The 71820-nt window shown below is 41.4% G+C and overlaps 2 protein-coding genes and 1 long non-coding RNA gene across 4 annotated transcripts in view; 1 reads left to right on the top strand and 2 right to left on the bottom strand.

The window, feature by feature from the left end:
- GHRHR (growth hormone releasing hormone receptor) overlaps positions 1-17545 on the bottom strand; it is a 19741-nt gene extending 2196 nt beyond the window's left edge. For both annotated transcript variants that reach the window (XM_042044244.1, XM_042044243.1), the window contains exons 1-12: positions 17404-17545; positions 13676-13781; positions 13004-13111; positions 11713-11813; positions 9042-9139; positions 7501-7633; positions 6461-6614; positions 5188-5248; positions 5013-5082; positions 3388-3479; positions 2768-2897; positions 688-729 (exon numbers count right to left, since the gene is read on the bottom strand). In XM_042044244.1, the coding sequence (XP_041900178.1) occupies positions 688-729; positions 2768-2897; positions 3388-3479; positions 5013-5082; positions 5188-5248; positions 6461-6614; positions 7501-7633; positions 9042-9139; positions 11713-11813; positions 13004-13111; positions 13676-13781; positions 17404-17460 (1152 nt within the window). In that variant the 5' untranslated portion in view covers positions 17461-17545. The remainder of the gene's footprint in view (positions 1-687; positions 730-2767; positions 2898-3387; positions 3480-5012; positions 5083-5187; positions 5249-6460; positions 6615-7500; positions 7634-9041; positions 9140-11712; positions 11814-13003; positions 13112-13675; positions 13782-17403) is intronic.
- Positions 17546-43556: 26011 nt separating this feature from the next.
- On the bottom strand, positions 43557-61926 carry AQP1 (aquaporin 1 (Colton blood group)). The gene is made up of 4 exons (XM_042043461.1): positions 61349-61926; positions 47127-47291; positions 46923-47003; positions 43557-45444 (listed from the first exon to the last, which is right to left on the bottom strand). The coding sequence occupies exons 1-4, from the start codon at positions 61736-61738 to the stop codon at positions 45265-45267; spliced, it is 816 nt and encodes a 271-aa protein (XP_041899395.1). The 5' UTR covers positions 61739-61926; the 3' UTR covers positions 43557-45264.
- Positions 61927-62059: 133 nt separating this feature from the next.
- Positions 62060-69243, top strand: LOC121671548. Its single transcript, XR_006018538.1, has 2 exons — positions 62060-62208; positions 65254-69243. It is a non-coding gene; the product is annotated as an uncharacterized LOC121671548 (long non-coding RNA).
- The last annotated feature ends 2577 nt before the right edge of the window (positions 69244-71820 follow it).

Genomic DNA, 71820 nt, shown 5'->3' with positions numbered 1-71820 from the left:
AATCTCAGCTACTCTGGAGTCAGAAAAGAAGGGATAATTCTGGGGTTTCAACGTATTCTAAAATACGGAGGATAAACTTTCATGTTTTCTGTACAATTCATTTAAGATACATTCCTATCACTATATCTAGACTGTGTAAATGGCCCTGGACACTAAGCTAAAAGGACAGAGTCCTCTCCCATCAACAGTAAAATTCTGAATTAAATATTCTAAACAGAAAAAGAGATTTATCAACATGAAGAAATACTGGGATACTTCATGAGACTATTAAAAATGCTAAAAAATAATATTTCACTGTTGGGCAAAGCTCATACATTTAAATTCTTTCCAATTTAAACATAGACCTTTGGTAAATGGAGATCTCCCTGTATCACTGAAGCAAGTTTTATTTTCAGATCTGGAATTAGCAGGGGTTTTCCAAGCCCTGCTATAGGACAAAAATGTGCAGGAAGGATAGAAAATATTTGATGGAGCAGCAAAGTAGTAAAAGTTCATTTCTCCACTAGATGGCTTCATTCCCATGAAGATAATTGAAATGAAATTCCTCAACATTGCTACCCATGTTAACAGTCATAAGAAAATGAAAGATTTGATCAGTTTGTATGAAAATGATGGTTAACTATATATTTGCCACGGAAAGCAGTTTTTTAGAAGATATATCTGATGTATATGATGGTGTTTCCTTACCTCTTGGTTCAGGAAACAGTAGAGAACTGCCACAATAAACCCCTGGAAAAGACCAGAAGAAAAATTTTGAGGGTTAAGACAGCTTGAAAAAGCCACTTGCATTATCTGACTTCATGGTGGTTCTGTGAAGTAATGAGTATCACTATAGGTGGGAGAATTTCTAGAAATTGGAAGATAATTTGTGGACCTCCAATAAAGCTGAACAGCCAGATAATCACCTTGGTAGTTGTTGGAACCCTGAGTTCTGAGAATTTCAGCCTTTCAGTGCTGACAGACAGTGATCCTCAGAAGCACACTGCATTTGACCTGAAGCCTTGGGAAAGGTTTCCCAAACTGTGTGATAACACTGAGGTTGTTGCTGTGTAATTAAAAGTTATATCACTGGGTAGAATATGTAGAGATGTAGAAAAATTAGGTTTATGGGATATATGTAACAGTATGGAGGATTTGGGGTGTGGATTTGTTCTTCTTCTTTTCTCCTTCTTCTTCACAAATCTGGGTGTTCTGGTATTGGGTCAAAAAACCCGCAGTGCGGATCATGAATAGTTAGCTATTGGATTATAAGTAAAAACAAATTAGTTGGCATTCCATAATTGGGTAATCTGGACCTTAAAAGACCTTGTCAGTTAGAACTCGGGGCCATTTTCACCTTGTTAACTTAGGGGCACTATATTATAGATAAGATATAATAAACATTTAAGTCCAAAGATAAACTCCCGGTCTCCTGCATTTTAATTCGAACTCTGAGTAAAAGAACTCACGAAACAGAGCCAAAGAAGAAAAGAAACTATAAACGAGAAAATTAATAGGTAGTGGCATTCCATCAAAATCAGTAACACTATATGAATTCACAAATGTAACTGATGATTATGAAAGTGTGGTCCGTTCTCCAGCACAACACACTGAGAGCTGATTCTTTATGCACTCTAAAGAATGTAAAACAGAGACTTCATGGATGGAGCTCACACAGCTTTCCAGTCAAATCCTGTGTCTTTGTGGAGTATCAGATGAGACCGAATTCTGGCCTATTGAATGTGTTTGTTAAGACTGTGAACTGAGATAAACCCAGGACAATCCTAGGAGGTCAAAGGACCTACATGACTAGATCCTGCTCAACACCTCAACCTTTTATTCTATTAATTTATTCACTGAACTGTTCATTAACTCAGTGAAGGTCCCCTCTCTGTGCAGAGGGTCGGGATTAATGGGCAGGGTTTGTTGGGCAGGATTGACACAATGGATTCAATCCTCAAGAGGAATAAACCAGCACAACTCATGGATTGTTGGTGATGCTCCCTGACAAGCGATCCCATGCAGCCATCCAGGGAAAGATCTGCTCCCTGGGGAGGTTTGGTGGTATTCCCATGGCTGCTTCTTGTGGACCGAGGTGAAGCACCAGGAAAGGGAGGGAAGCAAAGGGAAATTGGGTCCTGCCCAGCTCATAACTCCAGGAGCAAAACCACCTGGAGGGACATCAGAGCAGGAGTTCTTCTTGTTGGCATCAAGCTCCTCAAGCTGTCCATGCCCTGTGTACCAATGCAGAAAGGTGGGGGCATCAACCCAATGTTTGCAGGAGGGAAAGGGATGTGGAATTCCTTGGGACAGCAGCCTGTGTGGGGCTGGTACACGTACAAAACACTGTTGATGTTTTATTGTCAATTTATCCTTTGACAAAGAATTAGGAAGGGGGCAGGACCTACAACTTCAATTGCCTCTGGATGATTTAAATCAGCCCAAGTCAGCTTGATCTTGTTAGTGAAGTCAGGGAAGGCAGGTGGATAAGTACTGGTAGCAAAGATTTTCCACACTTGACTTTGGCCCACCATCCAAGTTACACACTTATCTGAGATCTTGGCCTTGTGTTCACAAAATCTGCAAAAATCTTTAGTCCAGCCTGCATCCAGGTAGGATTTGTCACCTCTTCAGATATTTTAACTCAGCAAAGAACAAGGAACTTTGTGAACAAACACTGGTTTCAGGATCCAAGGATCGTTTGTGTGCAATACTTCTTGTCATGAGGACACAAGGCTAAAACAGAAAAACTACTAAGAAGGAACTGAAGGATCTGTGGCAATTTTACCTGAAAAGATCCAATGCAGAGCTCTAAGTAAAGCCGAACCCCCAGGCTGGTATATTCTGGGAGGAAGTTGAAGACGATGTAATGGGTTCCAAATAATGGAATTAGAAGCAGAGTGGACCTTGAGAGACGTCTAGAACAGGACATGAGAAGAAGAAACTTAAGGTTATTTCAAGTCTAATGCACTCAGTGTGCCACAGTAGTGAACACAAGTTAAAAAGAAGTCAATCTATATAAAAATATATATAAAATAGAAATAAATATGCAGGCTTCCTTTACAGTTCTCATACAGAGAAAGGCAGCTGTAGAAGGTAATTTTTCCTGTCCTAAATAAGAGATCTAATTCAGATTCAATTAATGGTTTTCTTGTCTCTTGATTTTAATTGGAAGGCAGACAGCTGAGCTGATCTGGATGCATCCCATTGGCCAATATTAGGTGAATTGAGTCTCACCCTTTGACTAATTGCCTTTGGAATGGGATAAGGTTGGGAATCTCTAAAATTTAATACCAATTAAACTGAGCCCATCTGTGACACTCAGAAAGTGCTTCTCTGTTTAGAAAAGATTACATAATATTTTATTATCAAAATAATTGATTTTAAAAAAATTATTCCATACACTACCTGTACTGAGAAGAGTTATTGAAGTTGATTTGTCTAGGGTCTAGTTTTTTCAGCAAAATTCTGATGATGTTGATGAATAGGACAAAATTGACCTGTTCACAGTATTTGAGAAGTGGGAGAGAGGAAAAAGAAAAGGTTAATTTCTGATGTAAAACTTTGCAGTGAAAATCTGGTTGTGTTTTTTTTTTTATTTCAGTTATAGTGTAATTTGTGCAGTTTCAATGTAAGGTCATTAATGCTATTCCTGTTGGCAGCATTCAAGTATTTAAATAAGTTGCATTCCTGCTTGAAGAAGTGGCTGAAGATGAAAACTTGAGAATTTCACTTTGTTCAGCAAAATATTTTCATCAATAGCTTGTGGGACTCTCTTTTACCTTTTGTAGCTCATATCAGTCGGATTCTCCTTAGAGATTAATATTGTATTAAATTCTGACTGATCTGCTGATCTCTCTAGACATTATTAGTGGAATTTATCTGCCTAAATACCTCTACAATGAGGTATTTCTGTCAGAGCTGATCACCCTGTTCTGCCTTTGCAGTCAGTGGAGAACCAGCCAGGACGGTCAATAGACCCTCAGGTGGGGTTGGGGATGGATCACCTCATCCCAAGGTAGACATTTATTTTAAATCAGATGAATCACTTGCCAAAAGTGCCCATTTCCCTTTGTTGGCTCTGAAGGAGCCTCTGAGGAGCATTAGCTCAGCTCCAAAGTAGTTAAGGTCAATCCCAACTTGGAAATCCAATCTTCTACAATTGCAATTTGGCACAGCTTTATCCGGAGTCTGTGAGGCTGCTCAGTTTTCCACAATCAGAGGGATTCTTCCTGTGAATTTTTTTGTGTCTGTACACACCAGCTCTTCCTTAGGTGAGCCTGAACATTTAATTTTGCCTAAGAATGTCCTCATTTTACCAAAAAGTCCAACATCATTCTATCCATTAGTGATGCTCTGTGTACATGCCAGCAGAAGAAATAACAGAGATAGAAGGAAATGAAATATTTTATTGAAACACAGCAAGCTCTGACCAGAATTCAGCCTGAGATTCTTCACTCATGCTGTTTGTGTGTATCTTTAAGATCCCTTCCAACCCAAAGCATTCTGTGATTCCATATCCCTCACCTGCATGCATCTGTCCTCCAGTTAAATTAAGGTTTTAATAGCTGGCCTTAAGGTCATCCATTAACTCACTTTCTCAAACACTGCTTGGGTTTAATGACTTGTGGGAGTAATCAACGATGATAATCATTTAAAGCCCATCAGTTTATTCAATAAATGCCAGACTCAAGAGCTGTTATCACTGTTATCAGCTCTGAACAGAAACCTATTGCCCTTGGAAGTTTTGTATCAAAAATGTATGGCTTATTCTGAGCTTATGCTAAAATTTTGTTTTCAAATATTTTAAGGAGGGTTTAGTCCACTCACTTGCTATTTATTTCACCTAAACTGACAATTCTGTGAAAGTTTCAATGTTTGAAAGACAAACTTTTCAGTTTGCATTGGACACAGGCAGTCAACAGTAGAAATTCAGCATTCCTCTTCCTACAACTCAGCAAATGGCAACCCAACTTTAACTCAAAAGTCTTTTTTTTCTTCTAATTAGTATTAGCAAACTCAGAAGTACCTACCCCCACAGAAATTATAATTGGTCCTTTGATTAGCCACCAGTAGGGAGAGCCTTGATTAATATCCCAGCATCTGTGGACATGACAGTAAGATTAGAAAAAGGCATGTATGTAATGACTGCAATCAACTAAAAGTATTACCCAAGAATATAGAACAATGTAGAAAACTATGACTTACGCTGTGTCTTCAAAGTAGAATTTTGCTAATATCCAAATAAGGGTGAAAAGTGTTGGAAAACCTGTCAGACATTTAAACAAAAGATAGAATTAATCCAAGCCTTGTCCACTGAAACTCTGCTGCAATGACACAGATCACTCATTTTTGAGAGCTGGAATTATCCTTTGGGGTCAGTTCCTATAACAGGAATTGTTTTACATTCAGTCTCTAAAACACCAAAAGTGATTCAGTTTGCCAAGGTGTCAGGTCTACCTTAACCTTGGGTGACAACAGGCATGGATTTCCCTCCCTCAACCAACCAGAAAATTCCTCTAAGTGCATTCACCTGCCACAGAGGAGTTCTCTGCTTTTTCCTTTACACAGCAACACTCTGTGGGCACCCACTTGGTTGCAGATTTCTAAGTCTGAACAATTCCATTTATTCCAGACAAGAACAAAATCAGGAGGAAGATGCTGCTGTTCCACTGCCTGTCCTGTTATTTAGTGGACAAAGCTTCTTTATTCATACAATAAAAAAGATGGGCTGTAGAAATACTAGGACTACAAAAACCCCTGCTTAGGAAAAAAAAATTCCTTTTCCCAGACTGTGTAACTAAACAGGAGCAAGGCAGATTGTGCTCTGGTGTTTGTGATAACTCCTTAGAGGAAGCTGTGTTTTCAGTGGGGTGAAGAAGGTTAAGACGGGATCTCTCCCTGTGCATTCTTAAATGTGCATCATTTTCCACCCCTTTCAGAGGGGCTTTATTGCCATGAAAAACTTGATTGCTTTCAGTTAGTATGCACATAAAATAAAATGGAAGCAATTCCCAGGTTAGGTACTTCAGTTAGATCAGCTGGGTTCCACACGTAGTGTTTTCAATGGGAATGGATCATGGAATCGTAGAATCATGGAACCATAGACTCATGGAATCATGGAATCATAGAGTCATAGAGTCATACAATGGCCTGGGTTGGAAGGCACCTTAAAGATCACCTGGTTCCAACCCATAGGGACACCTTCCACTGTCCCAAGTTGCTCAGATCCCCATCCAACCTGGCCTTGAACACTTCCAGGGATGGGAAGTCCACAGCCTCCCTGGGCAACCTCACCACCCCCACAGTAAGGAATTTCTTCCATGTCCCATCACTCCATGCCTTGGGAAAAGTCCCTCTCCAGCTATCTTGAATCCCTAGAAGTAGCTCTGTGGTGTCTGTGAAGCCTTATCTTCTCCAGGCTGAACAGCCTTGTTTAACATCTTGCCTTTTACTAATGTCCTGTGAAATCCGTACCTACCCCAGCCAAAGAGAACCAGCCACCAAAAATATCTTCTTCCATGAGAAAGGGATGAGAGCAGCAGGCAGTTTAGGTAAAGAGCCTCCACCAGCAGCCACATGAAATTGGTCATCATGAAATAGTGGCAGAAAACCACAGAGATCTTGCATTCAGTCTAGAGAACAGGAAAGTTGTAGTTTAGGGATCGCCTGGGGATACATCTGATTTGGCCATGGAGTAGACATCTGTAATTGTAGCTGAGTTCTACCAAGAGCAAGATCTCACTATTAACTGATCTTTAAACTGAGAGCTTCAAATGTAAAATGGATTTCTGAATAACAAAGCTTTAATCATCATAACACTTTGGAACCTCCACTGCCTTTTGCTTTTTATTTTGTATTAGAAATGTACCTTGGGCTCCCAAGCGTGTGTGATTTCTCTCACAAATGCACTGCCTTGAGTGTACCTTCAGTGCCAATTGCTCCTTGGGCAAAGGTTCAAGGAGCCATTTTTGTCCTTATGCTCAGCTCTAGAATTGTGTGTGGCTGTGAGAAATGCAGAAGAACCACCCCCTAAACCTCTGTTTGAAAATCATTGCCACGCTGCCAAGATCTGGGGCTGGATGAAAGTTAAGTTGATTGCCTGGTACCTTGAGTGCTTTGTGGTTTACAGACCAGAGCTTCCAGCCAGAACATGGAATCCAACATTTCCAGAAGAATAAGCTTTAAAAGTTGTTCTTTGATGTACTCAAAGATCTTCAGTTTTAGGCTTCAGGTTATAGAAACATAACAGTGTAATGATACTACTTTGTTGCTATGTGAAAATCTAAATTTCATTTAGAGTACTGCAACATCACAAATTGATGTTTTAAGAATATAGGAGGGCATAAAGTACACATTCATGGAAGTAAAATATACTGAATAAAAGAATTATATAATTTTCATTGCCAGGTTAGAAGGACAAAAAGCAATGAGTAGTAAAAAAGAGGCATGAATAGTGAAACCATCTATAAATGGCACATAAAAACATCAACCACAATATCCTGCTTTTCATGTGCTTACTGTAGAGAAGCTGCAATGATCAATGCCTTCCTCCTGGAAAAGGACAGCATCCTTAATGAAAATGGCAATAGCCTTTAAGATAAATGTAAAAAAGAGCTGCACATGGATATAATTCCTGGGACAGCGAAGCCTCCTGGAAGAAAAGAAGAGAAGTCCCTCTGAGGTAATTAACTGAACTGTGCTGGCAGTAATTAAAATAAGCAATAAGCCCTTGTTTCATCTCAGGTACTTCCAGACACACTTAGGAAGAACACTTTGATTCACTGAGCTCTTTCAGAGAGAGACAGAAAACTTCCTCACGTGAAGCCATTCAGCCACAATCTACATCTTAATCTCTCTCCTTGTTATCCACAATTTTAGGGGTTTTTCCTTACTTTGCCAAAGTTACTTTGATGAATTAAGTGAAAGCACAAAAGAGCTTTAAAACAATTTGGCACATCTACTTTAAATTCAATTTACACATCTACCTTAAATTCCCCGTTAACTAAGATTAAATTTCGACTGCTATTAAATACAGATTTTTGAGGGCATTATAGAGCTTCAACTTCATTTTCACTTAAAGTTCCACTAAAAGCTGGATTCCATCCAGACCCAGTAATCTGAGGGTCACCTAATCTGAAAGTTTACCTAGAGTGTGCAGAATTTTATTGCTGACCTCAAATGCCAACCCCATTGTTAACTATGACTTTTTCCTCCCTATTGCTACTTGTCCTTATGTCCATTGTTTCTTTCTTTCCCCTCATTTGGGCTGGTTTGTTTTCCTGAGGTCAGAGTGGATGTCAATAAACATATCTGGTGGCTTCCAGACATGAACTAGGAACCAGCAGAGGTCAAGAAACTTTCCCTAGAGAACCCTGATTCTCACAGCATAATAATAAAGGAAACGTCTGCTTTTTTTTTTTTTTTTTCTCTCAGAAATACCAGAAATAAACAAAGATTAATAAAATAAATCCCACAAGGCATGGCAGCAAACATTAAATCTACGTTAAATGGTAAAATACTTTAAATACTCTAGATTGGACCTGAAAATACCTAATTGATGGATAACTCAGTAAGAGAGAATTCTAACTAAATGTGACCACATTCTGAGACTAACTTTAAAACGTGTCTTTAGTGGTAAATTTTTCAATAGTCATCTATGCAATGTCATAGGAACATTGATTCAGAATCAAGTCCTTTGTGTATATTTTTATTAACAAATTCTCTGAAGCCATAACAGGCAGGCCCATGCACTTTATGAAAAAAATCTTAATTCCAGCCTAAAGCAATTAAATTTTTCCATTGGTTCTTCAGGATCAAAGTGAGTTGCTGAGTTTTGTCAACTGACAGCCATGATTCATTTCCCAGATCTGAATCCTTTTATTCCTGACTCTCTCTGATCACCTGTAATTTCCAGCTTCAGTTTCATATCATTAAACCAACATGGCTGGAATTTTTTATTGTTATTCACCTGAATTTCTATTTGTATTATTTTGTTATGTCTAATGCTGTCTTCTGCAGTCTGAGAAATTAAAAGAATTGAGATTAGAGGACACCTTTACCTGAATGCAATAAGAACTGTCACAGCAATGATGAGGGAGGTGATGGACACGCTGTATCCCACGGTGTAGATGATCTTTATAGTAGAAAAGTAGGATTGCTATAAAAGAAGAGAATGATTTGTCACACAAGTTGCTGTTAAATGATAGCTTTTTTACTGATTCTGTCAGTTTTGCTTTGTTTGATTCTTCCATTCTGTTGACATCCCTGACTGCCTTTTTTTCCCCTCTTCAAATCCCACAGTAAAATTCACCTTAAATCCTCATTACGTTTCTTTCGTGAAGTTCCATTCCACAGTTGTGTGGATACAGCCCAATCTGGTGCTGAAACACGTACTGATCAGGGTGGCTGGAAGCTCATTCATTAAAGCATAAAAACCAACACCAGTCCTTCATAAAGGCATTGTTAAAAATCTTATGCAATTTTTATAAATGCTGTATGTTCTACCACGTTTTCTCCCCAGCAGTAGCAGGACAATTCTGCTGGCAGCATGATGAACACAGAATTCTGTCAGCCTTTCTCTATTTTTCTCCACTTTCTTTACTTCCAATTTTGCTGTCTATTCTTCCTTTCATTTTTATTGTGTTGAGTTGTGTTGTTTTTTTTCTGGGGTTGTTTTTTCCTCTGTTTCTCTGGCTGTCAAACTCAACTGTTGCTCAGTTGGAATGTCAGTCAAAATCCATTTCTATTTAAGTGGCTCCTCTGTCAGACACAATCCCTGAGTGAGGATAAGTTGACTTCAACTCTCACAGATGAAAGTAGAAAACAGAATGAATAAGCTCCAGGCTGCAAATCGAATTCCAGTCTTACATGGTCTGTCTCTTGGGTCCTGTTTCAATGTTTTTACAACCCAAAATCCACACAGCTGTGCAGTGCATTCCTGCAGTTCACTTGGGGAAGGGGAGATGCTCGCTTTTAGCCTTAAGCAGAACTTTAGGCATTATAAGACTGACACTGAGAAGAGTTTATTTAATTTATCTAGGTGCTTAAAAATTAGCTGCCGAAATATGAGTCTGCAGTAGAACAAGAAGAACCTGGCCACAGGACTGATTGGCTTAATTGTTAGTACAATCCTGTTTCTTCTCATTCTTTTTCTTTTATAGTTAATGAAGGAAAACATTCTCAGAAGACAATTCAAGTCTTTGGAAAATGAGACCTTACTGGTTTCTGGGACCAACAAAAAGGATCACTACACCTGCCTTAGCAAGAGCAGGTTATGGAATCATAAATCCCTGACTGGTTGGGGTTGGAAGAAACCTTAAATATCATCTATTTCCCACCCCTGGATTTGTAGAGTGAATCCTTTGGTGCTGAGCACCCTGCATCCATGTGTCCAGATTCCTGACTATCCATAGCCTAATTCCATGGGCCGAACTTTCTTTTCTGGTCAGAGCACAGTAAGTGCACCTTGAATTTGCCTTCCAGTTTAGATTTATCCCTAAGAAGCCAGATGATCCTTTCTGAGAGCATCTCTCAGTGTGAATGCAGTAAGTGGAGATAGCCAAGAGATATCCCTGGAAAGCTCCCACCTGACCAAAGCACTAATACAGATCCATGGTGCAGTGATTAGCTCCAACATTCACGGTATTTTTTTGAGATCATTGAAGTTAAATGGGGTGGAAACCAGGCACAATGGGGTTTTTCGTGTAGTGGATGAACTGTGAGCTGTATATGATTACCCAAATCCCTGACTGTGCACAATTCCAGCCAGCGCTCACAGAAGTACCTCAGAGCTCCAAAGCTTGCCAGGAAGCCTGGATGCACCACTCCATGAGAAACATCAAAGCTGGGCTAGGCTGACCATAGCTGGCAACAAACCAGACGTGTAAAACATGGAAAATAATCAACTCTTTAAGTGGCTTACCCTACAACTGAGGAGTTTCCTCTAGGTAAAATAATAGAATCATCACAGAATGTGTTGGAAGTGACCTTAAAGAACATCCAGGCCCACCCCCTGCCATGGGCAGGGACACCTTCCACTATCCCAGGTTGCTCCAAGACCCATCCAGCCCCCTCCAACTTCCTGGCATGGGGCAGGCACAGCTTCTCTGGGAAACCCATGCAATATATCCCCATGGTGATATGAACCATGTTCTTACCCTTATTAATTAGTGATCAAGCACTATATTGTCCCTGTGCATGTAACCTCGAGATATCACCAACACTGAAAATCTGGCTGAAGAAATACGTCAAAGTCTAATCTGCATTACAGAGATTACAAAGATTTTTGGGACTTTTTTTTCATTCTTGAATTAGATACTTCCTGCAGGATGAGACAGCCAAGACCCCTCTTGTCCTCAGATATTGCTGAATTCGGAACAGAGGTCTGATAACAGCACATTTGCTCTACTGATGCTGTGAGAGTACAAATTCATCTTGCTGACTGATATTACTGGAATGTCTTAATACACATTTTATGAACATTTTGTGATACATGTCTGTCTGTTATACCCATGTATTTGTAGTTGGCTTTACTATTGTTACACCTGAATAATAAAACATTCTTAGTTATTTTCCAAAATAGGTGGCCAGAGTAAAAAAATGAGTTATATTCCATACTTAGAAAGAAATTTCAGTGTCTTCTGAGTTTCCCTCTGCAGTGACCCTCAGGAATAGAAAGGAATCCTATGACATCAGTACACCACTCACATATATTTATGTAATTAAACTTACTTCTTCAAGAGGAATTTCATCTTCTACAGGACAGGCCACATGGTAGGGAGGGAATGGGTCAGACCAGCCTTTTTTTGTGCAGTTTCTTTTTACCATCCCAGCTGAAACAGAAGTATTTCATTTTCTCAATGAAGAACCAGATAATATGGAAAATAAAAACCAGGAGAAGACCTCTGGCTGGTACAAGGTTGTACCAGGAGGAGAGGATCATTAGAATCTCCAAGAGTTGGTAGCACAATTTTTCTATGTACATTCAGGTCATCAGATATAAAACTTTGTATTTTATTTATAGACAAGCAAGGGGAAGAAGGAGACAGGGCTGGAGATTGGAAGGACTAGGGAAAGAATTTTATCAAGCACATTGGAGAAGATTGGGAAGCACTGCTCCATAAATTTCTGCTCTGCACAACACTCTCATTCTTCTCCTCACTTCTCACTCTCGCTCTTCACAACGCTTCTCATTCCCACCTCCCCTGGGGCTTACTCTTCCCTAGCAGATCAGAAGTTGGGATAAGCAGCCCCTTCCATGAGGATAGCACACTTCCAAAACAAAGATTTATGAGTCAGATGAAGGATAATTCTGAGAATCCCAGGGCAGGAAATGAATGTGCACAGATGAAAGGGATTTTCCTTATCCCTCGTTTATAACTAGCATGTGTTGGGCGAGGCAGAGGCTGGGCTTTGCAGTTTCTTTTTCTTGTGGAACTGCCAAATCCAGGTCTTTCCTGGAAGGTGGTTTGCTCCTTGTGGGCTCACAGTTTGTTCCTGGCCGTGCTCACCGAGAGAGGAAGCAGGCACAAAGGCATTAGTTTGCAGTTTTGCAACACATGGGCTGCTCCAAGGCCTGAATTCTGCTTTGTATCTCCAACCTTGGTCTTAAAGAGCAATCACGTTGTTCATTCCTCTGCCTTTCATTTCATCCCACACGAATCACTGCATAAATCTCAAGAAACCCCAACCTTAAGTTCTGACCTAGACAGCCTCCAGATGAGCTTTGTAGGAAAGTCACGCAACAAACTGATCCCAAAGCACATGGAAACCAAAGGAATCGCTCCATTTATTTCAGTATTTTTTTGATCCAGGGCCTCATCAGAGACTATGGAAATCAAATCCAGTTACGAATAATCCTCAAAATATGAGAAGAACTGCGAAAGCCCCTCAGATCCTACTAAAATTCTTGCAGTGCTTTGATCCATCTCATGGGAACATGAAAGGTTCTGTCTTCACCCTCCCTTTTTAGAAATGCTCTGGCCAGAAATGCAACAGGAGTACAACCATGGTAGGACATCACCTGGCTCCTTCATGAAGTGAAAGAGGATGTTTGGACACGGTAAGGCAAGAATCTCTCCAGCATCTGCCTCTGGCCAGCACAGCAATTTGTCCCAAGTTCTCTTGCAACCTCAGACAGAGAGCAAAATATATTTTTAAGCATGGTTATATTTGAGCAAAATGAAACCCCAAACCTTTTTAAACTTTGCCACTCCACCACTTCCATATCTTATAAAAATAGTTTAGCCACAGTTTTTATTCTATTATGAGAAATAAACACCCCCAGAGTGCTTTAGTTAGACCCCTGTGTTAGACTGAGGTGAGTTTTCAGAAATGATGCAGTAAATGAAGAGTGATGCTGGAAGAAAGATCAGATCACTGTAATTGTTCAGCAGGTACCCTATTTTTAAATATCAACACACCCTCCCAAACAAGCAAGCATGATGCCAAGGAATTGGACAAGGACACAAGGATTGACTCTGATAAATTGACTGTCCATATTTGAATGTGAAAGACAATGGAAAAAAGAAAAGAATTGGAAGGAATGGGAGTAGATGCAAGAAGAGCGGACGAGACAACAGCATGTGGGACCATAAATAAAACCCTCCTGTGCTTTGCAGCCTGGCTGTGTCCTCACTCTGGTAGTGGGTCCCTTCCCTCTCCCTCTCTTCATCCCTCACACATGGATGGATACCTGGTGACGTTGAATTTCCACGCTCTTGCGGGGCCTCCAGACACTCAGCCTCCTTTTTCTTCAGCTCTACCATCAGATCACATTCTGGGTGGACATTTCCAGCAACCTACAGGGAGAAGAGTTTTGGGGAATAGGTAAGAAGGGGTTGGGTGGGATCTCATCTTAAGTCCAGACTTACTTTTGCAGCTAACAGGGCTGGTTTAAGGACAGAAAACTGTGCTTAGGGTTTCCATCCAAAGGCTGCCACTGTCTCTACACGAGCTGGTAGTTACAGCTCTGTACTGGAAGGTTTATAAATTCCTCTGGCTACATTCAAAATAAAAGATCTCTTTGCTAGGGCCTGAGTTTGAGTGCAGGACCCATTTACACCCAACTTTAGCTAGACCCTGTTAAACCTGGGCCCAGAAAAACACACTGCACTTGATCAGGCTCCTTTTCTCAACAGTGAAGGGCTCAGCACTGCAGGAAATGCTGCAGAACCTATGCACAAACAAGTCCCTGCCAACCTCCAAAGAAACATCATCTTGAAATCACAAAAAATTATTGCAAAACTGTCTCCTGAAAGAGCTCTTCACTCCAAAAGGAGTGAATCTGTTCTCTCCCTTCTACCATCTGCCTTTCTTTACACAGGGTGGGAGGCAAAACTCCTTTCTTTGGAAAAAACACTCTGCACCAAAGCATTTGTTGGTTTGGTATGATGGTGTAAAGAAAAAAAGTGACACCCAGGGTTTTAACAGCAGGAAATATTCAGTCGTTTGGTCCTTATTTAGACTTACACAGACACCACAAGAGGATCTGAAGGCATCCAGAGAACTTTGGGCAGCAAAGGACAAAGTCTGCACAGGCTGTTACAGCCACACTGCTGAGGATGCACCCACTGGGCAGGAGTGCACAGGACTATTTCACACAAAGAAAACAAAATGTGCCTTGTCCTGCCATACACACTGTCCCCAGTCCCAGAAGATCAGTTGTCATCAGAGACACTCTGACTCTGAGCTCTACGTCCTGGCCGCTGGTGCTGGTGTGCTCTGCATGTGTGATTATAGACATAAAAACACGGAGACAAAACAGAAACTAAACCCAGGATGAGACTTGCATGGTGAACAGGTGGCTGGCATATGGCTCAGCTTTCTTCCACCCAGAGAAGATTAATATTCAGGGAGTTTGGAAAATAACTCCCTGGCTTTCAGTTCATTCAGAGGGCAGATTGTATCCATCCCAATAAGCTGGTGCTTCCCCTTCATGTTAATGTCCACGACTCATGTTGGCCTGCAGAGAATTTGAAATGCATATTGACCAAAAAATCTGAGGCTCTCAGGCTGCTGAAGAGGGGTGGATTAATTACACAGCATTTGTTTTTCTGAGGTTTGGTCCCTGGTGGTTAAAAATGTCGTATCTCCACATGGATGCCCCGCAAGATCATCTGCTCCCCATTTACTGCACTTTTAGGAGGATGTGGTTTTCCTGCGAAATTTGCAGACAGCAGTGCCATGGATCAGTTTAAGGCAGCAGTGAAAAGCAGGGCTCCTTCACGAGGCTGACTGAAGTTTGGTGTGCGTGAGAGCAGGGTAACAGTGGATGGATGGAGCAGAACACAGACATTGCCCTGCCCGAAGAGGTGGAGATCTGATGTGTGGGATGTCCCAGGGTTGTCATCCAGATCAGTAAAATCAGCAGGTCTAGGGAGCCCCTCAATTCCTCTTCACTAAGAAATGCAATGTCAGGCGGAATTACAGAAAACTGACATCTGTCTTGAAAATCTTTGCTGTCTTGATGCTTCTTTTCATGCCAACATATATTCTTTCCCCCTTGTAGTCACCCCGGACAATAAATGCAGGAAACCTCCCTAACCATGGAGTATGACAGCTATTGAAAGAAGTAGCTTTATTAGTCAGTAGAAAAAACAGTCAAATCATTTACTGAAAATCTCTTTTACAACATTCTCTTGGTTCAGTGAACCATGCCTGGAAAAACCTCAGAAGGAGGAAATGCACCCATTTGCACTGTTCTAAATTATTTCTCCTGGCAAAAAGCATTGCTAGATTTTGCCTGTCAAAACTCTCTTTGCTCTCTGAAATGTTCATGGCAAGGGCAAAGCTTGTTTGGCTCATCCACCAGTCCAGGAAAGCTTTTTTTTCCCTCTTGTTAAGTCTCCAGACTTGTGAGAACACTTTACCACGTGCATCTCAAATAAAAAGATGAGGCTGATCAAGACCTGGTATGTAAATTGTTACCTCTTCCTTCAAGAAGAACTGACCTTAGGAGATGGTGTCACAGTTTATGTGCAAGTCAGAACTAATCACTCACTGCTTGAGCAGACACCGAGTGCCAGATCTGATATGACAGAAACTCAGGTAAAATAAACTAAAAAGATTTATTCCACTCCCATGCTGTGTTTTAGGTATATTTATGCCCCTAAAGCATTTAACTACTTCCAGCAGACCCTCAGTTTAAGGAGATGAGAGTCAGTCTCTTAAGCAATCCAAACCTCTCCAGAAGCTGAGTTCAGCTCTTCCAGGGGAAACATATGATCAAATTACACCAACAACAAAAACAGAGGGCTGGTTTTCCACCATTTTATACTCAAGTAAGGGTTGTTCACCTATCCTCTAATATGCAACACATGTTAGGAAATTTTTATTATACACTAACACATAAACTGGGTTTTGATCAATCCATAATCATATAATAAGCAACCCAACTTTGCAGAAGAAAATTCTGCTTCTCTTGGGTAAATGAGACAGGTTCTTACAGAGACCTTCAGTCATATTTTAACCATTAGCACTCAATCTTGATATTCAACTTAGGACCAACCACATATATCTACTCCTACTACAGGGAAGTGGGTTTGTCACACAGGTGATACAAAGGAATGTGTTGTTTCACATGAGAAAAAAATCTGTTCAGTCATTTCACAGTGGTTTATTTTTCTCAGTCCACAAAAAACCAAGCTGCTGTGCCACCCCTCCTGAAATGTTCCTTCAGAGAAGAGATTTCCAGGAAAGAAGAAAAGATAAAGGATATAGAGGAGGCATCACAAAGGGAAGATGCTGAAAATGTGATTATTCTCAAAAGCAAAGATAATATCCTTCCCCCAGTTTGAACAAGCTTTTCCTGATATCAGTGTGATCCTGGATCTTGGTTTGGCAATCTCTGTCCAAAGTGAAATATAACCAAGACCTCTGGACTTTTTAATGGCTTTGGATCTTTCTAAATCTGGCCTAAGCATCCCTGCTGGTCCCACTCCTCTGTTACCTGCAACATCTCAGCTGTTCACACACCAAATGACATGAATGCTACCACCAAGGCAGATGAAATTGTAGCAAAAAAACCTGCATAACCTGAAATTAAAGAAAACTCTATCAAAACTCAGCTGCTCTGGGGTAACAGTCCTCCTCCAGTTTCTTCTTCTTTTCACTGTCTTTTAAAGCCCACACAAAATAAGGGTTTCTGCCAATTATGTGTTTCTCTTTACTGAGTGTGTCATAGGAAAGCAGAGAAATAAACTGATATAAAGATCCTACAATGTGGGTCCCTTCTGCTGCTTTTCACACTTTTCATTGCATCTTGCCTTGTTTAACTGGAATCCAAAGCAAATAGAGAGAAAAGAGACTCACAAAAAAAATTAAAAAAATAAATCTGTATCTGACCATCTGCTCCCACAAGGAAATGAACAATTATTGAAACACAATGAAGTAAAAGCTTTTTTTTTCCATGCAATTACTTACAAGCACTGCCAGACTCAGGGTGTGCAAAGCACAGTGGTATAAAGAACAAGAGTTCATGTTCCAAAGCAAAAGCCAGACTTCACTTCTTCAGCCTCTCTTAGCATCTTTCTCCTGCTTTTTGACTTCTCTGTCTCCTCTCAGGTGCTGATTTGAAGCATTTATATTTTTGCAGAGAAGTGACGTAACAGGGATGTGAAGTGGGAGATAAATATTAACAATTCTCTACGCTGTGTTTAAGCTTTCCAACTTTTTGACTTTGCTCAAAGACTGGACTGGATGAATTGAGTGACTGATGCCAAGATTATGGGAATTCTCTACCCTCCTGGCAAGACTCATTTCTTTCTTTTAATATAAAATGGTTTTAGGAGGGAAGGACAGCTCTAAATGTTGCTAGTCCCATAGTAAATCAACATGATTGGCATAAGAGAAACCCTTTCCTAACAGTTATTGTCAATTTTTCCTAATGAAACATTTTTCTTAGTGTGGCTCCAGTGTATCTGCATGTTTTTCTGGAGTGTGATGACCACAGTGCTACACTTTAAAATGCAAAACCAAAGCCTACTAACAGGCATGTGAACACAAATTTTGCTGTGTGCATGACTGGCCTTTGATTTGAAGGCAAAATTCACACCGGATCCTTCCCAGTTTGCTTCAGATTTCTGAAGGTTCAGTGTCTAAATGTCAATGAGTCAACCCCTTTAGTCAAAGTATAGAAATACTGTACTCAGCTCATTCATCTCATACTGAGCTTCAAGGCAGGCCAGGTGAATACCACTGCAGAAATACCTATTCTCACTCAGCGTTAAAGGAAAATGTATTTCACTTGCTATCAATTTGTACCATCTTGATGGACTTCGAATTCCCCATCGACATTAGACAAATGTTAACATTGCAAGACCAGAGACACAAGACATGAAATTCCTTTCAAATATTGTTCTCTGCTCTTCTATTCTCATATCATGCCATTCCTTAAAATCAGTTCTTAACCCCAATTCTCAACTTCCCACAATGGTCCATGCTACAACTCTGCTTTCATCTCTGGCACTGCTTTGTCCCTCAAACCTGCTCATCTTTCTTCAATTATTTCAAATGTCTTCTGACTGCTTATCTACACAGATTGTGGGAATGCTGAGAGCCTGCAAAGAAGCCTCCCACCTCCCAGAGTCACCACAGCTACGAGGAACTGAAATTGCATCTACAGTTGGGAATGTCTGTGGGGATGAAGCCTCCAGGACTTGGTTGTAGCTTGGGTCTGGGAGGGAACTGGTCATATCCAATGCAAGAAAGTGTCATTGGAGAGCTGAAGTTGGCAAGTTTTCCTTGCAGTGTGTGCTTAAGGGTTTATTTCCTTTTCCCCTAAAGCCTTATACTTTGCCTTAATTATGCAAGCTTTCAAAGGCTTGTCTAAAACAAAATTGGAGCTGTGTTCCTGTCACTTTTAATCAGCTCATTGCAGAGGATGAAGCTCTAGACTGGTAAACGAACACTTGTAAATGTATTTATCATGGGCAAATCTCATACTTTTTCCTAAACTCATTTCAGAAGCTACAGAATCTCAAGAACTGCAAGATTTCCCTGCAGAGGTGTGACATGGAAAAATTTCACCCCGTACTGTTAAATCTACTTTTTCAGTCCGTAAAGTTATGAAAAAAAGCTGGTAAGAGAAATTAAACCTACAAAGTTTTAATTCACCATCACACATACCTTCAAAATAATGTTTGGTGACAGGATTCAGTTCTTACCTGCGTTTTCTTGATTACCTTGTTGTCCCATTTGAGGAGAGTGTAAATACTCAGGTTGTGCTGAATTTAAAGTGCTTTCAGTAGTGAAACTACAACAGGGAGTTTTAGCTGTCTTATAAACATTTAATATTTTTATTACCCTTGAAAATTTTATAAAACCATCGTGACCAGTGCTGTCATCACAAGCTTGTGCTTCAGATACATTCAGATACAATCAGATAAATTCAGATACATTCTCTCTCCCCTCCCTCCCAAAGAGATTGCATATTTAAGAAAAAATTTTGGCTGAGCATCTGTCAGGTTTTTTTATCAGTGCTTAAAGGTTAATAACCTTTAGGCTGTCCCACAAATTGTCTACTGATCATGCACCCCACAGCCATTCCCACTGGTGTTTGACAAAGGATCATAAACAGATCCCGTTCCAGAGGAGCAACATCTCCCATTCCACAGAGATGAACTTTTTTGGTCCATGTATTAGAAAAATAACCTGCCTCTGAGTAAGCTTCTGGTGTCCACATTAGAATTTTCCATTTCAGCCACCACATCTGAACCTTCCATGTGTTTATTCAGTGCTGTTGAAGTCATGCCTATACAAACCTCAGAAGGCACTGCCTGCCACTTTTCATCCTACCAGGGAACACAAAGCCCAGTGTAAGATATCTCAAAAGGTTTTCATTTTTCAGGCAGACTGAATATTGGTATGAAGGGGTCTTATGCTGAAATCCACCACTCTGGGAGTCTAGGAACTCTGATCACCATGGATCATTTTGGAAAACCTGGCTTTTCTGTATTTTCAGCCTTATTCTGCCACTCTCCAGAGCAGACATTCCATTAAAATGAGTTCCTTCCTACTGTCGCTGTTGTGTGCAAATTTCCAGCTGTTTGTGGTTAAGGAGAAGGACACATCTAAAAGAAAATAATGGGCTTATGGGTCCTTTTTTTTATTATTATTGCATTAAAATTACTTTTTTTTTTTTTACATTTAAACAAAAAAGTTTCCACAATAACCAACAGGACTTTGAGCTGCTTAGTTTCACCATAAAAGCACATCTGAAGGACCAGTTTTCCACAGGCACAAACTTCTCACTTCCTACCAGTCCTTGAATACCACCACCTCTGCAAGCCTGCTCCCACACTCCTCCTGAGCAGAGGCAGGCACGTAGTAGATCAGTAAGTACTACATCTTCTCTCCGCTCATCACCTCCACCATCAACACACTCCCTGTTCCAGCAGCTCCTCTGCCAAGTTTTCTAGTGGTGGCAGTTTGCCTTCAGGATGGCAGAGCTGCAGAGGAGACACTGGATATGCAGTAAAAGGAGCTGCTTTTCCTGCCATGAGCTTTCCAAAGGTGAAAACCTGACATTTTCACAGCTCTCTCAAGGATTCTCTTGCAGCTTTTTGAGGAATGGTTTTAGCTTGTGTTAAAAGTTTGTGTAGTTTATGAGACACCGGCTGATTTCACAACAACTTGTTGCTTCCTCCCAGCCCTGCCACCCTTGTTTCTTCACTCTTCTCCTTACACATGGAGCAGCATCCCAAAATTTATAGAAACCCCTTGAGTTTTTTCTGCCACTTTTTCTCCCTCTACAAGACCCCTCCATTGTCATAGACTCACAGAAAGGTTTGGCTTGGAAGGGACCTTAGAGATCACCAGGTTGCTGCAAGCCCCATCTAAGGCGGACTTCAATACTTCCAGGAATGGGTTTTCCAGAATTTCTCTGGGGAAGCTCTTGTACTTACAAAGGTATTTACACATAGATTAATCCACAGTTGAAATGTTCAAGGCCAGGCTGAACAGGGCTTGGAGCAAGCTGGGATAGTGGAAGGTGTCGCTGTCCATGGCAGGGGGTGGAAATGGATGGTCTTTTAGGTTCCTTTCAATCTAAACCAGTCCATGATTCATTATTTTAGTTGTATTATGATGATGGAAAGATGGAGGAAACCTTAATACTCTAAATTATTATTTCACAATTTAACTAAAAAAGGCATTAACAACTTATTTCATTGACATATAAACCCCATGGATCTTCCAAAGCTAAAAGCAAACAATTTGAGTTAAATAGTTATAGCTTCTGAGATGACATTGCTGCAGCTTCATATTTCCCAAGGAACATGCCCCAAAAAAGGTATTAGAATTCAACATTGAGAAAAAAAGCTACAGGTGGCGTTTTTCTTGAAGTCATTAATTCAACTAGCAGAGTCCAAAGTGAGAATGGAGCCAGGAATGCTTCTGTGGGCTACCAAGGTCACCGCCATGGGCACAGACTGCTGTGGTGAAATTTGTAACACTGGGGGCAAATCTACAGAGAAATAAAATGAAATGTCAGTCTCCACCATTGTCTTACAGAGCCTCTTATTGCCATGACAGCTCTTTAATACTATTGAAATTTAGAGGGAAGGTGTGGGAGGGGAGGGGAGGAGGAAGGCTGGACCTAAGTCATTTAACCACAGCTCCAAGAATAGGCAGTTTTGTTGTGCAGACGTGACAGATGAATGTTTCATTTCTGAGGAAAAAAGGAAATGTTTGAAACTTTACACAACCCAGAGCTTAAAGAAGTTTTATAAATGAGGACTTGAATTACCATTTTTAAGTTTAAAAATATGCATAGTGGTAATCAAACAGTCAAATTAATTCTTCATTTCAGTGTAAGAGTTGATCGTTTTACTCATATCATGTATGAAATGAGCTAATGGATTTCAACTGAAGCTGTCCAAACAGTGCAAAACGTAGAGCATTAATTCTTTATCAAGTGAAATTAAATCTCTTTAAGCACTTGTACATTGGGGGTTTGTACCAGTGTGCTTGACTGATTTTATTTCCACTGGGATAATTTTCCACTTTGGCAGCAAGGCTATAGCACAGCCACTTGACCACACAGCACTCTAGCAATTCTTCCCCCTACCATTTCAACTTCTTTTGGGCTGCTTTCTCCCTGCCACAGCTATTTGTGGGCATTGCTGGGAACTGGAGCAGGGAGCTGATCCAGACTAGAAATAAACCTTTATTTTCCCCAGTAGAACCAGTTCCCCAGGGCACCTTGTAAGTGCAGGCATTGGAAGAGAGAAGGCAGCCCCTGGTAGGGGAGAGGGGCCAGTCTTAGGAGAGGGCAGGTGCCCATCAGGTGATGTTTCCAGACACACAACTTTGGCATTTGAGTTCTTCATTTAACACTTCTCTTAAGGGGGTAAAGAAAAAACCAGAAGTTTTTGGATGCAGAAATATTGGAAGATGATTACTGTGTGGTCCAAAATCTTTCTCTCTCTGTTCTCTTTTAATTAGTTGCTCATTAGGACCTTGCAAGTTCTAAAAATGGTCCTTAAATTCATAAATCATCATTATCTGCTAGTCATCCTCAACCAGTGCTTTACATCAGAGAAAGAAAGTAATTCACTTTCTACATTAATAATTTCAGGATAAACTATGACAGAAACAGCTGCAAAAATCAACAGGCCTCCAAAAAAGCACCCAATGGTTGAGGTGGCTACACAAGGTGACTAAATGATGTCAGTGCTGTCTCAATACCAGAGAAAGGACGGGCAAAATTATTGGGTGTATAAATGAGGGAATTAATTATTTCCTGCATAAAGCAATACTTATGATGGTAAGCTGTTGGAGTGCTAGGTTTAGCTTAGCAAGATGCAGCTTTCTCTGAGAGCTCAGCGGAGTTGCTCAGAGCAGTGCAGCCATTTCACCCTCCCGTAGGCCATTTCAGACGGCTCCGCGGTTTTACTCTGGCAGCCAGCAGTGCCACAACACAGTGACAGAGAAGGAGGCGAGAAGGGTCTCCCCATGAGGGTTTCAGAGGACCTTTAATGGTTACATCTTGTCCTGGTGACCCCCAGAGGCAGAGAGACCTCCTTATCTGGGAACAGGGAGGTTTTGTCAGGGGCTCAGGGGCGGTACATGGGCAGAGTTGGGGTACAGGAACCAATAGGGAGAGCCCGAGGGAGTGGCCAGGACTAGGGGCAGGGGAAAGTGGGGGGGAACCATGTGGGATAAGAAAAGCAATGGGCAAACAGTTCACCACAGTAAGTGCTCAAACTACCAGAGCAACTTGACCAGTCTAAGACGACGTCTATTTAGGAAGTGGTTTTCAAGAAAGCTTTGGATCTACTGGAAATAATCCAGAGGCAAGCAGAGAGTTTGAGGAGATGCCAGGAAAATGCAGAGTAAGGGGAAAGGTTGTAAGGAAAGCGATGGTTTTGCCAAAAGAGATGAAGGAGCTACATCACAGAACCACAAGGTCATGGAATGCTTTGGATTGGAAGGGACATTAAAGATCATCTAGTTCCAACCCCCTGCAGTGGCAGGGACACCTTCCACTACACCACAGTGTCATGACACCTCTTGTATTATAAAAGACTTTTGGAAAGGAAACAGGAATAATTTTGCTGTGTCAGATCGGGCAAAAAAGACACTGGCTAAAGGCGCAAGAGGAAAGTTGTGGATCAGATGTCTGGAAAAATCTTTGTGTCAGTAAAAATTGTTAAAACCTTTAATAAATTAAGAGAAGAAAGTGTAGAATCTCCGTCACTGGATGGGTATTTAAAAATATCAGACAAACACCATAGGAGTGATGACTGAGACTGCCTTGGGGCTGGAGAGTGGCTTGGTTGATGTATTGAAGTCTCTTCGAGTCATGTTCCTGTATTTTGTTGGATTTCCATCAGTCACAGAGGATCTGTCCTTGAAGTGCACCTGCCAACAGAATTGTCTTCAGGTGTGGGCAAAGCAAGTAGCCTTTGAAACAAAGGAGAATTTGAGAGGAGAAAAGAGTTTATAAAAGTGTCGTATTTTCTCTTCCATCCAGGAATTCATTTCCTAGTCAAACTGGCAAGAAAAACAGGTCTAATTCTTCCACTATATTTTTTTAAGAAGTTCAGAAACTAATCAAAGAGAAGACAATTTTTCTGCCCATTTTTCTTCTAGAAAACAGATTGAAACTGTCACTACCTCTCATGTCTCGGAGATTAACTTCAGGATGAGCTCCACTGTGCAAATGTTCCAAACCTTGTAAAATCACAAAACATTTTTACTGAAGGAATGAGTAGGAATAAGATATAAAAGAGATATTATTTTTCTAAATTAATGGAACCATTCCTGGCAAAAAAAGGTATTTGTCAGTGGAAACAGGGATTTGCCATGCTTTCGGTGAGGAGCAAACCCATGTGTGCTTGATACACCATACAGAAAATCACATTTAGCACTAGAATATTAATAATAAACTAAAGAGACCCACTGAAGCAGTGATTAGGTGCCTTTATCTTTACATTGAATAGGGTAGGAACGAGGGGTTTTTTCCGAACTGTTCTCTAATAAACTGCTTCTATCCTGACCAGGGACTAAGCAAAATTCACTCATGAAGAAACATTTGTATTTAATTAAGCAGGTGGATAGCAATTTCATTGCTTAAATTATAACCCTGTTCTTCTGCAAAATTACATTTATTTCTTTCGAGCCATTGCACTGCCAAATTTTACTTTGGGAAGGGCACTGATTGTTCTTTTAATAATATTGTTGGCCAAAGGTTAAGATAATCAGTAAATCCCTGAACATCACAATCATGGGAGAGGTTGAGAAAAAATGGACTGATGACAGACACCACTGAGACATTTTTTTGGTATTTTTTTCCACCTGACTAAAGGCAAAACTTGACTACTATGCGTTCAAAAATGGAATTGATTAACCGTGGATGCTGGAGAAGTCAGGACTCTGTGGTTCTGCTTCACTCTCTGTGCTGCCCATTAACAAATCCAATTCTTTTTAATGCAAGAACACAGAGTGCTGCTCTCTCATGACCTGAGGTGAGCAGCAGTGTGATAGGACCTATAAGGGATGGGATGAATATCTTTCTTTTGGCAGCGACTTTTTTTTACCTTCCTAATGGAAAATTGCCTCCTGGTCCTTGTGGACTTCAATGTGCATCCAGACATCTGGAACAGGATTCAATTACCTGAACATTTGTGGCTGTTGATACCTGAACTGTTCTGGTTCATCCTGCTTTGCTTCCAGATGGTCAGGAATAGCTCAGGTGTTCCCTGAATCCATCAACATGGGTGTCTTCAATAACCTGGCATTTCTCAAATGTCCACAGGGACATGTTAGGACAAGGACATTAAGTGCCTAGGTCATAAACTTCTCACTCAGCATACATATGTTTAGATGCTGAAAATAAGGTGTCCAGATTTCAGTCTGGATCTTGTCCCTGACTCTCCTGGGTCTGGCTGAGGTGGAATTAATTTTCCACAGAGCAGCTGAGCTGTGTGTTGGTGGCTAGAAAGGTGTTAGGGACACGAGTATTTTGGCCACTGCTGAGCATCAACATGTTGGAGTGAGTCCAGAGGAGGCACCAGGATGATCAGAGGGATGGAGCAGCTCTGCTGGGAGGAAAGGCTGTGAGAACTGGGATTGTTCAGCCTGGAAAAGAGAAGCTTCAGGGTGACCTAACTGTGGCCTTGCAGTACCTGCAGGGAGCCTACAGGAAAGATGGAGAGAGCTTATGTACAAAATCATGAAGTGACAGGACAAGGGGGAATGGCTTCAAACCGATAGAGGAAAGGTTTAGATTGGATTTTAGGAAGAAAATCTTCCCTGTGAGGGTGGTGAGTGACTAGAAAATGTTGTCCAGGAGTGCTGTGGCTACCCCATCCCTGGAAGTGTCGAAGGCCAGGCTGGACAGGGTTTTGAGCAACCTGGGATAGTGGAAGGTGTCCCTGCCCATGGCAGGGGGTTTGGAATTAGATGAACTTTAAGCTCTCTTTAACCCAAACCATTCTGTGATTCTGTGATTTTCTCCAACATTTCTCTCTCACCACTAGGCTGGGTTTGGGCAAGATCTTGGGAAAGGACACAGTCAGGACAACTGATTCAAACCTTACTTACAGGATATTCTGGGATGGAAAGGACCCACAAGAATCATCAAGTCCAACTTTGAAAATAATGGCCAATATGGGGATTGAATCCACAACCTTGGTGTTACTAGCACCTGAGCAGAGGGATGTTCCACACCATCACATGTGCTCAGCAATAAAAGTTAAGAGAAGGGGCTGGGAGGGGCATTTGTTATCACAGAGTTTGTCTTCCAGAGCAGCCACTGAGCACACTGCAGCCCTGCTTCCCAGGAAGTGGCTGAACAGCCCCTTCTGACATGGAGTAGAGAATAAATCTTTTTGTTTTCCTTTGCTTCTGCATGAGGCCTTTGCTTTCATGAGCAGACTTTATCTTGACCCGTAAGATTTATCCATTTTATTTCCTTCCCTTTCCTATCCTGCTGAGGAGGGAAGTGATAGGGTGGCTTGGTGGGAACCTCACATCCAGACAGGGTTGACCCATCACATTAATTTAAGAGTTCTTGTGACATGCTGCTTCTAGAAAAACTGGACCGAAGAAGGGTCAAAATTTGGGTGAGGTAAGTGACCAACCTCTTGCTCAGAGATCTTAATTTCTATAGACTCAGTAATTATCAGACACGTTCACACAACACCCATCAGAATGGGAGCTCAGACTGGAAGGAAGACAAGTCCGATAATGTGATCGTGGCATTAATTACGAGTGGCACGAGATGAGTTAAGTCAGCTCTTCACTCTTGGTGGCCTGTGGGCCACAGATAAACCCATGCCTGTGGTTATTCTGCAGATGGTTTCACACTGTCACATTCTGGGCCAAAAAGTAAGGGTTCTGCTTGCACTGGTTACAGTAGTGATGAGGAAAGTAAGAAACATATTATTATTTTGATTGCACAGTAGTAGCTGTGTAATTACACAACGTGTTGATTCAGGAATGACTAAGGAGAAAAGAGAACCCTAATTAACTCCTCTACCTTGCAACACAGACCCTTATTTGAGGAAATGACATAATAACGTGGAAGTGCTCTCTCCTTACAAACTTAAGGGCCATAGAAATAGTTCTCAGCTTAGACAAATTGTTCACCTTAGGAAAAAACTGCAATAAAAGCTTCTGAAGGGAAACAGCAAGAATTATGTACAAATGAAAGTATAAATGAGTGTTTACATAGTTAAACCCTGATTATTCTGATACATTTTCAAGTTTGGGGGAAGAATAAATTCTGACTCTTTTCCAATAAGCCACCAGATTCAATGTCTTTTCATGCACGGGTTTGAACTGCCCTTCTAGAAAGATCAGGCAATATTTTAATTTTGAAGACTGCAACTTGTACTTGTGAACAAAAGCACCTGCACTGAGATAGGCAGATGCTGAAGCAGCTGTAATTTCATGAGAAGTTTGAACAGGGAGAGATGGAAGTGATGAGGACTCTTACTCCACATGGAAAGGGGAAGACCTCAGTTCCTAGAGATGCTTCCAGAGATAGTCTTAGAGATGAAGATGAGGAGGACCCTTTGCTCCCAGGGAAGGAGGAGGGCCTCTGTTCTTAGAGATGAAATGCTCCCAGAGATGGGTGAAGAGAACTTTTATTTCTGAATGGCTCAACCTTAAAATTGTACCCCAGTAATTCAAGAGTGGACCCTCAAAGCAGTTGTGGGAAAAGCTGCAAGTCGGGGAAGGGACTCACATGATGCGAGCAGAGAACCAACCCGGGCGGCTGGCTCGTTGTGATAATGTTTTCATAGCATGGACAACAGAGACTCCTCTTCCTAAATGGACTGAACAAGGTTATTATGGAAATGGTAAACAGATTGAACATCTCAAGGGTTGTCTTTTTACATTGTCAGTGGGAGAAGGGAGAAAGGTGGGGCGAGGAGAAGTGTTCTGAACGTGTGGTATGATTTTATTTTTCCTTTTTCCTTATTTTAGGTCTATTAATAAACTTCTTTATATTCTTTCAAGTTTGGTGCTTGCTTTGCTTTTCTCCTAATTCTTATCTCACAGAAGGTAAACAGTAATGAGTGTTTTGGACCAAACCACTACAATTTCAAATCCTGGAACCATCTTCAGGGCTTAGTAGAAAGAAAAAAGATGAGATTAACCCAATAAGCCAAGCTTCAGTTTTAGCCTTTCCAGCCTCTTCAAAGAGATCAGGATATCCATGATTGCTATATTTTAGCTGACCCATGAGTAGCTCCATAATTTATCAGGAGTTTACAAAGACTCAAGGTCTTTCTCTATGAGAAATTCTGGGTTTTTTTCCACAAATTCTCTATTGTCCCAGTCTTAAGCACTATCTTTAAAAATCAGAATTGATCACTCTCTTTTTGCTTACTCCCCAAACTTCTGGTACCCTCCACAAGTTTGTATCTTCCTGAACGAAAGCCATGTGTAAGGGTAAAAACCATCAAAGCTTGCAGCAGAGAAGAAAGGAAGAGACAGCTTTCAAATTTTAATATAATTTAATGATTCTATGATAAACAGAGAAGGGGCAGCTCACCATGAGTTTTTTTTCCACTGCCATTTAGACTAAGGCATATCTGCACCTCCTCTCCTTACAATCGGGTATCAGCTTATTCACCTTCCTGCAATGCAAACAGATTTTGGTGGTTTACTGAAAGAACCACGAGATACATTCCCCACCTATCCCATTATATTTGCCATATTTTGATGATTTCCTGTGATGGATAAATAGGAGGAAAAGCAAAGCAAAATGTAGCAGTTGTTTTATTACACAATCCTTCATAGACATAGGGTATAGCAAAAGGGGGGAAGAAAAACAAAACCTGAAAATAACATGAAAAAAACAGGTTTTAATTGGATTATCCATAATTATGAATAAGTATGAATAGTTATGCAAGACTCTCTCTAGCTCCAATAACAGCAACAACTACGTATTTTAACCTTAATCTAACACTACAAAGGAGATTTAATTCTGCAACAGATGGCTGTTCAACTACAAAGATCTTCACTGACAGTGATTCACATCCTCCCCTTGGCAACCAAATCCACTGCCTGGTTTTCCTTGTAGTTATGAAGATTCTTTTTGTAGTTGTGATGTTTTCCCTAATATTTGATCTAATTCCTCCCTGCTGTCTTGTAAACCCATTTCTCCCACCCATGATGATGAGAAGGAATAACTGATGCTTGTCTCTTATGTAACATCTATTTTAGCCATCCTCAGTTAATCACGAATCTTCCTTGCCCTCTGGAATCACACTCCCAGTTCTTTAAGGTTTCTTCTGGATCTTACTCAGCTTCTCCATTCTTGCAGCTTTGTCTGAGCTCACTCTGGTCCCTCTGCTTTATTTAATAGCAGAGTTGCAGTGTTTATAAGTATATTGTGACAAGAAAAAAGAAAATATAACAAAATTTTAAAGATTCTTTTGAATACTTCTTCATGTAAAAGCTAATGCTGTGCCAAAGGCTTTGCTTCCAACCTTAATGTGACCAAAAGGACCACGACAATTCTGGCAAAGACTGGCTAAAGAGAGTAAGAAATAACTTGGAGGATTTTCCACCTATTCTGCATCTTCCCAGTCCCTCCTGCTCACAGAATTGGACAGTTTTCACAGAACTATGGGATTTCCACATCAATGGGTTGTCTGAAGGGTTTGACGTTTTCATTGTAAAGAAAATGGCTCTACCCTTATTTTCTCCCAGCTGATCACAAGCCTGCAGGAAGTTAAACTGCAGGGAGCATCTCAGGTTTTGTGGTTTTCTGAGCTTTGTTCCTCATAAAGACAAAAGGAGAGGGTTGAGAATGACTGGGCCATCACACTGGAAATGGACAGTGTGACCCACTGACTTCTGAAACAGCAAAAGTCATCAAGCTTCCCGTTTGTTCTCTGCTCAGAACAGGGGAAGTGTAGTAATTTCCCACTCTCATTCCCCTCTTGCTGTGTCAGGACAGCCACATACTATCAAATCACCATTTCCATGCCTGGGTGGGGAGAGGCTTGTTACAGGAAGAAATCAACTGCAAACAAAGCCGAGTTGTAAACTTATCCAAGAAGCCTTGTCAGAAGCAGGAAAGCATTTATAAATCTGCTTCACTTCTGGGAAGTTGGTGGTATGGGATGGAGGGAGGGCAGAACCTGTGCAACAGCAGTTCTCCTCTGGCATGCTCCTGGAGGATGAGCAAGTAGGCTCAAAAACTTCCTCATTTTTCATATGACAGGTAGCAATGAGGTGTAGTGATCAGTGTGAACGTGCATTCCTTGTGTAAGAGCAATACAAATGAGCAGTGAAATGTATTGTTTTGCCTTGATGAGTGCAAAGAAACACCCCTTTTCCCCCTTCCCCCATGAACAGTAAGAAAAAAGCAGCGATCTGCCTCCCAAACTGATTCACCATTTCAGCCAATGCCCCTGTTCGGAGCTCACTTCCCAGGAAGTTCCAAGCAGTGAAATCATTCCTGACACCTTGGCCCTGCCCAAGAACTACGTGGGATTTTCACACCAAAGTGACTCCACAATGTGAAGTTTGGATGAGGATAAGAGCAAAGTGTCGGGAACAGCTTGATTTGTGTGACACAGGACACAAGAATGTCCCAGCTGGAATTTCTGTCTCCAGAACTGCAGCCTTGATGTTGACAGCAGGCATCTCACCACGGTTGTTAGATCACTGCTTGCCTCTGATCACACCCATCAATGTGGGGTTCCTGAAACTCTGAATATCAGCCCAGAAAGAAGTGGTGTCCTGTGGATAAAACCCAGAATATATATTTTTATCAAGATTTAACTCCAGTTGACAAATAAATACAACACAGCCCTTCTATCTCTTTCCTTCCTCCAATGGATTGGAGAAGACAATCAAGAAAGAAAAGAATGTAGAACTCATGGTTTAAGATAAGAACATTTCAATAATTAAGTAAAAGATAATATTAATGATAATGATAATTATTATAAAAAGGAGAGGGAGGGAGAGAGGGCCATAAAACCCAAAAAGACAAGTGATGCACAATGCAGTTGCTCACCACCCAGTGACTGATGCCAAACCCATCCCCTGGCTGTGATTAGCCCCACCTTCCCCCAGTTTATACACTGGGCATGGTTTCCCATGTTATGGAACATCCCTTTGGCCAGTTCAGGTCAGTGTCCTGGCCATGCTTCCCTCCAGCTTCTCATGTAGCTTCTCACTAGCAGAGCATGAGGCACTGAAAAGTCCTTGATTTAGGGTGAGCACAGCTTAGCAACAACCAAAACATCAGTGTGGTGTCAACATTGTCCTCCTGCTAAATCCAAAACACAGCACTGAACCAGCCACTAAAAAGAAAATTAGCTCTGTTGGAGCCAAACCCAGGAGATTTTTGAAAACCTTTTAGATGAAGAATTTGTTTTTGATTTTGGTGTTGTGTTGTTTCTCCCCTTTCGGTACACATATAATCACTTTTATTTAGGTCATGAGGGATGACTTTTGATTATTTTTTTTTTAAGGAAATATTTTATTTTCCCTGAGTGTTACTATTGTGTGCATTGTCCATACTCCTATATAAACCTTTTTCCAAAAATTTTGTGACTAATTTTGGTTGGGGTTTTTTGTTTTCAGGTCAGTTTTCTTCTTGCTATAGAATAAACAGCTTTTTCCTTTTCCTTTTTTTTAGATTTTTCTTGTCTCTTCTAGAACCTCATTTGACCAGAAAGACCCAGCTATGAGTGTGAGGTAACTCACATCTCTGTGAGCATCTCATTCACACTGACAGAGCATGTACAGGCCATCCGTCACCACTGGTTGGGTGACGATTTTGCAGCCCTGGAAGTTTCACAGGAACTGTGTCTGATTGTGAGTAAGTCCCTTACTACTGGGTCTATCTTCTGTGAGTTTGAAAAGGTCAGCAGTTCATTCCACTTGACCCGGACAAAAAGGCAGGCTTGTGGCTAAAGATGAGAGTTTGAGCAATAATTCTGCAGAGGGTGAAGAGGAACAGTTATGAAGGAAGAGAGGGAGCTGTTTATAAAACAATTTTATTTGTAAACCATCAGTGACATCAGAGAAGTATCAGCAAACAAAGTGCACAAGTGAGTTGAAAACTGTATTAAAAAATAACAAAACTCCATCCAGTAGCACCTTCATCTCCCCTGAAGCAATTGTAAAATTAGGAAAGGGAAAGAGTGATTAAAAAATCTTCAAAAGGCTCCAAGAAGGCAGAAGTACCAGATCACAGTGTTATCAGAGACAGTCAGGCTCTAAATAGTGAAAATATAGTGTTTATTGGTGTTTATTTATTTTCTATCCTTCCAGCTTGGACAAGAAAATTGGAATAACTCATCTCAAAGCAAGATTTTCTTGTTTCTTCTTTTTTCTTCCTTAATAGCTCTCTAGAGAAGAGCTGGTACAATATTCAGAGAGTACCATGTTGTGGTGCTTTATTTATAGTCACTACAAGGAACATATTTTGAGTAATGAAAAAGTAAAGGACATCTGAATTAAAAAAAAATAATAATTCTGCACAATGTGGAGAAGAAAGAAAAAATACCAATTCTAGTGGGACACCAGAGTATACTTTTAACTATTCACACATTTTATTGTTTGATGTAGATCTTTATTTTTTGATGTAGATCTTGCTAAGGCCTTGCCCTCCCTTTTTAAAATATTAAAAAAACCCCACCCTTAACACTACAGTGCAGCAAGGACCAGATTTAAACCCTCAAACCCAAACAAATAGTTATTAAGCTAGAAATATTTGCTATAGCTTCATCCTGTGTAATTATGTCCATTAAAAAAATGGCAATAAATATATGAAAACTGTAACTCAGAGTATTTGCAAGTCTTAAGTAATTAAAGTTCACAGGAACTTTGTCTGGTACTAAAATGTCACTTTTGCAGTTTTAATATTAAAATACTGAGACAGAGCTTGCTGCTAGTGATAGAGTTGATGCAAAAATACAATTAATTTTCACACACAACCCCTGTTTCAGAACAGAAGTTCTGTCCCAGTCAGAGGTAGGAAAACAGAGGCAACAACATCGCAGGCATTCAGAAATGTGAGTGAATTAGACCAGAAGTACCCAGAAAATAATGTTGAGATCTGAGTTCCTAATTCAGTCCAATATCTTCAAAAATCTCACCTAAGAGGAAGAAAAGGACTATTTGTGTGTTTGTCATCTACGTCATTTTAGGTGCAGGTTACCTGAATACTCTGAAGTCCTGCAAACATCCTGGGAGTTTTTGGGGGGTTGTTACCAGCTTTTACTTGGACATTGCTTCTCTTTTCTTCAGGATAACAAATATTGCCTAATATGATTTGTCTGAGACATGAATGGAATTGGTGGCTGGACCAGGAGCAAAGTCCTTCCTCCACTCTCATTTTCTAGACATTAGCTCATGTTCTTTGAAAGCTGCATGCTGCAACTTCACTGCTATCACAGTCTGCACTCAGCTTCAATTTGGGATGACTTGGCTTCTGCTGTGCTTAACTTGACCTCTTATCACAACCCAAGGAGGAGCTCTCGTTGTGTGTTTTCCCAGAACACAACAATATTGGCCCAGCCCCAAGCTGGCACTCTGCACCCTAGGCCCTGGCTAGGAAATGAGATCTGTAAATACACCCCCACACAAACACTCCTGTGTGCACACTCACACCCGTGTTCTGCTTCAGGCTCTGAGATGTGACAGTGACAGAGACACTGGAAAATCTCCAGAAGAGCTGCAAATTTATTTGAGATGTAAAAAAATCCCACCTTGATCCAGTGGGAAACATCAGTTCCCACTCTTGGTGGTTGTGAGGTCATTGAAGCCTTTCAGAAACCAGTGTTTGGTGAGTCCATATGGAAGAGTTGCTCCAAATTTTTAAATAAAGTTTAAGAAATCACTATTTTTCCTTTAACTGGACAGCATCCCTGGTGGTACCCCTTCCTTTCCCAGCTCCTTTCATTGCTGGCTATATTTATTAAAGGCAGACACCCAAGTCTTTGTGAGTAGGGATGGAGAAAACACACTGGGCATCCCACCCATCTGAACCTCCTGGCAAGACACTTGGGTCTCACTGTCTCCTTATTCTGCTGGTTTGAAGGATCTATTTTTCTTTTTCTTTAAAGAGCAGAGTCCTTCAGACTGGTCAGTAACAAGCCCTGTCTCTGGATGCCAAGGGGACAACACAGAGCCACTTTGTGAAGAAGAGAGAGTGGTCTAACTAAGAAGTGCACTTGGACGGTGCTGAAAGACATCTGTCAAGCTGTCAAAGGGTCCCTGCATCTCATTGGAGCCAGCCTTGGGAGAGAGAGCAGGGAAACCTCCATCCCCAAACTGTCTCTGTCACACTGGGAGGTTAAGAATTGGCCTTTGTCCTCGGTAAGAGCCAGGCAGGGGACAGGCAGCTCCTGGGAGAAACCTCTCTGTGTGCAATGTACTTGGGCCAAAATCGTGGCGATTTCCCTTGGCAAGCTGCACTGATCTTATCCCCTCCCAGTATCTTCAGGCTGTGTTTTGATTGTCTTCAAAGGGCATTTCTCTTGCTAAATCATGGTGTGTTCTGTTCATCCCTCTTTCCCAGTCAGTGAAAAGGATGCTGTGCAAGAAGCACCCAAAGGAACTCAATGTATTAACTCCCGGTGGCACAGGAGGGCTCTGATATGGCTGAGAACCCTGAAGACAATGTGCTTTCCACTACAGCAGGCCTTGGCTTGGCAAAGCTTTTTCATCAAGTGACTTATCTGCGTGGGCAGCAACACTTCCCTCTCCCACCTCAGCCATTGTCAACCTTCCAGTCACAACTGTAACCCAGTCTAGCAGCCGTCATTTATTTTGGCCCCCCCTCAGACTGTTTTAAGCTGTCTGACAAAGCCTTGAAATGACTTAATCCATGGAGAAAATGCTTAAAGATTACATTTGCTGGAGTAAATGCTGGGTTTAGATTTCCTGTCTCTCCCTTGCATCAGGGGAGGAGGTGTGTTCCTTGGTGACATAATGCCAGCAAACACAGGCTGGATAATATACCCACCGTAGGATTTGTGCCTTTCTGCTGCTCTGATTGCACTGATACCTCTCTGCAAAAGGCTCAGAGGCCTCAAGTCCTGCCCTGACACATCAGGGATGTGGTTTCTTTGTTCAACACAAATGTTCTTCCGAACTCCATCACCGAAGGATGACACATGTCCTTCACCACTGCAATGTCACTGAATGTTTCCTCCTCACTGGAAGAGATGTGAGCTTTGCCTTCAGGTATTTAAGCCTGTGGTATGTCCCTATTTGTTTATCAGCCTAATTTTTATTGTCATTTCAATTTCTAACAATGTGGCTGGGTAAAGGCAAGAAATCAAGCAGGACATCCAGATATTTTCAGCCAGCTGTGAGACAGTAACTTCTGCAGCATTTTATGGAAATTCTCTAGACACAAATTAAGAAGGAAAGCTGGGTCTGTAAAATGCTTTAGAGCATCTTTTTCAAACCTGATATATTTAAGAAAAGTGTCTATATTCTGTGGGAAAAAATATAAAGGATTTCAAGACAAAGAGCATAATAGAAACAAAAGAAAGGGTCCATCATTCACAGTCCAAGTCAAAGTTGCTCAACTGGGAATGCTACTAGATATTTTAGCAGGGAAAATGAAAGAAGAAACTCCTAATTTTACCTACGCCAAAACATGGATGTCCTGGGTACATACATGGATGTGCCAGAAGCCCTGTGAGAAGGTGGGAGCAGAGCAGCCTAGTGCTGTTTGCCTGGGGTGCTGATGGGTGAAGGACATCAGCTTTGAAAGTCAACGAGGGAAGATGCTCCAGAAATGAGAGAACAAATTCCTACTAAAGCAGTGACAAAGGTGTGAAATGCATCATCGTCATCATCATCATCATCATCATCATCACGGACAGGTGCTAAGCAAAGAAAGGTACCAAGACCAGAGAGTTTGTGGATGTCTCATCCCTGAAACTGTTCAAGGCCAGGTAGAATTGGTGGCTGAGCGACCTGGTCTAACAAAATACGTCCTGGCCCGTGGCACGAGGTTGGAATGAGATGATCTTTAAGTTCCTTTTCAACCCAAACCAGTCTATGATTCTAAAATTGGGGCTGGCCCAATGACATATTCCAGTGTGAAGCAGAGGAGAAATCACGTCAGGTTAAAAGTTAAGGAAGAATATCTGAGATAAAAGATGATGGAAATATTATGAGGTGTGGAAGAAAGGGAGAGATGCAAAAACAATGCAGCATTTTGATGTTCTCTGTAGTGCAGCCAGCCCAGTCCCATCTCCAGTCTGCTTGGCTGAAGGAACAAAGCAGGGCAACCTTCCTGAAAGAGTCTGAAAAGAATCAGAGAACAGCTCCTGCTGTGGCTCATTTTTCAGTCTCCAGTTCTCCAGTTCAAACACAACAGGGGCTGTTTGTTCCCACAGTGCAGCCCTGACCTTAAAATCGTTCACGAGCTTTTGCAAACTGCAGCCCAGCTGGTTGCAGGGCTCCAGCCATTTGCTTCTATTTTTAAATCTCCAGGTTGCAGACGGTTTTCTTTAGTTACCACTCCTCTGGGATTGCCTTAAACAGAAGTGCACGGAGCAGCAAGGCCCCTGTTAGCATCCCAGGGATCCTGAGGGATTGAAGTGCAGCAGGAAAGGCAGCAGGGCTGATCTTGTACAAATGAGGGCATTTAAGGGAGCATCCATTCCTATGAAATTTCAACTCCGGCAGGGTTGGGAAGCTTCAGGCTTCCACATGTAACCATCAGACAGAAGTTGGGCCAGCTGAGTGAACTACCAGCTGGATTTGGTGAAGGAAAAATGGAACTGTCAGAGATTTCTTGGCTTTAGGTGGCTGTTGAACACCACAGACATGGACAAAGAAAGTTTTATATACAGAAATTTCACTTGCCCTCCTGTTAGAAACATTACTTTATATATCCAAATTCAAGGTTTCTCCAACAGCCTGGCACCCCATAGCCTGTCCTTCCTACTTCTATCTCCATTAGATCGGGTTTTGGCTCCAAAAATTCCCAGAGAATGTCTCCAGTTCTGTCCCATGTCCCATGGAAGACTGAGATCCTGACAATCTCTGCAGAACAGCCAAACTGCCTCCACCAGCCTGAGGCACAGATTAATCAGACAACTGTGTGCTAATATTTTAGTGTTCTACTGGATTTCTATTTCAGTAGAGGCAAATAATTTCTATCTATATCTAAATGTGATTGAGAGGCAGTTGACACAGTTGAATATAAAATCCTTCTTTTTCACGAGACAAGGCTACATTTAAAGTCTTCTCCAGTGGTTGTCATTTTGTCAAGGAACTACATTTTATATTTGATAATTTATATATTTGCCTTTTAGATGTCAAACGTAGCTATAAGATGAAAACTGGAGTGTAAAGCTCCATGTCAAATATTGCAAATGCTTTTATTTTTGTTGAAAATTGTATGATTTTTTTAAAAATATTCTATTCAGAACTACAGATCCTGTCTTGGTGTCCTGATTGCATAAATCTGTATAGGCATATACAAGGGAGACAGGTTTCTATTAGAGTCTATCAGGATCCCATCAATATTGTCAGGGAAGTCTCCAGTTATTCAGTTAAACCTAATTTTGTCATTTGAAGAGTTTCACGTTTCACTAAGTGAATCCAGTAGACTTGCAGTGACTTTAATGGGCCTTTAGAAAATCAGCTCACATGTGAACACCTGCCTTGCCAACATCTAAATTTTGAAGTCTTGGCTTGCAAGTCAAAATACATTTTCCCTGGAATTATACAGTGTCCTAATATTATTAAAAATAATAATCTGCTTCAAAACACTCACAGAATGCTGTATGAAAAGATAATGTTTCCCTCCCACATTAAAAAAAACCCTATAATTAAAAAAAAAAATCCAAAACCAAAAGCTATCCAAATCATGTTGATGAATTTAATATGAGCTGCCACCTGTGTCTCCATCAAAACTCATCCAAGAGTTGTTTCATATCTTCACTGGGATAACAGGAGTTGGAGGTGTGTGTTCCACACAGGCTCATCAGTAATTTTACATAACTCTGGCCCACATCTGTGCTTTTCCATATGTCAGACTCCACGTACAAAATTTTGCACACCTACATGCCCACTTTTTACCGAATCACACGGAAGTCATACTCCAGTCTGGGAATCCAGCTTGGCAGAGTGTGGGATCCCACTGGTTTCCATACCTCAGCTACCACGAAATCCCATACATTGCCAATTAATTAAACCTGCAGACTTTGCAGCTCTTCCATTTCTATTCCGTTTTCTTTATTCATGCAAAACATCGAAGTGACTTTACTAAGCAAAGCTTATAGGACTGGGAACTATTTAAATCATTTATGCTGGTTTATATTTGGAATAAATGCATAGTGGTGAAGCCCTACAGTTCTTCTGAGGCCATTATTAAAATTTAACAATGAATTCAATGTCTGAATGGGTTCAGGAAACAGCTATTATGTATCAAGGAGCCAAAGTCAAGGCTTTTTAACAATATTGGTCAAAAGCAGTTAATTGGACAAACAATCCTTTAGGGAAAGAAAGAGGTTATTGTTCATGCAGTGGAAACCACAGCATAATAATTAACCACTCTGGATGTTTTGACAAAAGGTCAGATGCAATAGAAGCACAAAGTGCTTGAAAATCCATGTGAGAAGTCCTCATGTGACAAGCCAACGTACTTGAAAAGGACTTAAACAGAACTCAAACATGTGAATCTTAAATACCCAAATCACTTAAGTGTTCACACAGGGACCAGGTTTTCTTTAGGGCCCCTCAATGCCAAAAGTTCAAGTTGTGAGCAGATTCACAGCTTCACTGCTGCCAAAGCTTGAGCAGGAGACAGAAATCAGTCATTTCTCCAAGTTCTCTGAAAATTGCCACTCCCTGACTGCACATTACAAGAGGACCAAAGGTGTCCCTCACCTTGTTGGAGTCCAGTTTTGGAAAAGCTCATTTCTGTGCACATACTGGGCAGAGAGAGGTGACAACTGAGAGTGATTCCCTCCTAAAATGTTACCGAGATGTATTATTTCAGGATATGTTTGTGTTAGTAAATATAATTGTCAAGTTCTTGTCTGCTGCTCCCAAGAACAAGTAGTATGATATGATAAAACACATAAACAACTGAAAAATAAAACAATAAACTCTACCCCTCCCATTCCAAGGTGGCTTCATCCAAACTGCATATGGCAAATCTTGAAAACTCTCGAGGAGGTGGTCTCTTAATTTTTTTTCAGTAGTAAAGTGCAACTCTCCCATTCCTTCCAGTCTTTTACCTACAAGCCATGAAAATGGAAATGTGAACCTAGATTCATAAAGCATTTTCTGTGCATTCTCTAGGCAAAGGATAATTAAAAATGATGTAAATCTGGCAGCCTCAGCAATGACACAAATGGAAAAAAAAGTCCTTAGGGCAAAATACCCACCTGTTGCAAATAAATCGCAGTCTATCAGTTCAGGTCTCCTTTATCAATAATATTCACAAAGAAACACTCATTGAAGCACACTTTGAAGATTAACAGAACTGGAATGACATGGATTAGCAAGGAATATGTGTGAAATTGGCTCATCACAGGTCTTTTGGCTTTCACAGATTGAAATAGGTGTTTGAGATTCACTCCCTTGGCTGGATTGAGTCTTGACCAGGCAGAGCTGAGGTCAGGTCTCCTACAGCCCACATGAAAGCATTAATGGCCTCTCCCTAATATCACAAAAAAACCATTTCACATTGCCATGACAACACAAAACACTGTAAAGCCAGATAGGAATATAATTTAGTTCCTCTTTCACTCCTTGAACAATGTTAAATAATTCTGAGTAAATCAGATCTGGCTCTGAGACAGAAAACACAGTGACACTCTTCCCACACAGCCCTGATAGGTTATAGCATCAGGCAGGCCCATCATTCCTCTCTCTGCTTTATTTCATGCCAGGTTCTTCTTGATTAAATAATGCAAAATGGTAAAACAAAGAAAAAGTTTGGAGATCCCCAAAGGAAACCAAGTGTGTGCTGCAGCTCACTGTTTTTATAGTAACATCTGTCTTTTGGACAGATTGGTACCTCCAAGTGCTCCATTTACTTTTCAGGGAAAAAAAAAAATGAAATAAAAACTATGACTGTTTCCAGCAATTGCACTTAACAGCCACTTTTAGTCAAGAGTTGCTGTTTGGCTCCCATGCTTCCAGGAAACATTGTTCTGTTTGCTTTCAATGGCAAAGAAAAAAACGAAGTAATAAACAGTCCCTCCAGGTTTTTGTCTAGGAGCAAGGATACACCCTTTAGAGCAGGGAACTGAGCACGAGATGAAGGGAGGAGAGATTAAATGGAGGGATCAGCTCTAAATGGTACTTGTCCTTCTCATGACGTTGAAAATGAAGTGTAAAGGAAAGGACAAGAAAGGTAAGAATTTTCTAGAAATATTACAAAAAATGGGCCAGTATTATCACTACACTGATCATTTTCCACCAGCTTCTCAATTCCTGCCCTAAGACAAGAATAGAAACAAAAAAGAGGAAAAAGGCACAATGAGGGCAATTCATGGCAAACTTTAGACCATGACAGATCAGGAAGTCCAGGAAATCATGAGCAGGGGAGTGTATTGAGTTTCTGGGGTTCTTTTTTATCCAAACCTATAAACCTCGTAACAAAATGATTGAAAAAGGTGAAAACCTCTCATTCAAACCGGTATGGCTCCAGGGCAGTGGGGCACAGAGTTCAACCAAGGTGAAAGGAGAATGAATCCTTCTGAATGCTACTAAAATCCACAAAGCAGTCACCTTGTGTGCCCTGTGTCACTTCCCTCCATCCATTCTGTGTTCCTGTGTTTATTTTGTACTCTGCCCTTACCAAATTCTGGACTATACAGTAATTTATCACAGCATTACAGGCAGCAGGCCTGTAGAGCAACAGGAATGGCCATGGGCCGGCATCCATGGGTGCTTGGGAGTGGTCAGGAGTATAGGTCCCTGGGAAGTTTTACTTTCCAACAGCAAAAGGCAACCTTGAATTCAACAAAGATTTTGCCTTCTGAGGAACATCATTCATAGTCCTACATGGCAAATTAATTTCAAGAACCTAAAGTGAAGTGATCTCATAGATGGCTAATGTCTAATTCGTAATTAATCTATTTAAACAGAAGGTCTGTTTCATGATTCGGCTTTGGAAAGTCTATTAAATGATGCATTTGCCCCCAGATGGAATTCTGGGCTAATTTAGGTAATATCCAACAACTGTGTGCAAAAAATTTGGTACTTTCAAGGACATCCAGCTTGAACAAAGCCCAGAACCATTCTTGGCACAAATGTTTGCACAAAGATGTTTACACAAGCCCAGACCTCAGCTGAATCATAACATCGATATTCTTAATATAATTTATTGTGTGACACTTGGCACGTCCAAACTTCAGCTGGGTAAAAGCAGGGAAAACACTGAAATGCAATGAGAAACTCTGTATTTGTATTATTTTGTTATCCTAATTTTTAAAAACTATGAATTGTGACTGGTGCAGCTGGTGGATATGGAAGGACAATGGAAGCTTCCTGGAGTGTTGGCTGTCATTATGTTAGGTTTCAATTGCCTTTCTTTCCTTGCACGTGTTAAAAGTCTACATAGAGTCGAGCAACATGAAATCTAAAATTAAATTACCACAATTACAATGGGGAGGCAGAGTATGTGTTTAGCTCTAAAGATGGGTGGATAAAGTCAGGGCCCATATCTCCATAGATTGTTTACAGTCAGTGGAGCAACAGGGGTTTCTCAGTCATGAATCCAAAGCGCCTTCCTCAGCCTTCTTGCAAATTGTCTTGTGCTGGGACATCCAATGAGCAGAGGATGCCTTGTCAGTTGTGCAAACCACAGAGTGAGAACACCTGCACACCCCTGGGATGACAATGGTCCTTGGACAAAGCAAAATGGATCATCTTTGCACTGGTCAGCTGTACCCAGGAAAAGTTTGGGAGATTTGGGACAGCCCGTCTAGGCACTGACACCCATGTTCCTGGACTTGGGAATATTTCCTTGTGCTTTTTCCTTTACAGACAGTGTAGGTATTTGGGATGCTGTGTGGTACCTGATGCGTGGTATTGAGACCATGATAAGTGGTCCCTGGATAATCTAGGGAAGCATCCACCCTTTATCATCTTAGGCAGTGAGGCCCTGGCACAGATTTCCCAGTGAAGCTGTGGCTGCCCCATCCCCGGAGGTGTCTAAGGCCAAGCTGGATGGGGATTGGAGCAACCTGGGATAGTGGAAGGTGTCCCTAGGTGTTCCTAGGGTTTGGAACTAGATGATATTTAAGTTCCCTTCCAATCCAAATCATTCCAGGATTCTATGGCCTTTTCCTGTTAGAATGTGTGATAAATACAGAGGTTTGTGCCTGGGAGTCACCAGGGCACAGACAACCCCCATCAGTCCATGGATCAGGAGCTCTCAGTGCATACATCACAGGAGCTGTTTGAACAGCCGTGTCCCAGGCTTGCTTTGTCAGGGACATTTTGTTGAGTTTCTGGGTGATCACATTTGCCCACTTGACATTTGTTAGCAGCTTTTGATACTTGCTGCTTCATGCCTTTAATTCCCATGCTGGGTATGTTTCAACTATTTTAATGAGCTGATGATAACTTTGAAGGGTGCTTGTCTAGCACAAAGTAAAACCATTTGTGCCAGGAGTGGGGGAACCATTAGCAGCCATGGCCTGAATTCCTGCTCTCAGTTCAGGGTCTAAGTACTACAAAAGCACTTTAAAATATACCATTAAGCTTTTTCTTCTTTAAGAAGAAAGGAGAGGTTTAATCCTGGAATTCACCTTAAATCCTTTTTTTATTTTTTCATTTAATTTTCTTAAGAGCTTTACTGAAAATTGGTTTAACATTATCACTGTGAATACAGGATCTACTGGAAGTAGCCCCTGCCAATGGCAGGAGATTGGAAATAGATGATCTTTAAAGTCCCTTCCAACACAAAGCTTTCAATGATTCTGATAGCAGCAAATCACTATTTGTTTATTTTGATTTGGGTATTTTTGTTTATTTCTTCACTAGTGAAATAATTATTGTACCTCTTTAATCTTTTATTTATTCTTTAGTGCTCATAAGCTAAAGCAGCCAACATGGCACAGTCCTATTACACACCAAATGGAAAGACAGTGTTGTTTGTCTTCACAGTTTTGGACGTCAAAGCATATAAAAGTAAGCCAAGCTCTTTGCAAAGTGTAGACTAAGGAAAAAATTGTGAATCTCACATTTTCTGCACCACTAACTCTTAAGTTACCTCAAGCTTATCAAAACAAACTATTTACTGTGGGTGAGTTCTGCAACTGCTCTGGCTCAGAGACTCTTTAAGGCAAAAAGGGTTAATTTGGAGTCAATGGAGGCAGTGGGAAAACAGCAGGTAAAGTTGGAAAGATATTCTAGAAAGTGGTCCCAAGGTCCTGGTACTCTGCTTCATTTCTAAGTATAATTTGGAAGAGTTCACTTGCAGGTGAGGGCCTGCTTTGCCTGCCATAAAAAAGAACATTCCTTTCCCTAAATGGCAGCATCAAGTGAAGAGTGGAAAAGCAGAAATTGGCTCAGTCTTACAGGTGGGCACATGAAGAATGGTGCAGAAAATTAAATTGCATTACATGGCAAATTAAAAATGAAGAATCATGAACAGTTCGTATGTTAGCACAACTGATTTTGTTTATTTTTAAACCACCCCAAAATCCAATCATGCTCTATGTACATAGGCAATACACGGGATAGCACACCAAATGTAGACAAGAAAGATAAAATATATTCTGTTTTATTTTGCTGGTGATTTTCCTTTTTATTCCTTTTTTTCATTGTACATCTGCTCAATTTGATGAAATGATCCAACCCATACAGATTCCTATGCCAATCCTACCTCAACTCCCAGTCCCACACTGTCTCTCAGAGAGGAGAATCCATCCCATTACCTCTGGGGGGTTTTTCTGAATGCTGGAATGTGCTGATTTTCTGTCAGTTCTTCTGGGCCTCATTTCTTATGGAAAACTGTTTAGTGCAGAACAAGTATATCAGCATGGATCTGCTTTGACTATATTCTATAGTTAGTAGGTAAGACCAGGTAATGCTTTGGGTTACTCAGGAAATCATAAGTAGCACACACACACACAAATGAAAACAGAAAATAATCTTCCACGTCGTTTAGAGTGTTAAATTTCTTTCTCGTTTCCAGTGTCATTTATTTCTCTAAGTACTGCTCCAATTCTTTCCACGTGTCTTTATGCTCTTATTTTCTTACAAAACAGTATACTAGGCTTTCTGTATAAAACATATATATAAACATTTATATATATATATATATATATAAAAACAAAGCAACCACCCCCAAAATGGACTTCCAGGTATGTATGTATTTGTCCCTCATTAGAAAATATACTGTGTGTACATCTATTTGTGGTCCCTGAATGCCACAGTGCTGGCAATTAGAATGGGGTCAGAGAGAAAGGGGACTTCTTTGCTCCTTGTTTGCCTTTAAATCACACAGATAAATTACAAAAGGTATACAAAAGCAGAGTAGCCACGGGAACAATCAGATCCTGTTTACACATTGGCACCACGTTGTTCTTGTCATTGTTATTACTACTCTCCAATTTGACTTCTAGCTATTACTTCCCAGGAATTAATATATCTATATATCTTTTGTCACGTGTATTCTCCCCTCACAATCAGCTGGATGCAGGTTGAGGGAGAATGAAACACTAGAAATTCTGAAAGATCCTGTGACTCTGGAAATTCTTACCCTGCTTTTCTGGCCCTCTTTCTCAAAGATGATCAATCATTTAGGAAATGATGGTTAATTCTATGTAACAACTAATTTTTAATAGCCTTTTCTTCCAAAAGGAGCTTTTGGACACTGATTTGAGATTGGTTTTTTCCCCATTTGTTGCTGGCATTAGATTCCAGCCTTGCATTTTTGTATAAATACTGTTTTCTCAGGTGTAAGGCCCCCCGTTATTGGTACAGATGGTTCTCTGTCCTCTATTCTTTCAGGAAACAGACTGCTCTTTTGAACTACTTATCATTACTGAGTGATGTGGTTGGAGAACCCCCCACACTAAATACACCTCAAAATTGGGTGGTAGCAAGAGAGGGGTTAAACTTCAGCCCAATTTATTTAGGTCACGACTTCTTGACCTGAAGACTCTGTAATTGAAAAACCCCAGATATAAAAAATGTTATGAAGATATGGGGGCAAAAAAAAAAGGAAAACTGTATTGAATTAAAAAAACAAGGTACTGCTTGCTGGTTTGCAAAGAGTCTATAACACTGATAAAATCTTTGGAAACCAATGTGCTGCTTTTTTTTTTGCCTTTTTTTTTTTTCCACTCTCCATGCCCTTCTTTATTTTGGCTTCATTTCAACCCGGGAGTTCATATCATCCCCTTCCAGGTCATACTCTTCTACTTGGCCACTGGTCCACACCTTCATGCGGTCGGTGAGGTCACTGGTTCTGGGTGCCAGGATGAAGTCGTAAATCAGGGCAGCACTTGCTCCTCCAATGATTGGGCCAACCCAGAAGATCTGAAATACAGGTCCAAGTTATTGCATCAAGTATTTCTGGCATTTGAAGATCCTCTGAGGATTCTCACCATGAAATTTACAGCCTATCCACCTGAATGTTTTCTTAACCACATAGCATAAAACCAGGAATTTCTCACCATGAATTGGTGATAGACCCAGAGGTGAATAACTGTGACTATGTTGCCAAGTTGTGATGTTTAAAATCAGTCTTTTACGGCTAAAACATCTCTGCTACTCCAGATAGAGTGGGCAGGGGAGCATAATTTCTAAAACAACAGGCCATTAGATGCTATTTTCCAGTTAACTTCCAGTAAAAGGTGAATTTGAAAGTAATAGTCATCTAATACTAGATGCTGCTTAGCTGGTGATATTGCTGTAATTGAACTGGCCTAACCACTTAAGAAAATTGAAGTTTAGAAGCAGAAGTAATAAAAGGGTTTTAGTAGACAGATTGATTTTGTTAGAAATAACAGATGATATTGAAGGCTTTGCATGGCCAAAGTGCTACCGAGTCTGAAAACTCTTTCTTTTATTCAGCAATATCAGTAGTTTAACACAAATTATTACCTCTATCTTCTTCTGTCTCTACAAAGGATAATAATTTTCCTGTTAAATTCTGAAAACACCAGCTCCTCACTTAGTTACGTCTCCTTTGTGGCCTAATAATAATGTTCAAGTGGGAGATACTGCCAAAATTTCCCCAGTGTCCTCCGTTTTTATTTTACTCTTTAAATTAAAATGGAATCCATATCCAAAATTTTCACAACCCCATTGTATTACCATTAAATTTCCACCTGTGCCTATGCAACTGGCTGCCAAAATTGAGAGTAGGAGAGCTGGAACAAGCCTCATTTTATACATATTCAAGAACACATGCTCAATTACAACTTTTATTTCAGCATTTATTGAGCTTTGGTGAAATAAGTAAATTTTTGTGAAGTTCCTCATTTTAACCACATTTAAATACAGGGAATAATCTAAAATTTATAGTGTTTCCAGAGCCCTTATCCTTGCAAACACATAAGCAGACACTCAGCTTTAAGACAATGAACACTTTATTAGCTCTTAAATATTGGATGATCCATTTCAGTTTATAAACCTGCTTAAGAATCTTTCTAAGTTGGGTTTTGCCAGATTAAGCAGTAGCACTTCACAAACTTAAATTAAATAATAAATTCACAATACAGGATTCTGTGTAATAAGGATTAAAGTTTTAAAATGTTTGAAATAAAGAAATATAAAGGGGAATAACCAAAGAAAATCTACTGTATTACTTTGAGCACAGAGACTGCATGAGCCTGAGGACTTTCTGTTTGCCTGAGGCTGGTCAGGACTGAAAGGAGAATATTCTCTGTTAAATGAAATGGAAACACCAACTCACTGACTTGACCCGAATGATAAGTGTTCAAACGTTTCTGATCTTGTAGGTTATGTGTATTCAGAGCCTCTTGTAAGCTAAACAAATTTACTCAACTTACCCAGTGATTTTCAAAGTTGTTGGCGATGAGCGCTGAGCCGAAAGATCTGGCTGGGTTAATTCCACAGCCGGTGTAATCAATCTAGGAGGTGGAAAGAGGACCAGAGGTGAGGCACTGATGAAGCTTCCCCATCATCTCCCTGCTTTCACTGGCCCACCCTGAGTTGGGGCATGGCAGATACAAACTGTGAGGGCTAAAACTTACAGCAAGAAGATGTCCCAAGGCAACGGAGAGACCAATGGCCAAAGGTGCCGATCCCGAGACGTCGTTCCTTCTCCGGTCTGTGGTGGCCAGGACACACAGCACCAGCTGGAAGGTGGCAATGATTTCAATACCCAGCCCTTGGCCTGCATTGATTCCCTCTGAAAGCTGCATGGAGACAAGAAGGAAAATGTCACTTCATATTTCTACCTGACTTCGACCAGTGTAACAAAGTTCTGCAGTCTATTTCCTCAATAGAAAAACATAGACCTGCACATCTATTTCCCCCCTGGGGTTCCTTTTGCTTAACGGGGGAAAAAAAAAGGAAGAAAGAGAAAAAAATTGAATAAAAATTAGCTTTGAAAAACTCCCTGCTGTACTCAAGCCTAGGCATAAGCAGCTTTTTTTGGTGATCCAAAGTGAACACTCAGCCACTGGACACAATGAGAGTGTAATTGATCTACGTGTGAGAAACAAATGAGCCAGAGAGTTGCCTTCAGCAGAATTTACTTCTTCAGAAGTGAACTGTGGTGCCTTAGGACAGTCACTCATTGTTTCCACATTAATATTAAGATAGTAATATTCCACTTATACTGTGAATTAATTGCCTGAAAAAATGCCTCTAATGCCACATGAAATATCCTGACATGTCCACGGAGTTCATGTGGGACTGGTAGATGTGAAAGAAGACCAAAAGTACCTAAAACATCTCTAGGTACACAATATTTAGGCATTGTGTCTCTAATTTGCACAGATAATGGATGTAGTCAGTGGAGATGACATCCATTCATAGGATGAAATGTAGGTGATCATTTGAAAGCTGTTTTGGTTTTTTTTAAAAGATCTCATTTGACTACAAGGAGCTTAGACACCTAACTCACAGGTAAACTACTTTTTGGTGTCTTAGACTCAAACTAAATCTCATTCGACTTCTTTGACGTACATAAAAAAAAGCCCCAGTTAAGGAATCCCAAGGGGCTGATGGGAGGAGTGCTTCAATTTCTTACTGAAGTAAAGTAGATTATCTAGAAAAACTCAAACTGTCAGATGTAAATATTCTAATGGTATTATTAGTCATGAAATCAGCAGAGTTTCTTGTAAATGCTGTAGAACATATTGAAACCATGGTGATTCACATAAATGGACATTACAGAGCAGAAATGCTGACATATTTCAGGAGTACTGCTAAAAACTTGTGCCTAGCAAGAAACCATGGAGCTAAACCATTTGATGTTATAACAAGTTTTGGGTTCTGCTTTTGATTGCTGTATTCAGCGATGTCTCCGTTAAGTCAAGGCAAGTCTGTTACTGAGCTGAATAACTTGACGTTAAGTAGAAATAACTCACTTCCATGGATGGGATGAAACATGAGCTTGGCCACAAGCCAAAGAACTGAGAATGTGACTCAGAGTAGGGAGCAAACTCTGCAAAACTTTTTTTCATTTGTGCTATCGGTAGGTTATCACACCTGTCAGAGCCCCTGCATTAAAAATTGCTGGGTCATACATGGCAAAAAACACAATTCCATGTTATTCTGACCTGTCCAGAACAATGAAACTATGGGAAATCCTGCTATTAATCTGATTTTGTGGTTTATGCCCTAATTTCCCCAAAGCTAATATTTTAATAACCTTAAAACGTAACGATGGTTAACTGAACAATTTCACTTTCCACGTGTGCTATTCACATTTCTTGTTTCTTCTCTGTAACAAAGTAGCATGATATCTGATTCCAAAGCACTGAAAAAAAGTCATGAGTCTTTAGTTGACATAAATCTGATTTCTAAATCCTGCTTATCTGAAACACTAATAATGTATTTTTATATCCAGTTCTTTAATATGCAGGAGTGGTATCCTCTGAGTTGGAAGCAGTTTATCCACAAATAGAAGGGAATTCTGGTTGAAAGGATGGGTATTTTGGTTCCTTCAGCATCCATAGAGTAGAAACTGAAATCCATTAATGAACCTTCATCATTATTAGGACTTACATGTGAGAAGTATGAGTCTGAAATAAATACATCCATATGAGATGCACTGAAAGTTGCATGATCCAGATCTTCGTGCTTGATATCTCTGAATTAATATTATATTGCTTTTGTAAGTTTCAAAAATAAACACATTTTTTTTCACTGTAGAGACAGTGGGATTTGTCGCTCTCAACAAATTAGGCTTCCGATGCATTTCCTTTATATCAAAAACAAATTAAGAATCTGAAGTACACACTCTCTGGAAAACCCTCTTACATTTGGAAGGCCAACTGGCCAAACTTAAAAGCTAGGTGTCTTAGCAAATGAGTGACTGATGTGCACATGCCCAAAAGCAGGTAAGAAGAAACCAAATTCTTTTCTATATAATCCAGCTCCAGAGAACACAGAGCTGAGGTCTGACGCATCAATGTTAGCATTTGACAAAGCCTTGACATTTTAAAAGATTAAACACTGGCCAACCATTACGCTTTCCCTTCACTTGAAGGGCTTCTACGAAAAGGCAAAAGACAATAAGAACAAAATTATTCTTTAAAAACCTGTGATAATCCTTATCTTCAAGGGGCGGAAGTCATATTCTTCCTTTCCCTCCAGGAAAAACACATCCTACAGCTGACGTGACTTGAGATCATTCTCCCTGCTAATCAACACTTATTGATGGGCTGTGTGGAATCAAAGAAAACCTGGAAATATCATAGGAAACCTTTTGCTTTCCTCTAGCTGGGTAATTTTACTCAGCCTGCCAGGAACATTAAGATTCCGCGGTGAGAGCAAGGACTCTGGGCCGTGTTCCAAAATGGGACAAACCCAGGCAAACCTTGGACGTCCTGCCTTGCTGTGGCCTTTGGATCTGCAGTGTGTAAGTGCAGGATAACAGAGTATTTATTTGCCTCCTTATCAGAGCTAAATTATCACTGCAGCAGCAGCCTGGGTCATCCATGGTACACACAGAATAACACCCAGTGTTCACCATCCCAGCCACACTCCAGAAAAAGCCTTAGAAAGGGAGTAGGAAGGTACATTCCCTTGTGTCAAGTTAAAATGTACATGTATACATGCATATTTATACTCATGTAATCCTTATTCAGAGAGGATTAGCAAGTGTTACCCAGAGAACATTTTACACCTTTTGAATCTAATGGTTAAAGCTCTTGACAGAAGCAGGGAGACACAACCAACATGAGTTTGTTGTCCTTTCCTTATAGTATTTTCTGTATGCGATTCGGGTTTCTTAAGGAAAGCTTTTCTTGAATATTTTGTAGAATACCAGGCTCCAGAAGCTTCAGGGTTGTCAAAGCTTAACCTGAATCTAGCAGGAAGCACTACCACTCATTAGAGACCTGACTGAAAATCAACAGCTGGTCTTAACATCTGGCATTCTGCTACTGAGAATATCCAGAACTCAAGGTGACCAGTATCTCTGGTTCCTAAATAAACAGAATAATGCCTTGAAACAAGACACAGCCACCTCTACTGCAGTGTTGGGGTGAAGGGGGCCCTTTCCAGTGACCTATACCCACACTGCAATGCCTTTTTTCCCTGCACTGGTACCTCTTACCAGTTGTCACAGGGTATGTGGGCTGAAACTGCATTGCTCTTGATGTATCTGCTCAGAAATCTTTGACATCTTCTCATGTCAGTCCAATAATCCTCATTAAGGTAACAGAAAAAATGTCAGAGGGCAGAGAACATCAGAGTCACTCCCTGAGCTTTTCATGCTTCAGACTTGGGAGACTTGAGAGGATTCAGTGCTTTGAGGAGCCAAACATACTCTAAGGGACTAAATGAAACACACAAGCCCATATTCATCTCCAAGAGAGTCTGCACAGACTTCTTTTCCTTTTTTGTTCACAAGAATAATTTCACTAAACTTCATTTCTAAGTCAGTGTTTTGACAGAAGAAGCACCAGAAACACACACAAGAAATGGGCTGAATCACTGGCAAGATGTGAGAGCTATCTGTGGACACATTTATCTGATCAGCTGAATCAATCTTGGCTGCATTAGCTTGCAGTGAGTAATTCCCCTTCGACTATCACAACTCCCAGACAAGAAGCAGAAGCCTACATGTAGACACCCCAAGGGAGGTCTAGCCTTCTGTGAGCTGAATTCCACCATTTTCAACCTTCACAATCCCATGATTAATATTTTCCCCCCAGTTCACTGTGAATCTGAACAAAGTCATGGAATAAAAATCAACTGGGATTCAGTAAAAGTACAGAAATCACATCTTATCCAGAAAACTCCTGAGATGCAGCTGAATGGAACCTAAGGAAGCACTAAAGGCACAGTGACTCACGAGACATTTGAATGAGGAGTGTTAAACCTCAAAAAGCATTATCTAGACATGAACATGAGAGCAATTAGTAGAGAGGACCACCTGTTTTTGTCTTAGGAAATGGGCAGTGGCCACATCGCTTCCAGCTCTCCATAACATCAGACAGGACATGGGAACTAAGGAATTTGTTTCCCAGAAATGCCCTTAACTGCCATGTTTAGCTGACTGACTCCCACAGCAATAATTTGGGAAAATTAATGGTACGTTTTCTTTCCTTTTGATTTTTTTTTTTAATTATACCTTTTTTTTGGGACAGGATATTTATGAGTTGTCCGCCTTCAGATGAGAAATGGGGACAGGAAATTAAACTGGCCCAAGGTAAACCCCACTGTGTACTTCTCTAGAAGCTTCATATTTTTCTCATTACAAGTGAAAGTATATCAAGTTCAAACCTGTTTCCCGTTACATGGATAAGACACTTTGTTATGCAAGGTGGTTTCACCACGTGACGCTGAGCTCCATCTCATCCAACAAACCCTTAGCTCTGGATTGGGGCTTCCAGGGCCCAGCTTCCTTTAATAGAACAGGGATTAGCTTCTCATTGTTCCAGAAAAAAGAGAGGCCTCTGGAATTGCAGAAGTCTGTTTTCTAGCAGGGGAATGTCAGCTTTCCCCATTCTTACGAAACACCAGTGCAAGCCCTGCTGGCTGGTGTGGTTTTGAGGAGAAAATTTAAGCCACGGCACTTTTAATGGCTGGGACTTCTCTTCCTTGCATATCCTGACCATTCTACCTAAGTTATTACCTTTTCTCTGCCATGGCAGGCATTTTCTTAAAATTAGCATTTTATTCAAGTAAATTCTTGCTGTTTTACAGCATTTTCTTCTTATAGCTTAAAATTTCCCTTGACTTTCCTTCTTTTACTGAAGAAGGAAAACTCTTCACAATAGTTTAGATGGTTCATTCTCTCTTATTCATCCCCTCTCGTGAAATATTAATCATTCCTCTTCATGCCAACTAGCTATCATTTAAGTGTTTAGCTGGCAAAGTTCTTTAATGGGATATTCTACAAACGTAATCTCAGAAATTCATCTCCCTACTCCCCTCCAAACCACATCCCACTGCCTTGCCTGTCATTTTGTTTGACTTTTCTCACTCTTTCATCTCCAACTTGGTCATGAAAAGAACTTGATGACTTCCCTATTGATAACATATCTTTATTCTCCTTGAAGTCTATGCCACATCTCCATAGCTATAAACCTTCCCTTGACTGATAGTCAGAGTTGATTCAGAGACTTTGTCCCCAGCTGTTTATCTACAGTTAGTCACTTCTAGCCTTGCTATTTAACGGTATCACTCTGCAATGGATGTTTCTATACCCATTATTTGAGTGCTAGGGATTCAGGGAGTACAAAAGTCTCATTTCTTTAGTAAGGAGAGACAGGAAAAGATCTAAAAAGTTTCACTTAAAATTATACGACAGGAGCACTCAGAAGCTGCTTATGAATTAGCTTTGGATCGTATCCTACATCAACAATGGAAGCATTCAGCAGAACCTGGGGACAAAACATATTGTCCTCTGCTAGATTATCCTTCCTATAAATACAACCTTAAGAGCTCTAAAGGGGACTCATTCAATTCCCAAAGCAGAAATCATATTTTCCGTTCTTTGCACAGCAGACACCCTCCAGGAACAAGGCTAAGCTCTCTCCTCCCACCCTCTCTGCAGGCTGAGGAGAAATTATCCAGGGTTTTATGTCACAGTGCCATGGAGAGAAAGAGAGAATGATTATTGTGTTAAACCAGAACACATAAAATTTGTATGTCAAACGAAGACAGGCAGTAAAACTCAGTTCCTCTACAGGACTTGTATTTAGCACAGCTGGTCAGAGACAGACAATTCTTTTATTTACACTTTTACTTTTTGATGTGCCTCTGGGAAAGTTGCTTTGGGGAATTTTTTTTTTTTTGGTTAAATGTTGCTGCTGAGAAACAAACAACTTCTATTCAGAGGATGAGGAATTGTGAGGTTCTGTATTTTTTTTCTTTGCCCAGCCAAACCCAAGCAAATAGTTAATTTTCTGTAACAGTTGAAGCACTCATTTATACCACAGAGCTGTTTATTATCTCCTGTATTACCAGCCCAGTAGGAGATAGTGTTTCAGTGGGGAATTTTGGGAATATCTGAAATTTGAGCCTAATAGGATCTTCCTTTCTATGTTGTTACTGGAATAACAACTGGATTTGCACAAACCTCACAGTACGGTTGTTGGCAATTTCACCCAGACAATATTCATTTTCTATTTCTAGAAAAAACTATGAAGTTTTCAGACTTCCAGAGTCTGAGTCAGTTCATACAGTCAGTCTTGTGCACAGCATTGAAGACTTGGCATTTCCATGGAGTTAAAAACCAGCTCTGAGCCTGTGCAATGCATTTCAGGAATTGGGGGAACAATTCCAGCTCCTTCATTTCTCCACCTTGTTCATCAAGCAAGAAGTCCTAACAAAGGAAGGAAAAGGGGCCAAACCTGACCTTACCCATTCCAAATAGAGTCACCAGTGCCTTCAGGAGGAGTTGTGTGTGTATATGTGGAAGGAAACGTGCCACAGTTCTGCTCTGAAAGCATTCATTGACTCCACTTGGCACAGAATTAGTGCCGAGATCCTGGAAAAGTTTAGTTTTAGGGACACCTCCCAGTGGTTCCTAGAGAGGGGATGCACAGGACTCGTCCAGGGAAGCACACAGACGATTTCTTTACTCCTTTCTAGTCTATGAGTTATGCCTTGCAGAGCTCTTAGGCCATGTTTTCGCCCTCCTGCTGTTTATAGTTTCCTGCAGGATGCCTGTCAGGCCCTGTATATTTGATTTAACAGGTTGTTGTTGTGCCTCAGCCTCAGATCTCCTCAGCTTCAATGAAGCTGCAGCAGTCAAACGCCAGCGCCGGCTCTGGATGCCAGGAAAATCAGCACTTTCCCATCAGGTTACACATTAAAAAATACCCAGGGCTGCAAAATGCTCCCAGCCAGGCCAGGAAAACCTCCAGGAGACAATTGTGGTACCAGGTAAAGACCTCTCTGTTGTTGAATTCTCTCGATTAAGCTGGAGAATGGACAAATAAGCAAAAATGTACTACTGCCCTAAAGAAAACAGGCAATTTCCTTTGGAGACAAACAGGAAATTTTTCAAGGGCTGTCTTTTCTTCCTTTAGTACTTGTGATGTGCTTTGCTATCCTTGCTTTAAAAATGCTTCTCTTAAAAATATCTGTACAGCCCAAATAGTGGTATTTTTTAGGATTCTCTTATTAAAGAAATGTATTCTTGACTCCCTAAAGGTTCACATTATCTGGTAAAACCTGTGAGCCCTGCTACAAAAAATTTACATGTTTTTTTTCTTACAATTTCACAGATTTAACCAGAATTGATCCACAATATTCATTCTCTTGTTGTGAAAATTACCATTTGTTCTTAGGCTGTGGTTCTTTCCATGCCAGATCTTGGTTTTGAACCAACACCTACTAATAGATATTTTTTAAAGCTTTCCAATTGATTTAAATTAAAAATTGAAATTTGGGCTTATCTCATCTGAAGACTCTTTCTGTCCATCTGTCTCTGATGTGTGAGTGTGTTTGGGGGTGTACACAGACATACACACCAAACAACTAAATATATTTGGTATAGGTCATCCAGTGCTATGGAAAGGAAACCAATTTTAACTATTTATTCACAACTCAGGAAGGGTGGTGGCAAAATGAATTTTACTTATAATTGGTACTTAATCCTGCTTAGTTTGACAGAAGAGAAAAAAATCATTCTCTGAAAATCCCAACATGATTCCACTTGCATTGCAGTATTACCTAATCTACCAAATTAATAGTGGTTTTAGATGTATGGCAACTCATTGTTTTAAACCCCCCTGTGCACCCCTTTCAGGAATTTCTACCATTTCTAAGTAGAAATAAATGAAGAGAACCTTTAGTTTGAGGCCTGCAGATCATTTTCCAGATAGTCATCATTGGATCCACTGGCACAAAACCCACTCTGATCTCCTCTGTTCTAGCACAAAAGGACTGGACTGCAGGAGGATGAGCACCAAGGGCCTCTCCTTGTGCCAGAAATGGCCTTGCTGCTGCATCCCTCCATGCTCCCTGCCAAAATCCCGGGATACGGCTCTATTATCAGAGAGGCGCTAAGCAAATCTTTGTAGAAATGGAAATCAGCTAATAAGCTCTGAGATCTGAGATAAGGATTAAAGCCACAGCCCCAAATTCTCTGGGGGATGGGTGATAACCATCAGGTTTATGTCTCAGCCCAGATGTTTCTGCTGTCACTGTGTGAACTCATTAGAAACAGGCCAAGACCGTGGCCAGTTTTGAGCAGGTGCCTTTCCTGTGTCCCACCTGCCCTGCCTGGGGCCTTTCAATACAATGCTGGCAAGCTTTAAAAGCCCTCTGCTGCAAAAGCTGACAGTGAACAATGAGCTATTGTTGGGACAGTCTTTGTTAAGAAATAAAAATCCCAGATTAATGTCATGTACCGGAACCATTTTGCTCATTTTCAAAATGCAGCAGCTTCTGATCCCTTGTGAAAGTTCGAGTGCTCAAGCCCACAGATGTCCCAGCAGAGGCAAGATTGGCTGCAGAAGCCTAAACTGGATCAAAAACAGGCAGGGTAAAGGGCAGAGACAGGAAGAATGAAGCTCCTCACTGTCCTAGACTTGAGAAAGGCACAGTATAAAATCTGCATTGAAAGAAAGAAAAGGCATCCAAGGATTTTTCAATAAGCCCTAAAGGTCAGGAACTCAGCTGCATGTCTTGTCCATCCAGCAGCACCTCTGGAACTGCAATTTTCCACAGTGACTCAGAGGAAAAGCAGCATCACTTACTCAATTGTCCCCTCACACTGTCAAGCTCTCAGTTTATTTTGGATGTTCTTCCAACTCAAGCCGGCTTTGTTTAATTGGAGGTTGGAGAACAGGCTCGTAGGGCGCGGGCACAAGGAGACAAGGAAATCACAAGGCAAACACTGACTCATCCAGGGTAACCAGGCAAGTCCTGCTCACCATGGTGAGAAGACCACTGGTGTGGACCAAATGTGGGGAGGGTGGTGACTCCCATCGGGAATCCCCTCTGAGATAAGTTTCTAAAGGATGGGAAACATCCAAAGGGGAATATCAGGATAAAAACTTCAGTGCTGACCCACAAACACCATTGAAAGGTGTGACAGGTCTCAACTACATGAAAGGGAATTCCCCGTGCTGGTGCAACATTATGTTTGCACTGGAAGTGCATACTGGAAATTTGTTGGGAGAAAATTCACCAGCACTGATGTCCTAGAGATAAGATCATCTGCAGAAGATAAGGATCCATATATCTTATCATATTCTATACTCCACTCTCCTCGAGGCAAGAGATTGTTCATCTTCCCCAAGTAGCAGAATAAGGCTGGAGCTGGGGACATGTAGGCAGTGAAGGAAAAAAATTAAAATCTTCAGCACTGAGGTTCCAAGTTGCTCTGTTGCTGCTGGATCACAGTCCAGCTGAGTGGGAGTAGCTATGGAAAGAGGACTCATTCCCATCCCTGGAAGTGTCCAAGGCCAGGTTGGAGGAGGCTTGAAGCAACCTGGTCTTGTGGAAGGTGTCCCTGCCTATGGCGGGGGGTGGAACTGGGTGATCTTTAAGGTGTTTTCCAACCCAAACCATCCCATGATTATGGTTCTGTGGTGTGATTTTGGAGAGGTTGGAAGTTGCCTCAAAGCAGCAGATACTGCCCTGGTATGAAGAATCAAAGAGAGTGAAGGCCTCCTTTTTCCCTGTCCTTGAGAAATCTGGAGCTGGACACTGCGTGTTTATCCCCAAAGGACATTGCCCCCCTGTGTGCACCAATTCTGCCACGGCTGATCCCGATTAGGGAAGCCCCACAGAGCAGCAGTGGCAGAGACACAACCCGTCATAGCCGAAACCCGAAGGGTGTTCCAGCAACAAGTAACTTTCCATACTCCAGGAATAGTATCCATGTGAATATTCACCTGTCTTAAAATGACCTCCGAATCCACTGACCACAGATCTCTTCTGGCTTTTCCAGAAAGCTCTTTAGTTGCACAAACAACATTTATCAGTCCACTGGGTGTTTTCTAAACCCAAGCCCTCCTATTTGTTATTCTTGATTGTTTTTCTTTTCCCTTTATCTACCCGAGCAACGTTACCTTTAGGTCTGTTTTTCTTGCCTACAATTTTTGATCCACTTACAACTTTTAAAATAATATCTTTCATCATGAACTCGAAGACAGAGTTTTCAAATAGTTTCCAAATTATAGCCCCGAGACTTAGGGGACACATTTCCTGACACTCTCATCAGTATGCCAAAATACAGATACTATGAAATCATGAAAATTGTGAAGCAGTGTCTGGATTTGTCACAAAATTCTAATTATTTACACATATCTATATCTATCTTTAGCTCAGGTTATTTTATATAGATAGATAGAGAGAGAGAGAGATAGATAGATAGATAGATAAAGATATAGATATAAAATAACCTGAGCTAAAGAAATTTTCCCAGCATGTTTTTAAAAGTTTGGTAAAAGTTCTCCAGATAAACATTGTTTAACAGCAAATAATGTGTTACCTTACAGCACAGAAGCCTCCTCCCACCCCTCTTTCCTGCTCCAGCTCTTTGTTGGTCATTAACTGCCTGTGCTGAGTAGTTTGTTCCATTATCCAAGCTCCAGATCTGTCTTCACCAGACAATAGCCAGCTCTGCTGGCAGATGAGTGCATTTTGAATCTGGTATTCTCTATTCTTACGGCTTTACCTAATGGAAATTTGTAACATGTAGTAATCCAACTTCCAAAAAAAGATACAAGATGATGTAAGGAAAAATATTTAAATTTTTAGAAGAGCAAACACACTGCATACTCTTCTTCCAGCTTCTCCAATTCTCAAAGTTTTTACTTTGGAACCCACACCACTACTAAAATACATTGGAAGTTAAGTGTCTTTAAAGGATTCAGTAATCTAAATACATCTCTGAGTGTTGTCAAAATGTCTTACTCAGGACCAGCCAAAGTAACTAAAAATATATCTGTTGACTTAAGCAACGTTTGGATCAAAATCCTAATGTGTGACTGGTTTGCTTGTCTTAGTGTAAACCAGACCTTAATGCTGAACATGTTAAAGGAGCATCCTGCATTTTCAGTCTCCCTTCTTTCTCCTCAGCCTTTTACTGTCCATGGCTGGGTGCTGTGCCTCATGTGCTTGTGTTTCCTTTTTTCCCTTTGGGCAATGAGAAAGACACGGATTTATCCCACTGAATTTTGGATACTTAGCAGAGGCTCCCAAGCCTGGAGCCTCAGCCAGGCAAAGAGGAGCTGGGTGTCTCTGGGGGCAACTCAACAGATCTAGAGGTTGAAGTGCCTCTCTTCATCTCTCACTCTCTGCAGGTTAGAGAGGAGCCAATGGAAATGGGTTCTCAGCTTGGTCCCTCAGTGTAGAACCTGCAGCCAGGCAGGATAAATCCAAGTTCAGGCATGCAACCCCACCCAGTATCCACTGGGAACACTGGATGGCCACTCACTCCATTACACTGCCTCCACCACATTTTCCTGTAAAAGACACCTCTCTAAGAGCACAGCAGGGTCAGAACAGAGGACAAAGCCCCACACATCCAGACCTTCTTCCCACCCTTGTCAAAAAAGCAGCACTCTCTTTCTTTCTATTCCTTTTCTTAGCAGGGAATCCATACCTCGTTATCCACAAGAAGGGCCAGAAGACAGCACAGCTGGCAGGGATGCCAGCTCCGAGCCTCCCCTCCTTGTCCTCAGGTTAAAAACCATAACATAAAAGCAACCCTGTGGTTTCTCCTTGTCAGCTCTTTGCTGAAAGAGGCACCTTGGTGCTGAGCTGTGGTTTCAGGATGTGCCCCATCGAGATGGACTCTGCACAAGCACAACCCCTCTGCTGCTGCTCCCCCCTGCCTTGGGCTCAGACCCAGCTCCCCCTCGACTCTCCCCTCCCCAGGCACTCCAGGCTTGTCACTGGGAAATGAATGGATTTGCTTGCTTTTCCTTTCCTCTCTAGCTCTTTCTTGCAAGGGAGAAGAACAGCTGCTGCCCTCCCTGTCCCCAGGGGGGTCTCCCCACTGCACCTCGGGCCAGAACATTTATAGCTGGATGTGAAAGAGAAAAGAAACAAAATTCTGAATATTTTCCAATGACAGACAGTGAGACCAGAGCTTTTAGAAACTATATTCCCTGTTATTCCACTGCACAGAAATTGCAGATCGATTTGTAAAATTTATATGATGGAGACTTAACCCTGCCTGCTTTTGCCTTTGTAGCTTGGGGAGCTACTGACCGAGGGGCAAAAGGACCTTCACCCCCCTTCATACATGACCAATTTTAGGGCTTTTGGTTAGGGGAAGGAACCAGTCATCAGGATTTTATGGAAGCAAAAGGGAAAAAGCAACCTTAAGTGCTACCAAAACCAGACCTCCCGTGTTTAATGGCAGTTGGACCTCTCGAGGAAACCACTTGGGCGGACACCCTGTCCCATGCGGTTGAGCTGTTCCCTCTGTCAGTGGTTTCAGAGGAAAAGATCATGTATCACACTTGCAGCCAGAGCCTTCTGGAGTCAATAAAATTATTTGCTCCTCTTCCCCAAAATGTTTTGAGTCAAGCCATTAAAATTTCCAAAGTGCTGGCAGGATGGAATAGCTTCAGGCACCAGGAGAAAGGGAGGTGAGCAGCCAACTCACAGAGTGCCATGAGGGTGGATGATACTGAGCTGCCCAGGAATCACCTTAATATCAGATTTTATTCTGTTTTGAAAATCTGACTCATGTTCTGAAAATACTGTAATGTCAAATAACAGTATACAAAACCATATTGCTAATTTGCCTAAATTATTTCAGAAGAGATGTTGCATTTGCAGCTTTATGTCCCAAATACCCTTGTGACTTCAAATGGGCAGGAGATTTCAAATTAGATCAATTCACAAACTGCAGTCAGGAATATTCTGCAAGAAAGGGGCCACAGAAAATACGTGAAATACTTGTTCTTAAGAGATCAGGTTGAATAAGTGACCAGAAGGAATTTCCATTTACAGCACTGTGTGTCCTTTAGTGGCTGTAGCACTGCCTCAGACAGTGGGATGGTTTCAAGTTTAAAAGTGTATTTATCCTTTTTTTTCTCCTATTATGCTGCAACAACAACAGCAAAATGACATTTTGAGGAGGAGGAGTTGTGGCCAGGCAGTTTTTAGGCAGCATGATGTGAACATGATGTGGCTGGGAGAGAGCTGGAACCTGCACCCCAGTTACCTGTAGCTGCCTCACATCTTCCTCCAGTTTCCACCTGAGAATTCAGGATTTGTCCAGTTTTTGCCCAGAAATGCACAGAAAGGGCCACTGGGATTCTGTCAGGCAGGATCTGAGCACTCTGCCTAATGCAACAGGTGCTGCTTACACCTTTGGGGATGGGATTTCTCTTGCTACACATCTCTCTCTGCTCCCATGGGTTTTCATCGCAGCCATCACCAGGATACACAAACCATTAATTAAGTAGTGAAAACGAACCACACTCACAGAAGCCAAAACAACACTGGTATATGCACGTTAATCAGCATGGCACCTTAGAGACCCTCAGAACCATGAAAGGTCATGAAACTGCCAGTGTTAAACTGGTGTCAAATCCACCTTTCAGCAGCTTGGATATACAAAACTGAACATAAGCAAAACTCATCACGACCAGAACATCCTAAAGCTCCAAAACAGGGGTGGGGAGGAAGGACCATCCCTGTGACATCCTGGTTATCAGTCAGGACTGGATTCTCTGCTACAATAAACAGCCAGCTGCCCAAGGTCACCAACAGCACACCCACATCTTTAGTAGATTACAGGTGCTACATTTCTACTAAAAAAAAAAAAAAAAAAAGCAATAGAAAGGAGGAATTAAAAGTTTCTACTTACAGCATTAAGCCCCAGGGAGTTTCCTGGGAGAGAGGAGGTGACTCCCGAGAGAATGGCTGTGGCCACCACTGCCCCCAGGCACTGGGCGAGGATGTACATGAGTGCCTTGAAGATGCTGATCTGGCAGCTGAGCAGCAGCCCCAGGGTGACAGCCGGGTTCAGGTGTGCCCCGCTGATGTGGCCCACGCTCTGCGCCATGGTAGCGATGGATAACCCAAAAGCCAGCGACACCTTCACGTTGTCCTGAGACCTCGTTGATGTTTTGTTGGCCACCACGGGGAAGTTGAAGCCCAGAGCTGAGCCAATGCTGATAAAAATAAAAAGGCTCATGGCCAGGAACTCAGCCACCACTGCCCTCCAGAACATTTTCTTTTTGAATTCACTAGCCATCTTCCCTCTTTCTCTCTTTCTCTCCCCTCCTCACTTTCCCTTCTCCCTCTCTTCCTTCCTTTGCCTGATATTTTTCCTTTGAGGTCTGAAGAGAAATCTGGAGGAAAAATACAGTCCTTGGATTATTTATAGGGCTTTGGGTGGTCTGTAGGAGGGAAGGGGTGTTGCACAAAAGGAGGAAAGAACATCTACATAGATGCTGACTGCTAGATTGATGTAAGACACTGTTTGCCTGCCAAAGTTTTTTCTTCCTTTTTTTTTTTTTCCCCTCCCTTAACAGCGTTCGATCTCTGCCGCCGTTTTTAAGAGGCTTTTTAAAACTCTTGGAAAAATCTTTAGAAGAGCCTCAGGAATTTCAGCCTCATTTCTTGAACTCCTGTGTCATCCTTCAGCACACAGATTGGAATGAAAGCTTTGATGGGATTTCTGTCTGGAGCTGAAACAGAAAGCAAAGTTATCCGTGCAGGCTGGTAAGTTATTCACGCGCAGCTTCAGCGGCAGCAGATAACAGCTGAAAGTAGTAAATAAGACTGACAACTAAATCCACACTCTAGAGGTTTCAGTAGCTCCGTTTCTGTATTTGAAAAAAAGAGTGGAAATGTCCCTTCTGCCGGCTCCGTGGACTCGGAGCTGTTTGGATGCCAAGCCTGGCGGCTGCATGGACACACTTGGATTTACACAGCTCACACGAGCTGGTGTTCACTGGTGAGGGATCAGTTTTAATCTCTCTGTAAATCTGCCATAACACTGTGGTAAGATGGAAGCTTTAAATGCATGTAATTTGGATGCCGAGGATGATTTTTTTTTTTTTTTTAAATGTATAGAATTTCTTCGCTTTTTTTCTTCCAAACACAAAGGTGTCTCGGGGTTTCCCAGCCTTCCCCTTCTGACTGGCAGGAAAAAAGCCAATTTGGGGGCTTCCTAGCCCATGTCCTGCAGTGAAAGCCCATCTCTCACCACCCTGTTGAAGGTCAGCTCAGCTGTCCTGGCTGTCACCAGGGAAACTCTGCTGCCGCTGAGCCACAGGACTGGCCAGACACAGAGACAGAGGGGAGAGCAAGGGAGAAGGGAAATTACATGCTTGGGTTTGCAGACAAAATGAACCTCCAGGCAGTGCCAGAGCCTCTCGGAGCAAAAGGTCTCGGTGCCTGGTTTTACCTCCGCGGGGCTCAGACACTCAGATTAACCCCTGTGCTCTCAGATCCCTGCCTGCTCCAGCAGCTGGGGCTGTCTCCAGCTGTAAATCCCGGTGCTTGCTCTGACTTCAAACCAAGAAAAATCTGTTCCAGAGGCAGGAACTAATTCCCCAGGCACAACTCTTGAAGCATAAGTATTTAAAATCAGCCTACTTCTCTGCCTCCTCTTTGTTCTCTTCTTTCTTTAATGCACTGGTAACATCTTCTGAATTCTACTTAAATAAATTCAAGGCTTTTTCATTTGGACAGTATGTCAGTAAGAGGGGAAAAATCAAATACACACCTGGATAGTATTAGACAGTCAATAAGGGGTTTTTTTAAATATATTTGGTTTTCAAAAGATGATGCAGTGACAAAGCTGAAAACGATTTAAATAAAAACCCAGATGTCTGCAGCTTGTCATACCCAAGTTCTTATTCTTTCTAGGCATCAGATGTTCTTCATTTTTCACATAGCCAATTTTATTTCCTTTTTGTTTTATAATACACTTACACAACAGGAGTGTACCGGTGAAAAAGGAAAAAGTAAAGAAACAGAAACGAATTAATTATTGGGTTTACCCTTCTAATTACAGCGGGATTTCAATGAGGGACCACGTGACAAACAAATCAAAAATCAAATTTAGCCAAACAGTGGAACATAGCGGAATTTTAATATAAAATACAGTTGATTCTAGTTGTGTCCTGTCCAGCAGAACTTTTTATTTACTGCAAACACTATCTGAGACTTGAAGATCTTCAGTGACCAGCTGGTGCTTCCAAGAGGATGCCCAAGACCCAGGCAGGGCATGTATCACACACCTCAGGGAACTGGAGAGAACTCTGGGAATCATTTGAAAGAGTTTCCATGGGTCCCAAATTGGCCTCTGCAGGATGGAGCTGCCCAGATAGTCACCCATATCCACAGGAAACTCCCTCTTTACTCACCTCTTCCTACAATTAGGAACTGGATCACCAAGCCACCTCTGTATCAGTACTGATAAGGTGAGAAAGATCCCCTCCAAGGAAAACTTTCAGAAAGTGGGAAAATAGACTGGGGAAGTATTGCAAAATGCTTCCCTGGTTTCTGCAGTCTCCTCTAGGTATCCCTGACTGGCCTGTGCCAGAGACAGGACACCAGGAAAGCCAGACCTTTATGTGAACAACACAAACACGAAATGTACCTCAAGAGTAGCAGATTGGGCACCACCTTGGTGTTGAGCCCGTTGGTCACCTCACACTTGCATTTTCATCCTGGGACTCTTCTTTTGTCTTTTCATTAATGTTACCCAACCTGTCATTTTATATTTTGGAACTTGGTGCCACAGTAACTCAACAAAACGATCACTCAGACAGAAAAGAAAAAAAGAAATCTGAAATAAATTAAAGGCAATTAAGGGGAATACACACGAGTAAAAGAGCAGAGACAGACTTGTCCTGTGCATAGAAAGACCACCAAGTGGGGAAACAGAAGGGAATAGCAGCAAAAGAACAAATATTCTGCACAAGTAGAGGGAATTGTGGACAAATTAAATTGTGCAATAACAGAAGTGTAATAAGGAAAAAGGGGAGAGAAAATGTGAGTAGAGAAAGCACACATCAGTTGGACTTCTTCAGAAATGTCCACCACAACGCAGATCTAACGGGTGCCCAACTCACTATGTCACTTTTCCAAAAACCCAGCTCCATCCCATGTTCTCAGGCTGATAGCAAAGATCCCAGTGTTTGGCCAAGCAAACAAATTACACTCAGACCCCAAAACCACCAGAAGCCAAAATAAAGGCCAAAGTCCAGTTTCCTGCATATCAGATAAGCTGGGGTTTGTGCAGTTTTCTGAGCATGGCTGTAGCTTATGCACCACAATTGAAGGTGGGTTTGGATTTTTCTAGAAATGGAGAAGATTGCCAACCTTATGCTGGTGTTTATGACAGGCAATTAAGAACAGATCTGTTGGGAACAAGAAGGAAAAAGGAGCTTTTTATCTGAGGGGTGTTTCTTCACAGATGATTTAGACCAGTGTACTCCCAACCACTCTGATTTGGTTACACTAGAGACAGCTGAGTGAAAAATCAAGCTCCCAGGAACGGGTATTTCATTGCCAAGATCTCAGGACTGACTCATTTTTTGTGTGAAACAAATCAGGTTTTGCAGGGCTGTGGCACAACACTCCCTTAACATTTCATTCAGAAAACAAATGTACTTGTTGTTGAAGTGGTAGGCTTTGTTCTGTGATCCCACACGTCAGATTGCTCAGGATTTCTGCTTTTTGAACAGAAACAAATGTCAGTGACTTCAAACTTGGTCTTGGCTAACACGAAATCTCTGGGAATTTCCCTCTTAGGTGAAGGAACAGTCAAAGTCTAAGGGCAGAAGGAACGAACGTCAGTCCAGCAGTCAAAAAATTGGAAGAACCAGGGGAAGTTCAGCAAACTACAATTACTCCTCTCTCGAGAAGAATTAGTTATGCTGTGACCCTGCCAGAGGAGTCTTTTAGCAGGCAAGCAGCAATTCTAGGAAAACTCTTCTACCTCCAGTTTCAGAAACAGAAATTCCCACTTCTGCCCATGGACTTTCACCCCTCTGAGCCATCACCAACTGTCACCACCATGGAGAACAGCAAAGCCATGGAGCAGGAAGAGCCAGGGTATCCGTGCATCCTTCCCAAAACACCTCAGAAATGGGAAGGAGTTGAGCACTGGTGGCTGGAATGAAAACATACAGAAAGTTGTAGCTCACAGGTGGAGTTTCCCATAAGAATAATTCCACAAAGATTAACACCAATACTCAGGAGCTGCCTCCTGGGCTCAAATCACTTTCTGGATAGAAGGAGAACCTCCCCATGTTGCTGATGTAAAAAGTACGGGGTGGAAATTGAGTCAAGGTAAGGATGCTTGGAAATTTCTCTGCAGGAGCTGCCTGCTCACAGCAAACCCCTGTCAGTGGGAGCAAAGTGTCTGAGAACTTGGGCAGGCTTTAGATTGAATCTCTGACTTAACGCTCCTAAATCCAGGAAAGATGGACTATTTCACACACTTCCCCCTCTCCAAGGGATTTGCTACCAGCCAGTCTAAGCATCCACGTGCTCCATATGCCAGCTGATGAAAATTCCCTCCTCAGCTGCTCAGCTGGCTTTGGTCCCTGTATGGAAAACTCAGAGCCTGCCATACCCCCATGGAGCTGGACACTGAAATCCCTGTGTGAAGCTGGACCTGAGTTCTCACAAACTCCTCTAAGGGGACCAACAGTTATTTATCAACCATGAGTCACCTGCTGTTTTGGGAGGCAAGATGGGATGTCACCCTCTAACAAGCAAAATTCAAAGGCATGAAGTTCTCATGATTAATTTTCATTTAGGTACTTCATGATTCAGTGATATCAGAACAGGTTCTGAAGACTGATCAAGTTTTTCCTTTTGTTGTAAACAAAAAGTATCTGTGCATTCCTCCATGTTCACCTAGATAACACAGTCCTCTTTTGATGGACTTTTTTTTTAGTTTTTCACTACATGTGGATATGCTGAGTCTCCTTGCTACAGCATTTCCCTGTTTCTTGTCTTCATTCTCCTTTTTTCTTTTTCCCTCCGGACCATAATAAAACAATAGAAGATAAAAGCTTATCAGTGGATGTATAACTGGACAAAATCTGGGGTTGTACAATTAAATTAAAGAAACTCAGTATTAGCAGAGGCTGATATTGACATCACTGAGCAATAGATTGATAGAAAAGATCATTTAAGATTTGTTTTCTCTTGAAGGAGATTCTGAAGGCATCGGAAGAGAAAATCACTCATGAATGTCCTTGGGGAGTTTGCTTCCAATTTCAAGTTTTTCTGTCTTCTGAGAGCAGAAGACCCGACTGAACTTCCTGAAAACACCTATAATGCAGTGAGAAATGTGTCAGCACAGCAGAGTTTTTCATCACAAGTACAACAAAGCCACGTGGGTGGCATTTGTCCCCCCGAATTGTAGGTGTCTATGTCGAAAATGGCTCCAGCTGCTCTGATGTCCTGTGTCTGCCCCGCAGTGAATGCTCTTTGTGACCATTTTCAGAGCGTGATCACAGCTCTCAATTTGAGACATTTACACTGCGCTGCCTCCATTTAACCAAATTTTTAGGCTGTCTGGGCTGCCCAGCTCCAGAGTCAGCACTTACCTTTCTCTGAAAATGCTGATTCTCCGGCCATGAGAGCTGCACAGCTGCCAGACAGTGACAAGACTGCTATTATCCTTTTTTTGACACTTGTGGGAAATGAAATAATGAAGATGACTATCTTCCAATACAGACACAAAAGGGAATTTCCCAGACAACTGCTAAACCAGCCTGCATCAGGAAGCAGATTTTTTTTCACTTTCGATTCCCTTGTGCCACCAAGTTTGATGGCAGCATCTCTCCAGAGGATGCAGCAGTGTGGACCATGAAGTCTCCACCACTGCCTGTTCTCCTGACACACAGCATCGAGTGCCAGGGAAAAGGAACCACAAAGTTGGCTCTCATCAGGAACATCTCTTGTCTGAAGGCAAAATTCAGACAAATTCTTCCAAATCAGCCATTTCTTCTCCCCAAGCTTATGCTGGAGAAAGAAGCCACAGACTCTGCTGATAGCAGCCAACTTCCAGCAGCATTAATATATTAGTAAATGCCCCTCTCATAGCAGTGATGGATATTAACCAAACAAACATCAGCGCGCTCTGAGGAAAAGCCATTTTTTTGAGAAATTTATAAAATGAACCCTTACCATAAAATAGGAGAAAATCTTTCCTCTTTCTCCAAACAAACCTTCTCAAATAATTTTTATTTAAACCCAATTCTTTTGTGAAATATTTTGTTTCTCAATCTCAGAAAATGCCACCACATTGAGGGTTAAACTCCAAATATTATTCATTTTCCTGAGTGTACATATTTAGCAACAATTGTCCTTTTGAATTTCCTGTGCCCAGTGCATCACTGGGAGGTTGACCAATTTTTTTTCTTTTTTTTTTTCCTTTTTTTCACCCTGCACATTGTGTTACAAAAAACAGTAATTCTGCCAGCAATACAGAGCATGACACACCAGTGACTGTGCTAATGAAAGCCTTGGTAGTTCGTTACAAACACAGGAGGTGAATAAACCATTGTTATTGCTGTAGGAATAGTTTCAGTATGGATCAGGGTTCGCCTGGTTTTTTAAAGCACAGTCCAAGCTGCTGCTGCCCTTAGCTGCAAAGCACCACCAGAGCAATGCTGATCATTTGGTTGTTTCCAGGGAGGTTTTTTATGTGATTTCCATGGGTTTTGTCACCAGATTTGATCACTGTGTGTGCTCTGTACTCTGTTTCCCCCCGGCTCAGCTGTTCAGGCTCACAGCTTGTCTTTGGCACAGTCCGAGGTGCTGATTCAACATCAGAGACTTCTTCAGAATAATGAATTTCTTTTAACTGCCAAGTGTTATAGGGCACTGGATGTTGAACTGATAGGGAAAATAAAAAGGAGACCTCGAGGTGAAAATTGTGACCTATTTCTCAAGCAGAAAAAAGCCTTGAGGTGAACTTTGTCAGGTTTATCACACAGCCACAGCCTCAGAAGTGTCAGCCGGAATTGTCAAATCTGTGAGATCACACTGCAGCAGCAAAGGAATTCAGCATTTGATACAGGCTGCAGAAAGGAGGCAATAAAACAAAGACATCATAGGCAGAGAAGTTGTATCACTTACAGAAAGCTGTGCCAGAACTTCATAGTAAATGGATCATCCTTGGGAGTTCCTGAGTCTTCCCTGCATTTCCAATTACACTTAATCCTCCTGACAGCAGTTTTTCTGGGCTGTCTTCCTCGAGGATGGGGATTCCTGTTCTCCTTTAGAAGTTCAATTCCAGTGCTTACATCCAAATTTTCCAAATCTCCCTTGTAATTAAAGCCAAACAACATGGATCTCAGAAAAGATTTATTCCCTTCCTCTCAAAAATTTGGGATCTTTTTAACAGTTACGCATCTTATTTTTTATAGACTGATCAATGTATTTCCTTGCAAACTTTCCTCTTTTGTTCCTCTTAACTTCTGTTAATGTAGTTCTTTATCTGATGTTTTATGATTATAACATCGTGAATTTTCTCTATACTGTACTTCAGGCCAGTTTTACAATCCTCAAGGTTCATCTTAATTCTAACCTTGCACCTCCAGAGTACTGCTGCCCCTTCTAACTCAATAATGCTTGTGACTTTTACTCCTGCTCACTGCTCCATCATTCCAGACATAAACCTGTGGATACAAAAATGCTGCTAGCAAGAATTTTCTTGCTATTTTCTAAGTCTGTGAGAGACTTTTCTCTCTCACTGAAGAGGTAGCAGAATTATGTAAACAGCCAAACCACCTGCAACCTTGAGAAGCCTTGTTTATAGTATAGTAGAAAAATATTTTGACAATGGATGCTTTAGGATTTTAGCCAATCACCCCAAGGGGTGGCTGATCCTTTGTCCAATTAGACTATGAAGAAAAAAGTCTATAAAGGAGTTTGTAAAATAATTAAATAAATCAATCTTGCTGCACAATTCCTGCCTGCTGGATCTTCTCTCCTCCTCCCTACGGCTGCGGGACACAGTGATATACCATAGGGCATTTTAATATAAACCTGTGGGAAATACCACACCAGAATGAGATCCCAGCAAGGCCCCTATCTCCATAACATCCTCAGTATTGATCATAAACCATCAATAATTATTTCTTAGGTGTAGCTTTCCAACTTGCTGCAAATTCATAATCCTGGCTGGTTTTGTCCTTCCTTGCTTACAAGAGCAGGAAACTCAAAGCTTGACTAAGACCAAGGTATAACTATTGAAAACAACTCAAAAAAAGAGAAAATCCATAGAAACAGTAGCATTCACCCCATTTAACTTAAGACACCTCCTATAAGGTTAGTTTTACTTGTTTCCCTTGCAGTCAGTGGAAAGAAACAGGCACTCTTGGCACTTGACTTTGGATGCTCAACACCAGAGACACCATCGACCACATTGACCAGGTCTTTATTTCAAAGTAAACTTTGATGCACAAAAACCACAATGCTTGCTTGTGACACAGATTTTTAGCAGGACTTACCCCATTTCTTCAGGAACAAGTGGGGAATGGATTAATTATTCCTTACAGAAGTATTTCTAAGTAAATTATAAATTCACACTCACGATATGCAGTTTTATAGGAAGCACCATTTTCCTTCCTTGCAGAAAAGCATCAATGTGCAGCACCATGGAGTACAGAAAGTTTGCCAAAAACCAGATAAGCTCAGTTGATGCAGAAGCAGTCTGAGATGCACAACTGAATAAAAAAGAAGAAGAAGAAAAAAAGTCTATAAATTGCATTAGGCCCCAGCTTTCTGTAAGAGAAGCAAAGCTGAGATCTAGGAAGCTTTAAAAGTTTTGGCCTTTTCAAAATCATCTCTGTTTTGTTCTCATCTCAACATTAGCAAATGGTGCCTATAAAATTCCCTTCTATTTTTCCATCTCTTCCTGATGTCATAAGGAAATAAGACTCCAGTGTTAAGTACTTATGGATTTGTGCTCTGTAAGGGTGAGGTAGCACCTCCCTGAGAGTGTTCACACTGATTCTGCCTCAGGACATAAAACAGTGATCCTGTCATAAAATGAGCTCTTGTAGAGCTTTCTGTGGTGGATTAAGACCTCTTTGTGCCATCCCTGCACTGCAGTCCCCATCCCACGGGTAAATTGGGGTCGGGGTCTGTGTCCAGGGGAAACTCAAACTGCCCACAAGGCAGTGAATTAAAATAAACCCTTTGGCTGGACCAGAAATAGATTTTGGATGTGCACATGGTGTGGTGGTGTGTCTCAGCCAGCTGGGAAGAAACTTTCCTCTAACAAATGGCAAAAGAGAGTCAGAGAGGAGCCCACGATGGCTAATGTGGCACGGAGAGAGCTGGGTCACACCCTCGTTTTGTGCATTCATTCCCTTCAACCACTGAAGGCTGGGATAATTACACCCCCCACCAGGGTTTGCAGAGCTCTCAGTAATTCCAGACTCAGTATTTATATTCTGCTGTAGGAATGTGTGTGTGTGTATGACACCGTTTTCCAAGCTTTTTCTTCCAGTGGGACTGTCAGAATATCCGTGAGTAGATCAAAACCTTTGTCTGTGCTCATTCCTGTTAGAATAGAGCCACGTAAGGGTTGCATTGATCTGTCCAATCCCCAGAAAAAGAATTAAAACTAAAAACAAAAACATTGCCATTTGCCATAAGGTTGGTTTAAAAGAAAGAAGAGATTCTGAGAAACAAGGCTCACAAGGCAAAGCCTAAGGACAATCGAGTCAGCCTAGGCACAGGAATTTAAACTCTGAAGTGAAGAGGGAGAATGGCTTCAATTGGCTGCTTTGGAGAGGGCTGCAGGAGTCTGTGGGCTTTAGAGACTCATCCCTGCTCTGTGTTCCCGCTTTGTCCCATGGATTACGTGGTAGGAGGACTTGTGTGTCTTCAGGAAGGGTAGAAAAGTGGAAGGCAGGGTGGTACTCAATGGCAAAGATAAACAAGGAAGAAAAAGGAAAAACCAGGCAGTTGTCTGCCTTGACTCAACTAGCAGTCCTTTCCCTCCCACAGCTCTCACTCCAGAAAGATTTCTCCCATAATTTGGGGTAGTGTATCCACCAGCTCCAGAGCAAGGAGCAGAGGTTGAAAATCGTGTCAACATTCATTTCATGTAACAGAGGAACAGTTCACTCACATGAGAGCTGGATCAGCAAATCGTGGAATTAGATGGTGGAATTTCTTCCCTTGCACTGGCCTTGCATCTCTTTTTTACCTTTGCATGGCAGCAGAGGAGATAGGAATCTCCTCCCCAGATCCTTCAGCTGGCCTGAAAGCGAGGGGAAAAGCTCCCAACTCTGATGGCATCCAGCAAAACTCCTCAGGGTTGGGCTCTCAGCTTCCAAGGGA

The sequence above is a fragment of the Corvus kubaryi genome, unplaced genomic scaffold (genome assembly GCF_017639235.1).
Source record: "Corvus kubaryi isolate FWS band 111438036 unplaced genomic scaffold, C.kubaryi_AGA036_p1.0 37398, whole genome shotgun sequence".
Classification (NCBI taxonomy): Eukaryota; Metazoa; Chordata; class Aves; order Passeriformes; family Corvidae; genus Corvus; species Corvus kubaryi.
The sequence above is the reverse complement of the archived record's forward strand: the minus strand, read 5'-3'. Positions and strand labels throughout refer to the sequence as shown.

Coding starts and splice junctions, on each gene's coding strand:
- AQP1 (XM_042043461.1), bottom strand. CDS start 61,738: ATGGCTAGTGAATTCAAAAAGAAAATGTTCTGGAGGGCAGTGGTGGCT. Junction 47,004..47,126: donor CCTTGGGACATCTTCTTGCT/GTAAGTTTTAGC, acceptor TCCACCTCCTAG/ATTGATTACACCGGCTGTGG. Junction 45,445..46,922: donor ACAACTTTGAAAATCACTGG/GTAAGTTGAGTA, acceptor CCTGTATTTCAG/ATCTTCTGGGTTGGCCCAAT.